At 40.6% G+C, this 72089-nt stretch overlaps 2 protein-coding genes across 2 annotated transcripts; one reads left to right on the plus strand and one right to left on the minus strand.

Annotated features, from left to right (window-relative positions):
• Nucleotides 1–29595: 29595 nt before the first annotated feature.
• sb:cb81 (mRNA decay activator protein ZFP36L1) lies at nucleotides 29596–33387 on the plus strand. The gene is made up of 2 exons (XM_006801237.3): nucleotides 29596–29864; nucleotides 30371–33387. The coding sequence occupies exons 1-2, from the start codon at nucleotides 29811–29813 to the stop codon at nucleotides 31592–31594; spliced, it is 1278 nt and encodes a 425-aa protein (XP_006801300.2). The 5' UTR covers nucleotides 29596–29810; the 3' UTR covers nucleotides 31595–33387.
• A 5868-nt stretch (nucleotides 33388–39255) lies between these two features.
• Nucleotides 39256–43918, minus strand: LOC148099671 (uncharacterized). Its single transcript, XM_087851692.1, has 2 exons — nucleotides 42653–43918; nucleotides 39256–39261 (listed from the first exon to the last, which is right to left on the minus strand). The coding sequence occupies exons 1-2, from the start codon at nucleotides 43916–43918 to the stop codon at nucleotides 39256–39258; spliced, it is 1272 nt and encodes a 423-aa protein (XP_087707818.1).
• Between the last annotated feature and the right edge of the window lie 28171 nt (nucleotides 43919–72089).

Consider the following 72089-nt stretch of genomic DNA (forward strand, 5'->3'; position numbering starts at 1 on the left):
AACTGGGCTCGTCAGGCTCTCTTCTTGGCTGCAGTGGTTATTATTATATTTACATGCTTCCAGCTCCCGTTTCTGCTCGATGACAGCTCGTACTTTTCCTTTTTCTCCCTCCCTCGCTCACAGACACATAACGTGTATGGCAGTCCATTCTCCCTGCAGCACGGACTACACTGCCCATGATGCTACATTCTTTAGAGCTATACCTGTAGCATTCTGCCTGTTAGCTTAGCACAACAACAACAAAAAGGCCTCTCTCACCCAGGAAACACGCAGAGAGAGAGCGTCACCCTGTAACCATGGCAACCGTAACGCTGCCTGGAACAACAGAACGTAGCTGTCAAACAAAACCCAAACAGTCCTGACCCGCCACAATATGAAACAGGGAAGTACCGCCGTGTAATCCATTTATTTCAACAAAGTAACTGTATTCTAAATACCACCTTTTTAAACGGTAACTGTAACGGAATACAGTTACTCATATTTTGTATTTTAAATACGTAACGGCGGTACATGTATTCTGTTACTCCCCAACACTGACTGTCATCTCATAAAGTCTTTAAAACACTCCTTTTGTGCTCCATAATATTCACTACTTTAAATTGAATTTTGCTTCTTCACTTTGCAACTGAAACTGTAAATAAAACTGATTTCAAGGCAAAAACCATTTTAACCACTGCAAACTAAAGAAGTCAAGACACAGGAGGTGAAGATGTTACAGCAGGGGTGTGAAACTGAAATGAGCTGTGGGCCACTGCTGGCACTGTCATCTCATGTGACGGTTACTTTAGTGTTCAAACAGTACAAAAATAACCAAACAAACAAGAAAACGCCCACAAATATTTCCAAAAATGTAGTGTTTTGTTTGTTTGTTTTATTTCAAATATTGTATAACAAAATAAAACTACAAACATGAAAGTTTTTTTTCTCCCACTCTTAACAGAAGCCTTTCACTGAACTACCAAATAAACACACTGGTCCTGTCTTTCTGGCCACACACTTGGCAGCGCCTCTGCTGTGACTGTGTTCGTATTTAACAAAATAAAAATGCAGACATGAGTGTAAAGAGCCCCGTATTAGAGAGATCAAAGCGGATTAAGACTAATTATAATCAGTCTGTGAAGTTATGTTACATCATTTCATTATGCAGTCAATAATATAGAAACAGGTATCCCAACATATTAAGCAAAGAACTTGCATTCATGTAATTAAGCATGAACTTTCAGAAACAATGGCCACGTTAGAGTTTTCTCAAATTAAAATCAGCTCCAGTTTAACAGTTAAATCCGACAGAAGGAGCGCGTGAGTTCGCAGGGTTTCAGTTCATGATTTTAATATTCATGAAATTAAAGGTCGTTTGATTAGACATGTCTTTGTGGGGCTTTTCTTTCATTTCAATCTTTCCTCTTTATCTTCCTTGTGTTTCCTCTCTGTCTAGAAATCTAGATACAGATGTGTTTCCTGTTCTTCTCGTCTTTCTCCATCTCTAGGTGTATGTAGTCACCTCCCTCCCACTCCACCGCTCCCACTTCTCTCTCTTTCTTTCTCATCAGTGACAGCTGCTCCTCAGTTTTCCCGCCAACCCACCAGCTGTCCACACAGACTAGAGGTATGTGAGAAACGTGTGTGTGTGTGTGTGTTTTCCATAACAGGCAGTTCCTTTCTGTCAGCTCCTATCCCTGCCTTGCTTTCAAACACACACAGGAAGCAATACGACACTCAAAGATCCCTCTGTTAAGCTTCTGCTACTGTGAGAAAGAACAAACACGCTGATCAACAATATAAAGCTGAAAAGATGAAGTGTGACTTAATTAAAGGGTTAGACCGTACCTACAGCAGCTACACGCACCTGCTCAGCTTAAAAGTGTGAGTGTTTGTTTAGATTGTTGTTTGTTTATTTGTGTCTGAGAATAAAAAACGTCTTTTTACAACCACAGATTCTCATATTAATGTGGTCAAAGATTCAAATACTGAGGACAGCATATGTGTAAATGTACAAAATAGCAGGCGTCAGATTGCTGTAAACACTCAGTTTCATGTGGTGTTCTCTAACCTTTGATGATGTCATGGAGAGGATATTCCTAATATGGTCATCTCAGGCTGCAAACACAGAAGTTCCCCCCATGTGTTGGTGAGCTGGCTTGTTTCAGACAGAGGATGAACTGACATGCTGCTTGAAAAGCGTGAGCTTACTGATAAAAGCACTGAGCTAAATAAGAGCAGAATAACCTCACCTGTAGGTGAGCAGATGTCTGCTGTTTAGCATCAGAACATGGCCCTGCATGATCTCAGCGAGCAAAGGAAAACAACACTTATCTCCTCTTTAGCATCAAGTGACTGCAAAACAGCAATAAAAGTCACACAAACGGGACATCAAAGGACAAAGGAGGATTTGCGTATTTGCTTTGGGGTTGTATCCGAGGAAGATTTCCGTTTCCCTCTTCTTTGTGGGTTCAGTCACACTGGCCCGCTCTAACCCCGTATCTGCTCTCAATCAAAGAATAAAAAGAAAAAATAAGATATGTCCATTATTATTTTCTTGCCTTTGTAATTTCTTTTGCGTGTGCAACCAACGCCGGCACTACTTCTCAAGGTAGAACTGGCTCTGCAGATAGGTTAATTGACATATAAAAGTCCCAGACCTGCAGTTTTCATAGATGAAACGCGTGGTGCAGGCCTTGGTTAGAGCTCAGCTGAAGAAGGGAGAGGTAGTCTGAGGAAACAGGGCCGCAGAGATGAGTGTAATTAACACGGATGCTCTGTGTGGGCTAATCAGTCTCTCTCCTTCATCTGCAGAAGTTTGCCTGACATCAGGTCTGATGGAACACATGGAGGAGAGCAGATGTGTGGCCGTATCAGCAAAGGCTGGACTGAAGCGACGCCGTGTGCGTTCCTACAGCCGAGCATGTAAAGGACGTAATCACTCTTTCTATATTGTGCTCTGTCCAGAGAGGAAACATATATGTAACATGTCCCAAATGCTATTATTACAGTAAACCTGAAGTTTCATAACTCCTTAAAAACAGCGCTGACATGTAAGATTGTTACATTGTGTCGCATGTTCACATGCAGGAACACGCGCACAGATACAGTCAACAGTAAACCACATCCAGAGTTCCGGCTGTACACTCTAACTGACGGCAGCTGTGTTCGTTAACCCCTCATCGCTCAAACATTACCACACAGCAAACCACACACACACACACACACACACACACACACACAGAGTAAGCCTTGCAACGCCTGTTGTGTCTCGTAAACTGCTCCGATGATCAACGTGAAGCAAGGGATGAAGTCAAAGCAGCTCGCTTATCAAGGCTAAAGGGCTACACGCACACACACGCACACACACACACACACACACAGCTAAACTCCACTGGTTCATGTCAAAGACAAACACATTGAAACACATTCACACACAGCATAAAGACACAGTGTACAAGGTGGCATGAGTCTGTGTGTGTGTGCAAGCGTGTTTGTTTTCATGTCTGTCATCAAGGGTCGTATGTGTAGCAGACCACCCCTGGACACACACACCTCTGTTGACCCCGCTTCTCTTCCTGTAGTAATTATGTCACGGCGTGTTTGGTCTGCAGTCCTGCTGACAGGAGACACGTGCAGATGCGAGCATGCTTGTGCACACTCAAGGTCACTGTTGCTTGAGAGCTGTGTTGTGAGAGTCTGTGCAAGACCAGAGAAAAGAGGTGTGTTTGTGTGCAGGAATGAAAAAAGGCTGAAAACAGATCAGCTTCCAACTCATCGGATTCCATGCATCACACATTTAAAACAGCATCGCTTTGGCAAATTTGTAGGCAGACAAAATGTGTTCTGCTTATTTCAACTAACAGATACATACTGAATCCAGCTGCAAAAGAAACAAAAAAGTTTTATCATCCAAACAACTATCAGTAATTCATATGGCAAACTGGGAACAATGCTAATATGCCGATACAGCTTTTATTGACAGTTTTCCAACCAGTGAAAATGCTGTAACATTATTTTCATCAGCACCTGAGATCGTGACTGAGTCGCCCGCACTGCGGAGACATTTTTCCAGCAACATGTTTTGGTGGATTAATGGGGTCGCTGGAGGCCCGGTGCGGAAAACAAACCAGGAACAATAGCAGTGAAAAACAGTACGGTTCAGTGGACTGATGCAGCAACTCTATTGGCTTGTACTAAAAGAAAAGAGGACATGAATTCCAATGGGAATTAATATTTGTTATGGTAATGACTCCGTTAGATATGGCTGGATGGCTGCATCCATAAATACACTCATTTCTCAGGCTGATGAAACTGCTGATGTTCTAAAATTCAAAGGCAGAATATGTTCAGTGTCTTTCACAACAAGCACATCATTCTCAGCTTCACTTGAACTTCATTAAACATGTTACACCTAAACATGAACATCCCCATGATAAGACTCAATGTATTTGGTTTCTCTACAAAACCCCTCCAAGCTTCAAATGAAAACTTTCAATCTTTACATATAAAAGCAAACTCATGAAAAGTCATTTACGCCCAGCACCAGCAACCAATAAAATAAAGCGTGTGCCTGTATCACAGACTGCTGTGAGATGCCACGGGGCACCTACAGGGTCAGAGGTACGCCTTAGTTCTAAATCCAGAAGTTCATCCTATCCATTCCTCTAACCCTAACGTAGAAACCTTAACCCTAAAGACTTTTTAAAACCAAACTTTTAGTAAAATGTGTTTTCGATGGGGGTCAGTTAGAATGGTTATTTTCTTTATTTCCTGATTGCCAAGCCACCAGTGTGGTGGAGGACCCCACACACCCCCCACACACACTTTTCACCCTGCTGCCTTCTAGCAAGAGGTACCGAGAGCACCCGGACCCTCACTGCCAGACTGTGAAACAGTTTCTTCCCCCAGGCCGTCAGACTCCTGAACACTCAGTGACTGGACTGAAAATGCACTACTTTTTGCACGACGCTCAGGTTTTTGCACTTTTCTATTGCACTGTTGTGTCTGTATCGTTACGTTCTGCCTGGCGTTGAACTGTCTTTGTTTTGTTTTGGGGTTTTTTTGCAGTTTTTGACACTATGGGGCGATCGTGGCTCAAGAGTTGGGCGTTCGCCTTCTAATCGGAAGGTTGCCGGTTCGAGCCCCGGCTTGGACAGTCTCGGTTGTTGTGTCCTTGGGCAAGACACTTCACCTGTTGCCTACTGGTGGTGGTCAGAGTGTCCGGCAGCCTCGCCTCTGTCAGTGCGCCCCAGGGTGGCTGTGGCTACGATGTAACTTGCCATCACCAGTGTGTGTGTGTGTGTGTAAAGCACTTTGGGGTCCTTAGGGACTAGTAAAGCGCTACACAAATACAGGACATTTACCATTCACTTGCACTTTCTGTAGTCCTGTGTTTGTTTGTCATATGTAGCACCATGGTCTTGGAGGAACGTTGTCTCGTTTCACTGTGTACTGTGCCACTGCACATAGCTGGAATGACAATAAAGCCACTTGACTTGACTTGGGAGAAAACTTTAATAAAAATAAAGCTGAAAAAGATTCTGATTTCATTGCTTTAGGCCTGAGGTCATCATATGTTACAACAAGGACCACAACTATGGGACTGAAGACACTCATTAGTATTCGTTTCTATTTGTGGCCACCCTGCTGTAGTTTATACTTGGATCATTTAAATGCTTAGTAGCTGGCATAATGCTATTTAAATGTACATCACAAATAACAGCCGCAAGATTCAGTATAGCACATTATAAACAAAAGTAGCTATATGACGACTGTTTATATATGTTAATATACAGTTTCCAGTGTTGGGGAGTAACGGAATACATGTACCGCCGTTACGTATTTAAAATACAAAATATGAGTAACTGTATTCCGTTACAGTTACCGTTTAAAAAGGTGGTATTTAGAATACAGTTACTTTGTTGAAATAAATGGATTACACGGCGGTACTTCCCTGTTTCATATTGTGGCGGGTCAGGACTGTTTGGGTTTTGTTTGACAGCTACGTTCTGTTGTTCCAGGCGGCAGTGTTACGGTTGCCATGGTTACAGGGTGACGCTCTCTCTCTCTGCGTGTTTCCTGGGTGAGAGAGCGCCTGTTGTTGTTGTTGTGCTAAGCTAACAGGCAGAATGCTACAGGTATAGCTCTAAAGAATGTAGCATCATAGGCAGTGTAGTCCGTGCTGCAGGGAGAATGGACTGCCATACACGTTATGTGTCTGTGAGCGAGGGAGGGAGAAAAAGGAAAAGTACGAGCTGTCATCGAGCAGAAACGGGAGCTGGAAGCATGTAAATATAATAATAACCCACCGTATTAGCCAGAGGTCCCTTTACTACGGTTCGGAGCCGCGGACCTTCAGTAACAGTAATAAATCACAGCAGTAGTACATTCATGTAGTTGTAAACAGCATGATAATATATTAAGTAATCCAAAGTATTCAGAATATGTTACTCTCATTGAGTAACGTAACGGAATACGTTACAGAATACATTTTGGGGCATGTAATCTGTAATCTGTAATGGAATACATTTTAAAAGTAACCTTCCCAACACTGACTGTTTCTACTTTCCTCTTAATCTAGTTACTTTGTCTTGTGGAATGCATTTGTCGTTGTGTTTTTGCAACATCGCGACAATCAACCAATGACATGTTTCCATGCTGTCCCATATTCACAGTTGTATGGAAATCAGCTAATGATTGAGGGACATTCAAGTTAAATGCATGTTATTTACAGCTGAGCTATTAAACTATGTTTGAGTTCTACATCATCAGTGAATAATAAGAGTGATTCAGAATTTCTGTCCAGTTTAAAGTGTTGACACCACGAGAAGTGAAGGCGAGTAGGATTTTTTAGTTTGGGTTCAGTAATTCTTAATAGGCGCACCATACATTGTTTACATCTGAATAGCATTGCAGCAGCTGAATGGAAGAGTGAGTGGACAATGAAGCTATGTCCAGAAATATAAAAGGCAGGACTTTTAACCTCTCTGACCTCACATTATCACAGCCAACATTCCTGTGACACCAAAGCAGGTCTGCGTGAGAAATAAAGCTTAAAGCTCAACCTAAAGTTTCAATGTGCAGCTTCATGTTTCAGATTTTATTTTCTGATTATTGTTATTTCGATTGTTGTTGTTGTTGTTGTTCAAATGTCTTGTGTGATGACCAGAACTGTTCCTCTATTTGGTTCCAGGAACTTCTCAAAGACCCTGTTGTGGGGTTTATCTGCCGTCCATCCACAGGAGTTGTTGCTTCTGGGTGAAGTATTGGCTATAATGTACATGTTTCTAACTAGTTACAGATATATAAAATAGGCTGTATTGTGTTTAACATGTAAATCTCATTTTATCTGATCAAATTAAGTGTCCTTTCTCCTGCTTCGGGGAAAGCCCCATGACGGGGGCTTCCCAGATTGTCTCAGCATCGCATTCACGAGATGCTTTATTGTAACTCAAACCAGAGCAGAGAACAAACTGCACAACGTGTAAGTCAAAGTGAATGTTTTTGAAATGTTCTCTTTATGTTTAAGACAAACAACTTGATTTGGTTTCTGATAGATGTGACAAACGGATGTGATGAGTTTACAGGTGCAGTGGTGTTTGTGCTTAAAGGTGATTAAAGATCCTACTGATCCCGACTGAAATGTAGGAATAAAAGAGCTTCAGCCACAAGAATTAAAGGCAGGAGGTGCATGCACACACTTAGACACACACAAACAAACATGCACACACATCCCCTGTTAAAATAACATTGCAGCAGCTGCTGAGGAGACTGGTCTCATTTAGCAAATAACAACACCTCTTAGACTCAAACCAACACTCTCTGTGTGTGTGTGTGTGTGTGCGCGTGTGTGTGTGTGTGTGCGCGCGCGCGTGCGCGCGTGTGCGTGTGTGTTTCTTCACACTGCAACAGAAGACTGGGGCTGTCTGGAGCAAACAAGGTCCAGTCTGTCTCACACGCCTTCCTTAGCTGCCAGCCACCAGTTGTGGCAGTTGACAGTTTGGCATTGGAGGTTTGTGTGTGTGTGTGTGTGTGTGTGTGTGTGTGTGTGTGTGTGTGTGTGTGTGTCATGGACGCAGGCATTTGTCCTGAAAGACATTTGTGTTGAACATTTGAGTGTCTGCACATCATCCTGATGTTCATGCGTTTGTAAATGTACTTTAAGCTGCAGCACCTTTCAGTCTGGGTTGTTTTGTCCTTTAAAGAGACATTTGTCAGAGCTTCAAGGAGCTACCATTTGTATGACCACAGTTTACACAATAGCACAAGGGATGACATGTCACCACTTCCTCCTGTGCGACAGAATTAACACCAAAATATCAGAGACATTGGCACTTTAGAGGGCAGATACAGTATCTGGCCCCGCCTACTGCCCGTCCCACTATGAGAGCCGAAATCAGATAAACTAACATGTATGTCATCCCATGTATATCTGCTAGCTGTCATGCTAGTTAGCAACATAACTACAAACGGTAGTAACCAGACCGAAAAGCAGCGCACATTTCGGTGCTTTTTTCCCCTGAGCTGTGATACACTTTAGATTCTAGCCAATCATTTTACGTTTCCGAGGATAGTAGGCGGGTCCAGGTACAGAGCTGAGCTACAGATTAAAAATGCCCAAGGCGAAGTGGTCAAAAGTCTGGCTGTACTTCACAGCAAAAGATACAAACTCAGCAGCTGCAACAAGTGCTTTAAGCTGATACTGTGATGCTGTCAAAGGAGGTAACACCATGAATGACCAAAGAAAAAGTGGAAAACAGCTGAACATGAGAGGTTTTTAGACAAAGTTTGTGTTTTTTCCATTGTTTAAGCTGCTTCCAGCCAAGAGTGATACCATATATGCCCCATAGCTGCAGAAAAGGCTAACATTGTTACCTTTTTACAAAAAAACAGCTGAACATGAGAGGTTTTTGGACCAATTTTGTGTTCTCCATTCTTTAAGCACCGGTTCGAGCACCGTTTAAGCACCGGCACCGTTTCAAAAGTACCGGTTTGGTACTGGTATCGGATAAAACCTAAACGATACCCATCCCTACTGGTTAGGCTTGCAGCTGCCTGAACTCACTGGCTGAGACAGTTCTAGCTGAACCTTCAGCCAGCTGCAAAGAAGGGAGCTGAAGTCACAACCAAAGCATGGTGTGTTGTTGTAGCTTTCTTTCCTGCTTCTCTCATTACTGGTGAACTCTGCTGTGTGCATCATATTTATTTGATATTGATCCAGGTAAAAGTCTTATTGAGGTTAAAATCCCCGTTTTTACACAAATATTGCTATAAATTGATATAAAAATGCCACAGTCATATAACGCTTCTGGTGCAATAACAATGTCAAGACCAACCTGTTTTTTAATGCTTTACTTTACAATCAAAAACAGGCAACACTGCTAATCTAGATGAAGCACACTGCGGTCACGTTTGAGCCGCTCAGGCAGGACCAAGCGGCCTCTGAGGCAGAAGAATGAAACCAAGAAGTGTCACGGACTTGCAGTTCCTCTAACAGCCACTTGAGGCTGGCTCTAACGAAGACAACTATGTTTGTGTTGTTTGTGCCTTTTGAAGCGTTTTGAATGAAATTATCTGAGAAATAAAAAGTTCCTATTTGGCACAGATTGGCCAAGAAGTTTGTGGGGAAATGTTAATGTTTTATTAGCCTGTTACATGGAACTAGTTGTGTGTCTGTGCATTGTACCTAAATAAGAGTAAGCACATTAGCTAATAACATCAGACTCCACCCGCTCATCCAAATATGGTCATCTCATCCAAAAAGCTAACACTGGTAAAAAAACCCCAAAAACAACAACAACAACAACAAAAAAAACAAACTTATGTTCAAGCTTCAAAATGCAGAGTTCAAAACCCGCGGGTGACATCACACTGGCCATGTTCTCTTTTACCTGTTTTTTGTGTTGCTGCTCTAACTTGTTAACATCATTAGCGTGGATATCCTGTACAGCTTAGATAAGCAGTGCGCCAATCTTACAGTACATACTTTCAAGAACCACCTTGAAAGCCTCAGACTTCATCAGTTTTATCCTGGAGTTACATTAGGCTCTGTACTTTTTATCAGGTTACCCTGGGGATAATATTACTGGCAAGCAGAGATGGGCAGTAACACGTTACACGTTACTGTAATCCAATTACTTTTTTCAAGTAACAAGTAAAGTAAGGGATTACTATTGCAAAAACGGTAATTAGATTATCGTTACTTTCCCGTAGGAACGCTGCGTTACTGCGTTACTAAAACCGTGATTTTTTTGCGAGAATGTCTCATGACAGTGACGTAAGCGAGTGCGACGTTCGTGACAACAGCTGTGTGCAGATCAACAATGGATCATATATCGAGTGCAGAGAGAGTATGAGTGTGCAGCGTTTAAAGCGTGGAAGTACTGACCTTACTTTGAGTTTGATTCCATAAAAAGTGACAAAAACATTAGTGTCCGTTGTGCGTGGGAAGAAAACTTCTTTTTACAGCGAAAAAACTCCTAAACTTCCAAACAAGCACCGAGTAGCTACGACGTAATGGGAAACTCACAGAGAAACTCGCGGATTCTTCCACTGACCGCTGCACACCTGCACCAGGGTAACCCTCCGCCTACCCCACTCCTGCTTTACAGGTGAAAATAGAGCAACAGGACCGCTAGTCTTTGACTTTATTTATTTTCTGCTGTGTTTTACTTGCATCTATTTGAAAGACTGAGTGTAAACACAAAAAAATTATTTTATTTTATGTGCTGGAATGTGCAGAAAATAGGTTTAAATATTAAACTAATTTCTTCCAGTCAGAGAATGTTGCAGATAATTAAATGTTTGCTTGATGCATAAAATTAAAAGATTAAAACGAATAAAACAAGTTTTAAAAAGAGACTTTTCCATTTGATTACATTTTGTATGATGATTATGTAGAAAAAGTAGGATTGGGCTGAAAGATCTATCACTTTATCACCTATTCAGGTTGTAAATCGTGTTTTTAAAAAGTAACTAAGTAACTAAGTAATTAATTACTTTTGAAAATAAGTAATCAGTAAAGTAATGGGATTACTTTTTTGGGGAAGTAATCAGTAATTAGTTACTGATTACTTTTTTCAAGTAACTTGACCAACACTGCTGTCTAGTGCCCGTTTGTGCCTTTTATTTTTGGTATTGTTATGATGCAGCTGATGGAGCACTTTTAATTACTTTAAAAATACATTGCATCATCCACACAGAACTAAACTTAAAGTAAAAAGGCATTATGTAGACCACAGCAGAAAGATAATGAATCTTATCAGTGCATCTCAAACATAAAAGATTACTGAATGTTTTAGAGACCATGTATAAATTCTGAATGTTTGTATTTAAAGTTTTATAAGATGACTTTTTAAAATAATAGCTTTGCTAAATAAATTGCAAATAATTCAGAGCAGGAGAGATTTAAGTGTGTTTTGAACAGGTCTTTGTCCAAAATGCTGACAACCTTTAAACCGTGTGCTGAACACTGAGAGTCAGCATCAGTGTCGACAATAATCTTTTTATTATTGTCACAGGATAAATAGGATTCTGCAGATTCCCTGTCCGCATGTTTTTTAAAGCGATTTCAAAGCAATGCGATAAAATAATGTATGGATTATGTTCCCAGGGATTCAATGAAAAGAAGTCTTTATTACCCAGATGCCCCGAGGGCTTGCTGGTCACTCTGTTGTTGCATCATAGTGGGCAGCTGGCACCAAATGGTTCATCTGTGTGTGTGTGTGTGTGTGTGTGTGTGTGTGTGTGTGTGTGTGTGAGTGAGTGAGTGAGTGAGAGAGAGAGAGAGAGAAAGAAAGAGGGAGATGTTGCCAGATTCCAGGAAACAGGAAACTGACTGGCGGGAAAATTACAACAGCAGGGGGTCCACTCTTTTGTCACAGTATAATCCAGTGGATGCTCTTAACCCCCCCTCCCCCCCCCTCCCCCACTCACTCTTTCTTTCTTTGGACATGACATTCTTCCAGGAAGCAGGACCAGCTGCTGCTTCCCTCCTCAAGACTGAAGAGGGGAAGTCGGGGATTCCTTGTTGGGGGAGAAAAGCAGAGTGAGATGAAAGCGGTGCTGTGATGCATTGGCTGTGTGTGTGTGTGTATGTGTGTGTGCACGCATAGTGGGGATCAAGTGCAGTTAGTCAATTCAAAGGATTTAAGGAGCCATGTGGTCCAGTGGAGGATCAGAAGGAGGGAAAACGGCTGTGGCTGTGGACCTGATGACAATGACAGCCTGCAGAAAGAGAACATGAAGAGCCTTCAAGAGGAGAAACTGTGAACTGTACTCGATTAAAGAACCTATCAAACTGAGTTCTTGAAGTTGTTTACATCAGTCACAATTGAACTGAACGATGACCTGGTTTTACTTCCTTCTAAAACACAAAAAGTCCTGCAGCCCTCAGCAGCTGTAAGATGAATTAATCATTTTCTGTATGACATCATCAGACTCTCACATCACTGTGGAATTTTTGTGTGTTTAGTTCATTGAGGTTTGTGGGAATTCATTTATGCACAGCTACAGCATTTTGAATAGGCCACTAAACCACCGTGCTCGTCCTGTTTCCTGACCCATTTTCAGTCAAGCTCTTGCCACTGGACGCATGTCTTGATGCATTCTCAATCATCCAGGTAAGTAAATGACCAAAGGTTGATTCTGTTAATCTGGACGTAGCGTTTTCAGAGGGAGAAACATTCGCCATTCATCCAAGTGACCTCTTCAGTGTCAGCTGACTGCAGGCATCCAACCTTAAAACAGTACATTTACACAAAGACTTAAACCAGTCCACTGAATGAACAATGGGCTGTGAGATCAGTTCCTTGATCATGTAGTCTGTTGCCCAATCCTTATACATCGGGGAAACCAAACAACCTCTGGCGAAGCGGATGGCACAACACAGAAGAGCTACCTCATCAGGCCAGGACTCTGCAGTCTAGTCACACCTACAGGCCAGTGGACACTCTTTCAATGATGAGGATGTAACATCCTGGACAGGGAGGAACGCTGGTTTGAGGGCGGAGTCAAGGAGGCCATTTACGTGAAAAGGAAAAGACCATCTCTGAATCGAGGAGGGGGCCTAAGGGTACATCTGTCACCATCTTACAATGCTGTGATTGCAGCCATTCCCCAACTGACCTCACAGCACATTGTTTATTCAGTGGGCTGATTTCAGTTATTGTGCAAATGTCCTGTTTATAAGGTTGGAAACCTGCAGTCAGCTGAGACTCAAGAAGTCACCTGTATGATGATGAAACGTTTCTCCCACTGAAAACGCTACGTCCAGATGACGCCAGCTTCTGCAAAACAAGTCCAGTTTGTCACGTTTGAACAGTGTTTGTGCTGATATGTTTTCACCAAATGTGGCACTATATTATTGTCAAACATCTCTACTTTGTCTCTCTGTGCAGAGGAGATTGTTCAAGAAATCTTGTGGTTTATTTATACATAGCTTTTGCTGCTATGATTTTCTTTAAAAGGCTTTTTGAATTTGTTAACAGGATGCTCCGCACTCTAAGAATTGAATGGCTAGATTAGCCTTTTTAGGGCTACAGACAGTTTTTGGGGAAAGTCAACAGAAAACTGGGTCAAGACTTCATTTTCATACTTTAAGAATAAAGATACATTTTTTTAAAGAGAAAATTTTAACAAAATAATAGCGTATAGCTGATTATTTCAACAACTGAAACAATTTCAATTATTTCAACTAGCATGTGACCTCATTTGTCTGCATCAGATTCATTTACCTGCAACCAAGGGTGGTTTGAATTTGATTCGATCAGTAAGAGACTAAAAGCAGACAAGAGCTGGAAACACAGTCCTGGTTTACAGAGATTAGAGCGTCCACCTTTGCAGGTATGAGCAAGAAATGAAACAGAATGTGCATTCATAGATTCACAGGTACCTGAAATGAAACAAAGACTGGGTTGGGATTCCCAACTTTGAATTGAATTGAATCTAAAGATGAATCTTCAGTTTTAATCAGTAGATTTAATGAAATGAAAATAAAGACTCATTCAGTATCCCTTTGTCGTTTTTGTCTCTTTGTCCTTTTAAAATATAAACTTGTGCACTGTCTCTTTCATCGCACTGGTTAGAGGTGAGTGACCACTATTATTTTAAATCCCAGTAGCTGTTTACAGGAAGGCAACCATCAATCTCCCTTTTACAGCCATTTTCCAAAGGCTGGAAGCACAATTGGAAGAGAGGAAACTTGCTTTGTAGATGGAACAAGGCCAAGACAAAGTGAAATATCCTCCTTTAGCAGCTTGTCCTAACACAGTTGTTGGTGTGACCTCACAAGAGTCAGGTCCCTGTATAGTGATTTATCCACCTCTGTATAAAAGCCACCAACATCCTTGGGTCACCATTTGTTTCTCAGCATCAACGACACGTTCATTTCTCAACTGTAGTCACCATTAATCTCAACAACTTTTCACTTTAATCGGCCGTTTAAAACTGTTTCACTCCTATCAGGGCTGGAAATATTTCCTGGCACCTTCGAAAAGGTCCCATAAATCACCAGCTTAAAAGCAGATAGAGTTGCTGTGTGCTTTATTATTGCTGACAGAGTCGTGTTTGTGTTGAGTTTATTCCCTGGGTGCAAAAAGAACTCAATGGCTCCACCACAGAACGAATGATAAGGATATTATTAATACTAATTTTTCCACAGTTTCAGTCTCTTTAGTGCAGTCAGCTACTTTGTTATCTGTTGGTTCATGTGCAATTAAATAAAAAATGTTTTCTTTTTCAATTAATGAAAGAATTGGGCAGGCGGCGGCAGCATTCGCTTCCCTGCGCTGGTGCGTCTGGAAGAAGAACAACATCTCATTGGCGACAAAGATCCGCCTTTACCGAACCCTGATCCTGCCCATTCTACTTTACGGCGCAGAGACGTGGACAATGCTCAAACACGACCTGAGCAAGCTCCAAGTTTTCCAAATGCATTGCTTTAGATGCATTCTCGCCGTTTCCCTTGGCGACCGTCATTCGAATGACACCATCCCCACCAGCTGCGGCAGCCAACCGACGATCGGCGACCTAATCCAGCCCGCCGACTCCATTGGTTTGGCCACATTTGTCGAATGGACCCGAGCCGCTACCCCCATGGCCTACTCTGGGTGACCCGCCCCACCGATTGGAGGGTGCATCGAAATGCACCAAAGAAGACATGGATGAAACAAATCCAGGATGATTTGAAGGCCCTTCGACTTGACCTCGAGCAGGAAGAACCATCGCCTTAGATCGAAAAGCGTGGAAGATAATCGTTGGTCAAGCAAGAGAACCTGCGGCACCTACAGCAGCGTACTGGTTGCGCGGCAGACCACCACTGCTGGTCGCCCGCTAAGGACAAGAGGAATGAATTAATAGTTGTTTTTTAACATCTTGAGTACCTTTGAGCACTAATCCAAAATATTAAATCTACAGAAAATATTACTCCAAAAATAGACGATTCCCAAGTTCTCAAGTTTCAGCCAAAAAACAAAAACATTCATGGATAATTTTTGTCTTCATAAGGCTTGAAGCTAGGTGTATGTGCTACTTTTCCTTTGGTTCTCAATGCTTGAGTTCTCATTTTTGCATAGAAAATAATGTTCTGAAAAAAGACAAAGGTGTCTAATCTCCTCCATCATATATGCACAACAAATGAATGAAATCCTGTACACCTTTTTATATCTAATACCATTGATACTGTAACAATTTAAGTTCATGTCCAAAAATGGTACTTTCGTTAATAAAAGGATAAATAGAATTTATGTTCATATTGGATCACATTAGACACGCCCATCAACATGTCGATGAGTGTATAAAGTAGTAATTACTACTCATAGGTGTGACCACACCCACCTTTAATGCTCTTTTTTTTACCCTGCTTTTATTTTAAATGCAAATATGAGTTCAAGACTGATCTATGAACATTTTTGACACTATCAGGTTCACAAAATTTGTTCTTATCATTGTCAAAGCATTACGTGTTACTTTGAGCTCGATCGCTATCAGTGTTGGTCAAGTTACTTGAAAAAAGTAATCAGTAACTAATTACTGATTACTTCCCCAAAAAAGTAATCCTGTTACTTTACTGATTACTTATTTTCAAAAGTAATTAATTACTTAGTTACTTTTTAAAAACACGATTTACAACCTGAATAGGTGATAAAGTGATAGATCTTTCAGCCCAATTCTACTTTTTCTGCATAATCATCATACAAAATGTAATCAAATGGAAAAGTCTCTTTTTAAAACTTGTTTTATTAGTTTTAATCTTTTAACTTTATGCATCAAGCAAAAATTTAATGATATGCAACATTCTCTGACTGGAAGAAATTAGTTTAATATTTAAACTTATTTTCTGCACATTCCAGCACATAAAATAAAATATTTTGTGTGTTTACACTCAGTCTTTCAAATAGATGCAAGTAAAACACAGCAGAAAATAAATAAAGTCAAAGACTAGCGGTCCTGTTGCTCTATTTTCACCTGTAAAGCAGGAGTGGGGTAGGCGGAGGTTTACCCTGGTGCAGGTGTGCAGCGGTCAGTGGAAGAATCCGCGAGTTTCTCTGTGAGTTTCCCATTACAAGTAACGCGTTACTGCCAATCTCTGGTCGCTATGACACAAAAACACACACAGAGCGCACAAAATCATCTACGCTATCATGACCAGTGTTTGTACTTGTGCCAAAGGCCACAGGAGGAAAATCTTTTGCCACACAAAGTAGAAAACACTCGGTCCTCTGCAGTCACCAGTTCTGTCATACAGTTTGAAAAGGTTGTGAAAATGATCCGCGGTTAGCGCTAACTATGAAACCTAATGATGTGTTAACGACAAATGAATGACAAATGTTGTTTTTTTTTATTCTATGAGAAGGAAAAGACATAAAACAGGGATACGAGCCAGGAAGGAACAAACAAGTCAAATCAGCTGTGTTAAAGAAGTGGGTGCAGTGGGTCCACCACCACAAACAACACAACAACTATATCCTTGTAAACAAGTCACATGATGACTATTCAGATCCACCCTGAAATGGAAATGACCTAAAAGAGCTACGTCCATGACAATGGAGGGCAGTGAGAGGGAGGATGGCAGGATGAATATCAAAACCATTAATTGTTTTTTTTATTTTATTTAGGTAGTTAAAATCCCAGCAACTTTATGTGGAACACTGCTGCTCCAAAGAGGATGTGCTCTAAGCGTTTAAGAGTAGATTCAAAGAAGTCTGACAATAGTGTCTCATTTACCACCTGATAACCCCCAGGATGCTCACAGGTAGTCTGAATAATCTTTGTTCTTTTAGCACACAACTGACTCTGAATGCAAAGGAAGATTTTAAATTACACCTTTGTTTAGCAACCCATAAAAAACCCTGATGTGTAACTTGACCCCTTGTTGTCGTACACCGGGGTTATTTGTCTGCATCCACAAATGCCCAATGGTCCGCTGCGGTCAGAAAGCATTTGTGAGTCTAATTTAGTAAACGTGGTTATTCAATTTAAACAGCATGAACTTCTGTAAGAAAAGACGTCCCTCTACCCAACAGAGCTGCATGAAAGAATACAAAAACTCCCAGACTGATTTTATTTAACTCATTCCAATCTTGAAAATAAAATAACGAGTACGCTAAAAATTATGTTTATGTCAGAATTTATTCTTTATTAGATTCATTCATATGGACTAATTCACCAAGAGTGGTGGAGTCTGAGTCATGACATTAACCCCCTGAGCTCAAAGCTCAAGTACTCATAGATGTTGAGCAGGAACCCCCAACACTATCAAAATATATGATTTCCAAATTTGTATTTATTTTATCGTCCAAAGTCTCAAGAGTACAAAATAAAATAGACATCTAAAGATGTCAAAAATTTAAAACACAAGATTAGGATTACTTATGGCTGAAGGTGGAGAGACCTCGGTCATCTAAAAGTACATAAACCTGCGTTATCATCAAATAGCCAACTTTCACTGTTGCCAGCTTCAGTGATCAGTTGTTCAACCATTTGCAGTTCGCTGCAGTGCAGCCACGTGAGGCTTCTGGTGAGCTCTTGTCCTGGCTTAAGCCTCAGAGGACAGTTTGATCAGATCCTGTGTGCCGGTATTGTCCATAAAGCTTCACTGAGATGAATATGGGAACATATGGAGAAGCCTCGGGACAATGGGGCTCTTGTCCCGCTGGCTTCGACAAAGAGGCCAAGACAGGCTCAGACAGGGGGCTGAAAACCATGCTGGGTCTGTGTGCGCGAGAGAGGCAGCGACACTGTGTGTGTGAGTGTGACAAAGCAAAAACTAATCTACATTGCATGCATGTTCACTCGGAGTTATTCGAGAACTGCGTACAGCTTGTATTTTCAGAGCACACACCAGCGGGCTGTCAAAGTATCAGCAGTGTTGACGGACACATGTCACGTCCCATGTTTGTGTCGGCTGTCAGCATAATGAAAACATACGACCTAACCACCAACCTCTGTTTTTGCCAGCCTCTGTAAACCTGCCCCTCCCTCATCTCCACCCAAACTACTGCTAACTGACTCGGTAACCCACCACCACGACTGTGGGAACATACCCCTGATAGTAGTTCCTAACACATGTATAAGTCCACTCAAAGCTCTATATCAGTTCATAAGGTAATTTTTAAGATGTATTTTCTGCCTCATCTGTAACTAATTATCCTCCCAACACACCAAATGGAAATCCCACTGCTGCTGGCTCATTCTGAATCAAATTACACGTCATTTGAAAGCACAAAGCTTCGCAATTACAATGTAAACCATTTTAGGATCATAATTTCACAGCAGAAAAAAATAAATAAGTGCTGCAGCGTTTTGTGGGCAGAGTGAATACACTGCAGAAAGAGCAGAAAAGCTCTTTTCTGTTATCTACAGAGGAAGATATCATGCGCTGCACACTAACACTTTGATTTTGGTCAAATGCTAGCTTTGAATATTGTATTTGAGCCTGTTCTTACTCCCGAGGCGTAACATGCCGACGTTTTGTCACGTCCCGCGGCGTTCCTGAGGAACGCAAAAGGAGACCTTCAGCGTTCTTATGGTACGCGGCGGGTTATGGCCGAAATCCAGTGCAATGACACTCCCGCGGTAATAGACGTTTCCAGCCCTAAACCTAACCTTATCCCTCGCCCTAACCATAACCGTTTTCCTGAGGTTAACCAGGACTTTAAAAATAGCGTGTTTCTAAGTGATTTGAAGAAAAAGAGCGAACATGTGTAGATTGGGTCCATACGGTTCTCATATTTCCTCATTTTTCCGAGGTCGTCATTTAGGAACGTGGTGGGTAGCCGAAAACGTAATATGTTGACGATTTGTCACCTAGCGTAAAATGTTACGCTTTGGGAGTGAGAACGTGTTGGAGCATGTTGTGTATCCCTAATGGGTCTTTTTATGTTAAAATAAAAAAATAAAATAAATAATTTTAATAAAAAGATTAAAAGTAGTTTTTTTGTTTTTACAAGGGTTCCATTAATTCATGCATTATGGTATTTAATAATAATAATAATAAATTTATTTATGAGCGCCTTTCAAGTCACCCAAGGACACTTTACAATAGGATAAAACACTTAGTAAAACAAGAATAAGAACAATAAAATAAAAGCACAAGATAAAATTAACAAACAGTGGATTCACAGTGAATATGCAGATTTGAACAGATGAGTTTTGAGTTGGGATTTAAACTGTGGGAGAGAACCAATGTTTCTTATTTCTGGGGGTAGAGAGCTCCACAGTCTGGGAGCAGAGCAGCTGAAAGCTCTGCTTCCCATGGTGGTGAGGCGGAAGGAAGGTACAGCAAGCTGGATAGAAGAAGAAGAACGAAGTGAACGGGCAGAACAGGTGGTGGTTAACAGGTCAGAAAGGTAAGGAGGAGCGAGGTTATGAATGGCCTTGGAGGTGAGCAGAAGAAGTTTGAAAATTATCCGGAATTTCACAGGGAGCCAGTGAAGTTCCTGAAGAACAGGGGTGATGTGCTGGTAGGAGGGGGGATTTTTGGGGGAGACCATGCAAAAGAGAATTGCAGTAGTCAATACGGGAGGTAACAAGACTGTGGACAAGAATGGACGTAGACTGGGTGGAAAGAGAAGGAAGCAATCTGTTAATGTTGTGTAGATGGAAGAAGGCAGAACGGGTGTCTGTCTAGGATGACACCAAGGCTCTTAACCTGAGGAGAAGGGAAAACTGTGGAGTTATCGATGGTGAGTGAGAAATAAACAGAACAACAGCTCAATATATGAATAAATAAATGAATATAAACTCGTGCGCTCAGTAATGCGGTTCACCCTGCACGCTGGATGCTGGTGTCGTTTGGAAATCCCCTCCTCACACACCTTTTTTGGATTCAGGAAGTCTGCGACAACCATTATCTGTAACCAAAACGCAGCTTTCACACCCACTTTGTGCAGAGCTGAGAGTTCTCCTCTTTGTAGCATTTTGTGGTACTTTTATGCACACAACCCAACACAACATCATCAGTTGTGCGTTCTTTTCTAACAGTAATTCGACTTAACGTTTTCCACAGAACTACCTCTGCCCTGGTCTAACGCCGACAGCCGGCTTTAAGAGGAATCCACTCTGTGGGTACGATTATTTGCAATGAAGATATTCACCTCTGCACTCCTGTTGCGGGTTATTAGTTTAACCACCGTTTTGTAACAGCAAAAATACACAAAGAAACAGCCACAAAAGCAGACACACACACATACCCCACACCCACAGACAGTTACACTGGTTATGTAAGAATAGATTCAGTTGCTGTGTCACTCAGAAGGCCAGACCACAGCAACGGAGGGAGAGAGAGGAAAATAAGGAGAGGCAACAGATTCATGTACTGATCTGAAAAAATGGGGGCGAGGGGGGTGTAAGGGGGGGAAGGCATAACGAAAGTCTTACCTAACCTGATGACCACAGGGAGGAAACCACACTGAATTACAGTTTTACCCCTGAACACACACGCTTGCTACAGTAACGTACTGTATCGGCGAGGCGTTGTGATAAGACGTGTTTTCGTTACAGTTTGTTTTTGTAACCGTCACTCAGATCTAAAAGCCACAAACAACAACAAAGCTTAAGAAAATGCACTTTTTGTCATTTATGTTCTAAACTTTCTTTTGTCTGTTTTCATTTCACATTTGTTTCCATTCATTTCACAGGATTTGACCTGTTTCTGTTCGGCGATCGCATTAGTCTAGTTGATTTTTTGATTACTTGTTTATTTTACAGTTAACTAATTTTTTTTAAATGACCTTGAACTATCCTTTCTAAATCTCACCTTTAACTTATCAATGGAAAAAGCTTTAATCGGTTTTAAATTCGTTCCATGTCAGACACAAACAGTTACATTGTTCATTTCAGTTTATAGATTTTCATACATTTTTATTTGATTTTGGCTGCGTGGGATTATTTTGAGTTTTTGTTTGTTTTTAAACACAGAGTGTGTTTAAGTAACAAGATTCCTCAAATGTGGCGCACAGCAGGAAACTGTCTACTGCAGACATCTTCACAGTTCTGGGTACTTATCACCGCTGATGGGAACAGCACGGTCCTCGCTGTGTTGTCTGTGTTGAACATGAACAGTGACATCACCACATCTCCGCCCCATTTACCCCAGCATTAAGAGTGCGAGTACTTACTGCAGGATTCTCCTGAACAATACGTGTCACCACTCAGACATCAGTGCTTTTACAGGAGGAGAAAAAGTCACAAATGCAGGCAAAAAATATCAAATCTTTTTTTGTTGCGTCTCAGTTGTGACATTGTTGGTCCTTCAGCTTAGCTCCTCCCACACATAAGAAGTGACTGTAGTGGACAGTTTGTTTTGTGTAATGATTTCCATCTGTGCTTCTCATTATTTCTTGGGGTTTCTTCCCTTTTGTGGTGAACTCACTGTCCTGTTCAAGTCAAGTTTTTAAATCAATCAGCATTTACCTGCCATGTTGCCAACACCCTCAGGTTACACACTGCTGGCTTTCTTTTGAGAAATGCATGTAGTTATGTGCAGTGTTGGGAAGGTTACTTTTAAAATGTATTCCATTACAGATTACATGCCCCAAAATGTATTCTGTAACGTATTCCGTTACGTTACTCAATGAGAGTAACGTATTCTGAATACTTTGGATTACTTAATATATTATCATGCTGTTTACAACTACATGAATGTACTATTGCTGTGATTTATTACTGTTACTGAAGGTCCGCGGCTCCGAACCGTAGTAAAGGGACCTCTGGCTAATACGGTGGGTTCTGTGTCGGCTCGTAGCTGAAAACTAGCTTTACTTTCAATTCAATTCAATTTTATTTATATAGCGCCAAATCACAACAAATGTCGCCTCAAGGCGCTTCATAGATACAGAGAAAAGCCCAACAATCATATGACCCCCTATGAGCAAGCACTTTGGCGACAGTGGGAAGGAAAAACTCCCTTTTAACAGGAAGAAACCTCCGGCAGAACCAGGCTCAGGGAGGGGCGGCCATCTGCTGCGACCGGTTGGGGTGAGAGAAGGAAGACAGGATGAAAGACATGCTGTGGAAGAGAGACAGAGATTAATAACAGATACGATTCAATACAGAGAGGTCTGTTAATACATAGTGAGTGAGAAAGGTGACTGGAAAGGAAAAACTCAATGCATCATGGGAATCCCCCGGCAGCCTACATCTATTGCAGCATAACTAAGGGAGGATTCAGGGTCACCTGGTCCAGCCCTAACTATATGCTTTAGCAAAAAGGAAAGTTTTAAGCCTAATCTTAAAAGTAGAGATAGTGTCTGTCTCCCGAATCCAAACTGGAAGCTGGTTCCACAGAAGAGGGGCCTGAAAACTGAAGGCTCTCCCTCCCATTCTACTTTTAAATACTCTAGGAACAACAAGTAGGCCTGCAGAGCGAGAGCGAAGTGCTCTAATAGGGTGATATGGTACTACAAGGTCATTAAGATAAGATGGGGCCTGATTATTTAAGACCTTGTATGTGAGGAGCAGGATTTTGAATTCAATTCTGGATTTAACAGGAAGCCAATGAAGGGAAGCCAAAACAGGAGAAATATGCTCTCTCTTTCTAGTCCCTGTCAATACTCTTGCTGCAGCATTTTGGATTAACTGAAGGCTTTTCAGTGAGTTTTTTGGACATCCTGATAATAATGAATTGCAGTAGTCCAGCCTGGAAGTAATAAATGCATGAACTAGTTTTTCAGCGTCACTCTGAGACAGGATATTTCTAATTTTAGAGATGTTGCGCAAATGGAAGAACGCAGTCTTACATATTTGTTTAATATGTGCGTTGAAGGACATATCCTGGTCAAAAATGACTCCAAGGTTCCTCACAGTGTTACTGGAGGCCAAGGTAATGCCATCCAGAGTAAGAATCTGGTTAGATACCAAATTTCTAAGCTTTTCAGCGCCGAGTACAATGACCTCAGTTTTATCTGAGTTGAGAAGCAGAAAGTTAGTGGCCATCCAAGTCTTTATGTCTTTAAGACATTCCTGCAGTTTAACTAATTGGTGTGTGTTATCTGGCTTCATGGACAGATAGAGCTGGGTGTCATCTGCATAGCAGTGAAAATGTATGCTATGTCTTCTAATGATGCTGCCTAGGGGAAGCATGTATAATGTAAACAGAATTGGTCCTAGCACTGAACCCTGTGGAACTCCATAAATAACCTCAGTGTGTGAAGAGGACTCTCCATTTACATGCACAAATTGGAGTCTATTAGATAGATATGATACAAACCACTGCAGTGCAATACCTGTAATACCTACAGCATGTTCTAATCGCTCTAATAGAATATTATGGTCAACAGTATCGAATGCTGCACTAAGGTCAAGAAGGACAAGCACAGAGATGAGTCCACTGTCAGAGGCCATAAGAAGATCATTTGTAACCTTCACTAAAGCTGTTTCTGTGCTGTGATGAGCTCTGAAACCTGACTGAAACTCTTCAAATAAACCATTCCTCTGCAGATGATCTGTTAGCTGTTTGACAACTACTCTTTCAAGGATTTTTGATATGAAAGGAAGGTTGGAGATTGGCCTATAATTAGCTAAGACTGCTGGGTCTAGAGATGGCTTTTTGAGTAAAGGTTTAACTGCAGCCACCTTGAAGGCCTGTGGTACATAGCCGATTATTAGAGATAGGTTGATCATATATAAGATCGAAGAATTAATCAATGGCAGAACTTCTTTGAGCAGTTTTGTAGGAATGGGGTCTAAAAGACACGTTGATGGTTTGGAGGAAGTAATTATTGAAGTTAACTCAGAAAGATCGATTGGAGAAAAAGAGTCTAACTTAACATCAATGGAACTACAAGTAGCTGTAGATAATATTACATCTGTGGGATGATTATTGGTAATTTTTTCTCTAATGATAAAAATTTTATTTGTGAAGAAGTTCATGAAGTCATCACTAGTTAACGTTAAAGGGATGGTTGGCTCAAAAGAGCTCTGGCTTTTTGTCAGCCTGGCTACAGTGCTGAAGAGAAACCTGGGGTTGTTCTTATTTTCTTCAATCAGTGACGAATAGTAAGCTGTTCTGGCTTTGCGGAGGGCTTTCTTATAAAGCAACAAACTATTTCTCCAGGCTAAATGATGATCCTCTAAATTTGTGACACGCCATTTCCTCTCCAGATTACGAGTCGTCTGCTTGAGGGTACGTGTTTGAGAATTATACCACGGGGTCATGTACTTCTGATTAGAGACCTTAGTTTTCACTGGAGCTACAGTATCCAGAGTCGTACGTAGTGAGGAGGTGAAATTATTAACAAGATAATCGACCTCTGTTGGGGTAGCGTTCAGATAGCTGCTCTGCTCTGTGTTGGTACAGGGCATTGACGATGATAACAGTGGCTGGATTATATTCTTAAACTTAGTTACAGCGCTTTCAGAAAGACATCTACTTTGATAAAGTCCACTCTCCACTGCTGCGTAATCAATTATTGTAAATGTAAATGTTATCAAGAAATGATCAGACAGGAGAGGGTTTTCAGGAAACACTGTTAAATGTTCAGTTTCTATGCCATATGTTAAAACCAGATCTAGAGTGTGATTAAAGTGGTGGGTGGGTTCTTTTACATTTTGAGAGAAACCAATTGAGTCTAACAACAGATTAAATGCCATGTTGAGGCTGTCATTTTTAGCATCTACATGGATGTTAAAATCACCCACAATAATTATTTTATCTGAGCTCAGAACTAAATCAGATATAAAGTCTGAGAAATCAGACAGAAACTCTGTGTAAGGCCCAGGTGGACGATAGATGATAACAAGTAAGACTGGTTTCTGAGTTTCACAGCTGGGGTGGATAATGTTAAGCATCAGGCTTTCAAATGAATTAAAAGTCTGTCTTGGTCTTTCATTAATTAATAGACTGGTGTGAAAAATTGCTGCCACACCGCCCCCTCGACCTGTGCTTCGAGATTTCTGGTAGTTAGAATGACTCGGGGGTGTTGATTCATTTAAGCTAACATAATCATCCTGCTGCAACCAGGTTTCTGTAAGGCAGAGTAAATCAATTTGTTGATCATTTATTAAGTCATGTACTAACAGAGACTTGGAAGAGAGAGACCTAATATTTAATAATCCACATTTCACTGTTTTACTCTTTGGTTCAGATGTGGATACTGTATTGTTCTTTCTTTGTAAATGTTTAAGTTGTTTGTTGCTGGTTTTTAGTTTGTTTTTTGTCTTTTTGGAAGCAGACACAGTCTCTATGGAGATGGGTTTTTGGGGGGGTAGCAGGAGGAGAGAAGCTGCAGAGAGGCGTGTAAGACTGCAACTCTGCTTCCTGGTCCCAACTCTGGATAGTCATGTTTTGAGGGGTTTAATAAATTTGTCCATATTTCTAGAAATGAGAGCTGCTCCATCCAAAGTGGGATGGATGCCATCTCTCCTAACAAGACCAGGTTTCCTCCAGAAGGTTTGCCAATTATCTATGAAGCCCACATCGTTTCTGGGACACCACTCAGACAGCCAGCAATTTAAGGAGAACATGCGGCTAAACATGTCACTCCTGGTCTGATTGGGGAGGGGACCAGAGAAAACTACAGAGTCCGACATTGTTTTGGCAAAGTTGCACACCGATTCAATATTGATTTTAGTGACCTCCGATTGGCGTAACCGGGTGTCATTACTGCCGACGTGAATTATGATTTTATTGAATTTACGTTTACCCTTAGCCAGCAGTTTTAAATTTCCTTCAATGTCGCCTGCTCTGGCCCCTGGAAGACAATTGACTATGGTTGCCGGTGTCTCTAGCTTCACATGTCTGAGAACAGAATCACCAATTACCAGAGTTTGACCCCCAGCGGGTGTGTCACCGAGTGGGGAAAAACGGTTAGACACATGAACGGGTTGGTGGTGTACCTGGGGCTTCTGTTTAGGACTACGCTTCCTCCTCACCGTTACCCAGCCTTTCCCCAGCTGCTTGGGGTCTGCCGGGGAACAGCTAGCGGGGCCTACGCTATCTTCGGCTGCACCAGCTACAGGGGCCTGGCTAGCTAAGGGTGAGTGCAAGGTGCGAAGCCGAGTCTCCAGATCAGTAATCCTGGCCTCCAGAGCTGCAAATATGCTACATTTGTTACAGATATCATTACCGCTAAAGGAGGCCGAGGAGTAACTAAACATCTGACACAATGAGCAAGAAAGTGCAGAAGGGACAGGTGAAGTAGCCATGGTGCTAACGGGTCGGCTACGAGCTAAGCTAGCGAAACAGTAAAGAGACAGTAAGTGAATACTTTGGCTATAAATTAGGTAGTGAGTACACAGAAAGTGTGCTTCGGATGAAGCACGTGAAGATTATACTGTGAAAAAAAGAATGTATTTAGAAGTTGTTAATTAAACTGCTAAGCAAATAAGCTACTCAGAAACACCACTGTGTTTGAGCAGGAACAGGAAGTGATACTATACCACAGAGCGAGCGAACACCAAGTGACCAGTACTTTGTTGTCTGGGTCAACTTTGCTAGCAGAGACAGAGAGAGGCGTTGAAAGGCTGCTCCAACAGAACTTATTGTTTTTGGAGGAAAACACGAACACGGTGTACAGTCGAGTCTTAATAGCTTACTTACAACTGGGCTCGTCAGGCTCTCTTCTTGGCTGCAGTGGTTATTATTATATTTACATGCTTCCAGCTCCCGTTTCTGCTCGATGACAGCTCGTACTTTTCCTTTTTCTGCCTCCCTCGCTCACAGACACATAACGTGTATGGCAGTCCATTCTCCCTGCAGCACAGACTACACTGCCCATGATGCTACATTCTTTAGAGCTATACCTGTAGCATTCTGCCTGTTAGCTTAGCACAACAACAACAAAAAGGCCTCTCTCACCCAGGAAACACGCAGAGAGAGAGCGTCACCCTGTAACCATGGCAACCGTAACGCTGCCTGGAACAACAGAACGTAGCTGTCAAACAAAACCCAAACAGTCCTGACCCGCCACAATATGAAACAGGGAAGTACCGCCGTGTAATCCATTTATTTCAACAAAGTAACTGTATTCTAAATACCACCTTTTTAAACGGTAACTGTAACGGAATACAGTTACTCATATTTTGTATTTTAAATACGTAACGGCGGTACATGTATTCCGTTACTCTCCGACACTGGTTATGTATGCGTATGTTACCCACAACCTCTCAATCTGCAGACCCACACAAACTGACCATAATTCCCACTTCTGAGCAATAAAGAATATAAATGCATTGGTTCTTATATTCTGAAAATCGAATCAAGGATGTATCCTAGGATTTCAAAGCACAGTCTTTACCTGACTCACATGTATGGCCAAGCAAATGGATGTTTCTTACTTTAATGCACTTTGGTAATTGTAGCTTTTTTCTTAAGCCATTTTTATATGTGAGCTTTGGTGTTTGTCTTTAAACAGAAGTGGAAAACAGAGGAAATAATCTGGTTCAGATGCGTTTGCAGAACTGGAAATACTCTTTGTGATTGAGGCGACAGAGCTGCCTGGAAAGGAGGCAACACGTGTGATGATTACTAGTTAGCGATTACTGCATATAGAAAAAAGGTTCCAAACAGGCTAATGTGAGCTCCAGAGGACATTTGCATTTTCATGCAGCAAATAGCACAATCGTCAGTCTCACCATTCAGGTATTTCACTCAGTCTTTAAGCTATTTTTATGGCCTGAACACTGACCTGCCTTTTCATCTGTGCCTCAGTCATCTACAGCCCTTTTCGAGCTGTAAACATGAACAGACCTGTAGATGAATGATAAAAGAACACTATCAATAATTCCCCCAAAACAATTGTTTAAAAATCTGCACCATTATCACCCATTTGAAATTCTGTCACACCCTTCCTGCGTGGCTTTTAAACCCTTTGCACTCTCACACAGGCCGACAACGACACTAACGCTGCCTGAAATGTGCCTGCAGTGTCCACAGTGCTACAGTGCAGCAGCACAGCAACAGTATCTGTGAAGATGAAAACTCACCACTGACCCAGATGTAAGGACGACTTCTTATCTCTCATAAATGTGAGGCCACAGACGTGACAGTAACTGACAGAGAACATTTTGGCAGTTGAAACTGCTCAGTGATGGTGGCAACATTTGGTCAAAACAATTTCTTTTGTTTTATTTTGTTCTTTCTTTTTTTTTTCTGGAAAAACCTGAAATGACTGAGCAGTAACACCTCTGGGATATCTTTGAACAACTTAAACGACTCACAAAACTTGGTGTGGTTCACAAGGGCTGTTTTGTTTTTCTGACACCTTCAAACTCAGTTTACACCGGTGGGTATTTTGGATTCAACATAAATGAAATTTAGACTCAGAGACAGACGAAAAGGACGTATGGGAGACATCCAGACCCCACACACAAAGAAGCTAATGTGAGATCGCTCAACTCAGTTTACCTGAATGTTCTTCTTAAGTATGGGAATATAGCATACTTCAAGCATACCAGTCAAGAAAGGTGCTTTACGAGATCAAATCTAAACCAAGAAGGAAAAATTAAAAAAATAAAATAAAAAGTACTAAGAAGTCTTATAGGCTTAAATCAGGCTCATAAACAAATCCCATGCTATTTTTTAAGCTGGTGAATGAGCCATTATTAAGGACAACCTGCTAATGTGAAAGTAACTATGATTCACTCTGACATTTTTTAACAATGTTTTTTAATCTATTGTCAACTTAGACCCAGAATCCATATGAATTTTTATTTTAATGCAGTAGCTAAACAATAAATAAAATGTGAAATTATCAAATAAATTGTGTCATCATCTCAGAAGAACGGATGTATAAAAACGTCTTGGATAAATAAATGGGGGGGATACGGATATACTTTTTTCATATTTTCCCCTTATGACAACAAGTTGTTTATCATTAACTCCTCAGCTGTATTGATCCTAAACAAAATGAGAGCCCCCCCCCAAAAAAAAAAGGATTTGGTAATGAATGGGTAGAAAAGTAGCTTCATTCAGCTCCCTCCTCCTCTCTCTGAGCCCTCCCTGCCCATTACAATTCAGGACCCCCTCCCCCCAAACACACACACACATTAACGCACATTAACACACACACACCCCTCCCTGCCCGCCCCCTGAAGCACACAGGCAGGAGGTGGGTGGGTTTCCCCAACTATTTAAGGAGATTCCAACAGATGGTTGAGTGACTTTCCTCCTGGGGACACTTTGCTCTTTTCCCAAACTTCTTGTCTCCTTCACAACAGACTGGGCTACTTTTGTTTTTCCTTTTCCTTCCCCCAAAACATTTTTTTAATTTTACTCCTGAGCTTTTTCAGAATTGTTTTTCCTTCTCTTTGGACCCCAAAACTTCTGTGCTTAATATCCTTGTGAGATCAGACAACAGCTCATTGACTCGGCGAGGACGGTGGAGCTAACCATGCCCTCCGACTTTCTAACACCTTTCCTGGAACTAGATGAGGAGTTCTGCACGGTGAGAGAGACCGATCGAAACGAGCTGAATTAGGAGTAAATTATTAAACTCATTTATTTGTGTTAAAAACATAAAGTGATGAAAAGCTACACATTTATTGTCTAATTTAAAGCATGAGTGTGGTTTAAACTTTAATATTTTGTAGAAAATTCAGATTCAGATGGTGTTAAAAGCTGTTCAATCTGTAGTTGTGTTGTGTTGTAGCTCTACAGAGTCACGTGTTAACTTTTTCAGATTTTGGGGCTTCATTTAATTTTTTTTGGCAATTTTTAAATGTTATTTAATGAAACAGTGACAGGAAAACACGCTGTTTGCTGTTTCTTTTAAATTATGTGTTATTTTTTAATTTTTTTTGTGCAACTTTAGAGATGTTTGAGCAGACCTTTGGCTTTAGCTGCAACTCTAAAATCTCCTTTCAGCTCGCCTTGGCCCTGCAAGCGCCGCTCCAGCGCTCCAGGAATGCACGGCACTCATCTATTCTTCTCCTCTCTCCTTTTGTGCAACAGAATTTCCGCAGCCTGCAGCCGACAGATGGCTCGTCTACCAGCTCCCAGCAGCAACGGCAGCAGCACAGTCAAAGGGTGCTCGGCTTCCAGCGACGTCACTCTCTCTGCCCTGTGACCCTCCCAAACTCCAAGTTCAACAGCAGCAGCAGTTCTGAGATGACCGAGTCAGCCTGCTGGGGCCTAAATGTGACCTCCACCCAGCAGTGGAGCAGGGAGGGCCAGCTTCCCCGCTCCTCGCTCAGCCACATCCCCTTCAGAGTTGACCGCTCGGTCAGCATGATCGAGGGCAACAGTTTGGGAGGCAGAGAGGACAAAGCAGCCAACTTGTCCCCACCACTGCTACTCCCCCCACCTGGCCTATGCATCAGTAACACCTCCATCTCCTCAGCCGCTTCCTCCTCTTCCTCCAGACCCACGCCTCCACCACCACCACCACCACACATCTCCACTCGATACAAGACAGAACTGTGCCGCACATATGAGGAAAGCGGGGCCTGCAAGTACGGTGCCAAGTGCCAGTTTGCTCACGGCATGGATGAGCTGAGAGGCCTCAACCGCCATCCCAAATATAAGACAGAGCCCTGCCGCACGTTCCACACCATAGGCTTCTGTCCGTACGGCGCCCGCTGCCACTTCATTCACAACGCGGATGAGCTCAACGCCGGCAATGCTGCTGCGTCTCCACAGAAGCAGAAGCTCAGGCCTCCTCTGCTGCGCCACAGCCTCAGCTTCGCAGGCTTCTCCTCCTCTCCGCAGACCTTCCAGCCAGTAAAGGAGTCACAGCCTTCCTCCTTCCTTTTCACCAGGGCCTCCTCTGTCTCTCCTCCTCCGTCCTCCGTGGGAAGCCCTGAGCTCCTTTCCCCTCTCTTTCCTGAACCCGGCCCACTGAAGCATTACCCCTTCCCCTTCTCTGGCATTGGTGACCTGGCCGGTGACAGCGGTGATTCAGCTCTGCGCTTCTTCGCCGTGACCGATTCTGTCAGCGCCCGGTGTCCCACCTCAACTTTCACACCCAAAAGCCTCCCTTACCTCCTCCCCCAGCAGCCTCCAGCCTCCCTGAATGCCTGTCCCAGCCTTCAGCGCTGCTCCTCGGCTGACTCCCTCTCTGAAGAAGGCTACACATCCTCCTGCTCCCTCAGCTCTTCCTCCAGTGGCGCAGAGTCACCGAGCTTCGAGGGCCGACGACTGCCCATCTTCAGCCGCCTTTCTGTTTCAGATGAGTAGGGAAGGTTTCACTGTAGGGCTGAATTTAATCAGGGATATGTAGTCTAATAGTTTTAACTCTATGTGGCCAGTATATGATGTTGGTCTTTTCACAAAGAATTAAGACATTGGGTTTTCTGTTCCCTCTTAAATCCAGCAGAGTACCTATCTTTGTGCATATTGCATTTTTCATCCAAGCAGTTGTAGCGCTGCTCAGTGTTCGTCCAGTTTAAGCTGACTTTTCCTTTTTCTTTTAAGCTTGTTTTTCATGCCGTTGTTACTGCTGTATACTGTTGTATACCCATTTTTAGGGACTACTCTGAGGGTTCTTCACTCAGCTCAGCATTCATCCTTGTGCTGCTCAGAGGGGAATTCTGTGTGAGAATTCCCTGTACCCTTATTTATGAAGGAATTTAACATTAGTGCTGTTCGCTCTGTGCTGTTGGGTTTATTTGCAGGTCAGTTTCAACAATGCGAGCCTGCAGCACTTCTCCAGTCATATTTTGGGCAGTTTAACTGTATTTCTTCAGCTTCTTGTCCAAGACGGTTGAATAACTGTATGCTGCCTCTGACTGATCGATTGATTGTATGTCAGCTACTTTAAATGCTTTAGCGACAAAATCTAGAACAGGTGTAGGCATCCCACTGACTCTAGTTACCAAAGTTAGAGTTCTCCTAACCTACTAGTACTGCTAGCCCCGGCAGGTGATACACAGTGTTATAATTATTACTATAGCCTAACACTTTTTTTAGCCATATTTATTGCTTTGTGTACGATTTATTGTTCATGTCATGTTTGCTTTGTGATTGTGTTTATGCATTCTTAATAATGCTTGAGAAATTACGCTTTACTTATGCATTCATTTTGTCCATCTGCTTGGTTTTACACTTTCCAGTAGCTTTAAGAAGGCTTGCGGAGAGGAGAGGGAAGGAGGACGTGAAACATTTTGGCATTCTGTATTTATGTTGCCTTACTGGCTTATAGGCCTGACAGAAATCAAGACTCGCTGAGCTTTCGCGCCACAAGCAGTGCAGTGCTTTCTCCAGCATCCTCTGCCATTTGGTGTCGGTGTGAGCGCACAGCGAGTCTACTCTCCTCTCCGTTAAGCCTCACGTCCTGATCCACGTAACGTTTTCTTCAACTGATAAATCCTGTTAAACACAAAGCGAAAAAAAGACTTTGGTGTGAGCCAGCAGTGGCAAATAAAAATGGCGGTACGTTATGAGATACACCAAAACCACCAAGAGAAGGAAAACATCTTTTGTAATGTGTGAAAAGTGCGGTAATGTCCTACCGTTGTGTCTCGTGGTCAAAATTGTGTGCTATCTTTTTCTCCTGTGATCGAAATACACGAGTGAAAAAGTGACCTTTGTTTTATAGTTGACTTTAATCTATCCGAGTTGGTTTGATGACAATGTGTTTGGTCGACCTCTGTTGCACGCTAGCTTGCCAAGTCTCTGAGCGGCAGGTGAAATCACGCGAGTTCAAATAAAATTTAGGCCAGATTTTAATTTTTTTTGTTCATGAAAAAGGCTCCGACCTGTCCTGACGAGTCCAGAGAGGCTTCTTGTTGCTGTAGCTTGTTGCTGGCTTGACAGCGAGCTGTTTTTGTAACTTTTAACTTAAAGTCTTATTTATTTTGATTTTCAAAGCAGAACCTATATTGTGTTGTTGGATAATGCGTGTTTTTGATTTACATAATTTAAGTGCATCTATTGTTTACATTCCATGGGTTATGTTGATATGCTAGCTCTTTATCTTAATATATATGTCCACCTTTATTTCAAAATAAAAGTCCTTGAAAAAATAAGAATTCTATCTTGAATTTCATTACACTTGTTTCCTTTTGTCAGCATACCTTCTTAAGGTCAGAATCTAAGAATTAGTCAATTATTTAATATGTAAACTATGATTACAAAAAGCAAAAAGTACCTTATTGAAGACTGATTTTCAGATTAACCTTTCTCCCACATAAACACGTAAACTCTTACTTCACTTCACCAACATTTCCAGTAGAATTCTCACATCCATACATCAATGCTTGCTAATCAATCACAACAACAAAAACCTTTAGTTTTTTAATCCATTTTCCCATCTTTATATTCAAACATAAAAACAGGCGATGCAAATATTAGAGAAGAGCTTTAGTGCTGACTAACACTCAGAAGAAGCAACTGGAAAAAGGCTTACACCTTCAGCGTTTGTTTTTCTGCATAAAATTTGAGCAACTGAGGACAAATTCCTCCTGAGTGAATGGCGATGGCAAAAATAAAAGCGCATGTTGAGCAGGAAATCAATAACTCAAATGTTCGTTTTTGGGCAAAGCTTTCCCACGAGCATCGCTTTAAGATCCCGCCACTGTTTTTAGAGCTTTTACAATCATCTGTGTTTCATTCACAAACAAAAGGAACAAAGATTAACTCTTTCTCCTACTTGTGTTTAGGGAATCTCCCAGCCCTCCCCTCTGTGTGCGTGTTTATGTGTGGGAGTGTGTTCTGTGGGAAGGGGAGTGAGTTTTGTTGCAACTCGTCTGAACAGACCAATTTAGAGTGAGTGACACTGGGGAGAATGTTTGGGCAACAGATGCTCGAACAAAGACTTCCCAGAACACAATGGGGCACTGAGATACTTGTGACTGATTTCCATCTATTCACACAAAGTGGAGCAGAAGTTGAGGTCCTCCCCTCGCTCTCTTTCTCTCTCCCTCTCTCCCTCTCTCACTCTGTATATATGTGTGTGTATTAAACTATTACTGTAGGGAAAAAATGCCTGAATTCAAAACAATAAAGCAAAATATACAGAAAAAAATCAATACTGATCCATTTTTAATGAGATGATTACATACTTCTTTTTTCCCTGCACAACATTGTGCTGCCCCAGACCTCATATGCTCTTTGTACAAGCTATGGTTAATATTAAAAGCACAAATGGCCACATTTTGATAATATAAAAAAATAATAAAATACTATTTTAATAATATTTTATTTTATTTTTAACAATCCCATATTTTAATAATCACTGTAGACAGTTTTGGACTTTTCATGCACAATATGGTGAATTTTGCAAAATGTCTATCTGGTGTTTCGTCACACTAACCAAGTAGTTTTGATAGTAAAAGTTACCAAACAGTGAATGAAACACAAGTGCTGATGACACATGGCACTCGAATGATCCTGAATAGAAATCAGTGACAGACTTGATGGACGTTATCTAAGCTTCCTCTAATTCTAAGAGTTAAATAGTGATCACATTGACACTCTGGACTGAGATGCTAATGAGGCTAGTAGTGTGAAACTTTGTGTGTGTAACACACAAATACAGCAGTTTTATTTATCTTTTTTGGGCATTTAAAAAAGCTGTCTCACAGACATTGTCTGCATGGCTCCAGAGTGGCAGAAGTGCACTGCAGCTCCAGTGCTTACTTTACATTTTCCAGCTGAGCCACATGTAAGAGCATAACTGTAACTGTGTGATACTGAGCATTCACAGGGTATTAGCCTGCCAGATCACACAAATTTAGTGTGATGATAGACTGAGCCCATTTGAGAGTAGAGATCATAACTGTCCAGAAAACTGGGCATCGTGTGTCCTGCAACCTACAAATACTTCCAGAAGTGAAAACACACCTGACGGGCTCAGCGGGGCCTGATTTGTGATTGTGTTCATATTTGAAAAGCACGGTGTGTTGGTGATACTTCATTTCCACATATTTATCGTTGTCGTCTTTTAAGTGGAAACACTCAACTGTCCTTTCGGACAGACTCGAGTCATTCTGGTGCATTATTGCAGCTTAAACCACAGAACCTGCTGCTACACCTGAATCACCTGCTAGAATTAAACATGCAATCTCGGTCCAAGTTGAAAAAAAATTTATTTTCATTATTCCCGCTCACATTCTCAGCCTTGTCACATTCACATGTGGGACACTGGCAGGGTGAAAATAATCGTATATTGGATATTTTCTTATGTTTCTGTCCTTTAAAATTATATGAGGGAGTTGGGGATTTCTCTCTCTCTCTCTCTCTCTCTCTGCATGTGTGTGTGTGTGTGTGTGTGTGTGTGTGTGTGTGTGTGTGGGCATTCAGCAGTGGGCTGGCTGAGGATTTCCCTCTGGTAAATGAATAAGAGTAAAGTGAGGCAGGAGCAGGCTCCCACAACCCCCAGGGCTACTTACCATTCAATACCCGTGGCTGTGTGTGTGTGTGTGTAGGTGTGTGTGTGTGTGTGTGTGTGTGTGTGTGTGTGTGTGTATCTGCAAGACCTTAAAAAGGCCAAGGGCCATCCCTGTGCAGCCCCTCAATCCCTCCCGCCCCTCCTGGCCACGAAGCCCCTTTGTGTGTCCCTGCTTTCCGTTTTCAGTCTAACATCTGTATGCTAATGCAGCTGAATGGGAATAAACTGGAATCAGCCTGGGAGCGAGGGTGAGGGGTGGCTTCCCTGTGTGTGGACAGATATGGGTGGATAAAGTGATTTGGGAGAATTCAGCAGCAGGGAAGGGTTTGTGCTGAGCTTAGAGAGAAAAAGAAGAATTATTGGTTAACGGGGGAGCTTAGGAGGGAATGGACGGGCTTGGGCTGTTTCAAGGAGGTGTCCTAATAAGCAGATGGCTCTCATCAAATATCCTGAAATGCTCACAAAAATTAAACAGCAAACTTGGATAACTTAGAAGCATAAATACGTGTCACCTGTGATGCTGAGGCACAACTGTGTATTTTTAAGTTAAGAATGTTATTTGGCTGCTGGACTGTGATTTCAGAGGAACTGAGGGTCTCATTAAGCAAACAAATGGCTCAAGTCAAAATCATGTGGGAGGTAGATTTGCTCAAGTCATGTTGCTTCAGTTGCTTGAGATGTGACATTTAAACACCAGTTACTAAAGTGCTTTCATAACTCTGAGAAATGTATGTTGACGATGGTTCTCAGTATTCACTTAGACTGCACGTGTAGTAGTAGTAACCCTGTAAAGCTGTGACAAATGCAATTCTGCAGGCTTTCCTGACATTTTCACTGTCTTTAGCAGCTAGTGGCACATTGTTATTAAAGATGTTTGTCTGTCCACTATTTATCTTCTAAAACGGGAAAGTTTCCTTGAACTCATAAAAACGGGATTTAATATAACTTCTATATGATAAAAACCAAAGTGATATAGTAAAAAGATACAATTAACACTGTATTTCATGTGGCATAAAACAAGTCTGTAAAAAGCTGTTGCTAAACTGGCCACTGGAAAACTTCCTGGTGTCTTTAATGAGTATTATTTTTCCATTCATAAGTTGTAGGCTGTTAGATATTTAGAATAATCAACTATTTCATCCATTTGTGTTATGATAATTTTTTCATCACAAAATGCAGTCAGGGCTGGACTGGACAAAAAAAATCAGCCCTGGCATTTTTTATCCTTGTGACCCATCATTACCTCTCTCTCTCTCTCTCTCTCTCTCTCTCTCTCTTGATTACCAGTCCAGCCCTGGTAGCAGTGGACTGGAATAAACAATGTCCATGACATCAAAGCGAGAATGTCGTTTGGCGTCCACGCCCATTATTTGACTCCTCTCCTTCCTACCTCATCCATTTGTATCCAATGGGGGAGTGGCAAATACATGTGGAGAGGAGATGAGGAAAGGAACTGAGGATGTACAATCTGAGAAATAAGAAGACAACACATGGTCTCTCCTCCTGGCTCCAAGCCTACTCACCTGCCTCCCATCATCTCAGCTTATGCAATATACTCTGTCTTTTGAACCAGCTCTCACCAGACTACAAACTTAACACACATCAATGCCACCCCCAGAGTCCCTATATGTCCCAGCCTCTTCAGAATCAGAATCAAAATACTTTATTAATCCCTAAAGAAATGATGACAACCGGCATGCAGCCTGTTTCAGTTGCCCTGCCTTGATTCCATCTGATTCCTCTGTAACAAAAAATCCTTAAGTAGTAGTATTTACGATGCAAAACGTCTGAGGAACATTTCTAGCTGTGATGGCATCAGCCACACAGGGGTAAATTAGTCCATTTTTTACTTTATTAGTTTGCTTTGCAGTTTTCTTCATTAATCATTTGGTTAAACCCAACACTGGTATTATGAGGTGCGCACATAGTAACATTGTGTGGTTTTTCTAAAATGTTTTGTTATATTAATTATGTTTCTCTTTCTTTGAGTTACCTGGTTTGGGCGGTGGCTGTTTCCTGTCTGGGCAAAAGGCGTGGCTGAGGACTCTGGGAACACAATGCCTGCTCAGCAGGACCAACCATGGGCTCACCAGGAGCAGGGGTGTTTTAGGTTTAGTTAGGCTATTCTGTGCTTAGTTAATATTAGTGTGTTTTTGTTTTCCCCCCTATTGTGTGTAAATGGTTTGGCCAAATCATTATAAAAGCTACCCTCATGTGTCTTTGTAATTAGGTCAGTTTGTGAGTTAAGTTGTGTCTCACTTTGTTTTGTTTAAGTTTTTGGAAATTCCTTTTTGTAGAGTTATATTTAGTTGACCTCTTTTATGGGCCTGCTAAGTATGTTTTGAATTTTGTTAATTTTGGACTTTTTGAGGGTTAAAATAAAGAAAACCCTTTTTGAAGACACTTTTTTGCCTGTGTCCTCTTTGCTTTGGCTGCTTGGTCCCTCACACTAGCTATTAGCACTTTTTTGGTATTTAATAAACACAACAAAAAGTGTTTTAATAGTATTTGTTACTTTTCAGTATATTAAACAAAAGTTTCCCTAAAAGTTCGACCAAAACATGCTGAAGTCCACGGCACTGAAAATAAGAAGGCCAAATAAAAGGTCACCGCTTTAGTGTCCACGTTCCTTTATAACCCCAAGCATGTCAAAGTTCATAGTCATTTGTTCTCAGAGCCATCAGACTCTGGAGCTCAAACGGAGAAATCGATCCTCTAGTGTTCCTGTTTCTGTTTGTTTGTGTTATACCTCCTCACACATGACCTCCACAGAGAAGAAGCAACGTTTTACTGCTTACTTAGAAATGCTTGAATGCTGGCCCCGGGTTATCCGTTAGACCTGGCACACTCTGGTCAGTGAGCCAACGGCTTTAAGTGGCCCCAAGATTCAGAGTTTTTACTAAGTTGCACATTGGAAACTTTGGAACAGCCTCCTCAAGTACTCAATAGTTTAAATGCATCACAAACAACAACTTTAGTAGGTTTCTATTAATTTTAGCTGTATGTGCCTAATAAATGACGACTAAGTGAACATGTTCGAAGCAAGTACTCATTTCTACCCTTAGACATAAACTCAACACTCACAACATTAAGCTAGAAGAGCAGCTCCCTCTACAGGTTAGGAGGTTAAGAAATGCCTTCAGTTTCTACTACTGCACTTTTCATTGCATTATCTAAATTTTTATTTCGATTTTTTTCCTAATCCCTGCTGCCAGTATCTGTAGGCATTACTAACCAGTGCAGATATTTTGGTGAATGCATTTTAATACAAATCATTTTAGCCAACAAATATCAAACCTGTACCTATAGTGTGGTAAACATACTGAGCTTGAAATCAGGAATTAGGATTCATTTACTATTCTTAAACTCAAAGCTACAACGGCATTCACGAGACAAAAAAACGTCCTGAATTACAAATCATATATCTGAAGGTTTCCATGGTTATCTTTGTTGGTAGCGTTTTAAAATGAAGAAAGGGCAGCTGTCAGCAGATACTTAATCTCCACGTTCAAGTCTGCAAAAGTGAAATGGAGAGACAAGGAGGCAGTGCCATCTAGTGTACGCTTTAGTGAGGTACAAAATTATATGAGGGAGTTGGGGATCCTTTGTGTGTGTGTGTGTGTGTGTGTGTGTGTGTATTGTGCCAAGATTGCAAAACTGCCTAACTGCCTTCGTCTTCCTCCCATTAGGGCCTACATGGATGACATGAGCATCATTACAACAACAGAACCATGTACTAGACCAAGGGCGTAGATTTGGCATGGACAGAGGGGGCATGGCCCCACCAATAATTTGATTTCTTCAAGTAAAGAAAAACAAACGCGATAGAAAGAAAAAAACAATCTGTCAACGTCTCGTTCAACCAGCGGTGAAGAAAGATTTAAATGACGTTCTCTACCTCATGTGACAAATATGGCCAATGTGATTGGCTGTGCCTTTCAGGGAGCTCTGTTTAGTTTTAGCAGCAACAAGCCTGCACTGTGAGGACCTGCAAGTAGGAGAGGAGGATGGCAGCAAAAAGGAAGAACCTGGATATAAGAAAGTGTTTTTCAAAGAAACCTGTAAGTCACTTAAAGCCAAGTTCACTCATAAAATGTGCCGGTCATAATAACGTAACAGGCTATGCTAGGCTTTGGCCCACGTCAGTCTAAAATTGTATGCAACCATGAATAACGTGTTTTGGAAACTAACTGCACAACAGGCAGCACTATTAGTTCTCTCAGTCTCAGAGCAGCATTTCTAATTTTGATTGAAACTGTCAGAGAAAACTGAGCCTCGAGCAGCCAGGATAATAATACTAAAATGTTTAATTATTACTACATTACCTTTGACTAAAACTCTTGTTTGCGAGCAGCTTATTGATCTTGATAAAGACGTGCTGCTTACTTGTGTAAAAACAGTGAAATATAAAAAGTGTTTACTAATTTGTACCAACGTGAGAGAGAAATGGATCTGAAACCACTGAAACCAGAGTGTTTGCAGACACACAGATAATGAAGACATGCTGCTCGGAAATGCTAGATACAGATAAAAATGGAGTGTGTGTGAGTGTGTGTGTGTGTGTGTGTGTGTGTGTGTGTAACTGCCTCAGTAATTATGGACCTTATAGTCCTTACAAACACTGTTTCACTAACTTCAGTAAACATTTTACATACATATGTCACACCGTGAACGCAGCGGTGCACGAGCCACTGCAGTGGAGCTCACGTACAGCTTTGTGCTTCAGACTGTTATCACACACAAACAATCAATGCAGGAGAAATAGCGCGTGCACGTGGTAGATGCCGTCATTTACACAGTGCTTCATGCAGGTGTGATAACGAGACTGTTTGACTGCTGCAGGAGAAGATTGTTGATTTATGTATCTGTGCATTTTCAGATTTTTGTGTTCCAGCTGTTGTATGTTTGTTTTTTCTTACAGGTGCAGCAGTTGGTGATTGTGCATTTCTATTTGGACTCTATTCTTTTATTACATCTTGCACTACGACCCCCATGCACCAATGCCGTGCACCGGCTGTGGTAGGCCTTTGTGTTGCTCAGTGAACGGAGTTGATTCAGCACAGTCCTCCAAGCTATGTGCAGTAAACGTACTATCATCAAGTAAGAAGATTTTAAAAAAATGACGCTAAAAATCGTGGCTCAAGAGTTGGGAGTTCGCCTTGTAATCGGAAGGTTGCCGGTTCGAGCCCCGGCTCGGACAGTCTCGGTCGTTGTGTCCTTGGGCAAGACAGTTCACCTACCGCCTACTGGTGTTGGCCAGAAGGGCCGATGGCGCGATATGGCAGCCTCGCTTCTGTCAGTCTGCCCCAGGGCAGCTGTGGCTACAGCTGTGGCTTGCCTCCACCAGTGAGTGAATGTGAGAGTGAATGGGTGGATGACTGGACGTGTAAAGCGCTTTGGGGTCCCTGGGCGGGACTAGTAAAAAGCGCTATACAAATACAGGACATTTACCATTTACCATTTAAAAAAATTCATAGTTTTTCATTAAAACATTTTAATTAATTAAAATAAACGAATTTTAAAAAATTTAAACTCTACCACCACCAAAAATAGAAAAATAAAAATAATAATAAATGATGATAACATGTATTTATTATGTTGCTCTTTGTTTGTTTTCTCTTCTGTTTTTTTTCTCCATACAGGTGATCCAGGTGTTTGTTTTTCTTTTTGTTCCTTCCCCCCTTTCTCATCATCTCTTCTGCCCTCTGTTTTTCTTTCTCTCCCTCTCTTTCTTTCCTTCTTTCCTTCTCCCTGTCCTATCCCCCAGTCATGTCTGTCCCGTCTGTAACAACCGATAATAAAATAAATACACAATTATAATAAAGGTCAATCAAATGGACCAACATGGCATCTTTCTTGGCCTTCAAACAACAATTCTGATGGCTAAAGATCCAAATGGGACAGGCAAAAAAATAAATGAATAAATAAATGATGATAACCATGTGCAGCTTCTCTCGTCTTCCATTTTTCCATGATATGTTTCACTCTACATCAGACACGTGTTAAAGTGTGTTGGCTGCATATTAAGTTCAAAATGCTGATGAGCTCTGATCCAGTTGACTGATATACTCTGCTCTACATCCTGCACTGAAATATGAGGATTGTGTGTTTATTAAAATGTAAAATCATCATGGAGTCATTGACAGAAGAGCATCAACGTTCAGCCTGTTAAATTAGATTTAGATATTTTTATTTCAGAAATGATTCCTAACAAAAATGGAGAATATAAAAACACAATCAAAGCAGTAACGTCCATATTATGAAGTGTTTGCTGTATCAGACAATCATGTTTATTCACAACAATGAAAACAATATAGTGCAGATGAACATGGTGCTGTAATGAATCTGCTCTTAAACACAATAACAAAATACATTTTCCAAGAGAGATGATAATGATTCACATCAGAGTGAAGAACGAATACATTTACAACTGGTTTCTAACATTTATTATAGATCGAACTGATCACTGATAGAAACAGAAGAATATTCAAAATGATACTCTGAGAGATACATGAATGAGATATGGATAAACATCAAATCACATAAAACAAAAAAGCACATAATCATTATAACTGAAATAAAATATGAGCAGAAATAAACAAGAATTAAGTCGAAAGATAGAAAAAGGCAAAATGTTTAAAATATATAATCATATAAGAGACTGAACCGTCCAGTCAGGTCACAGATTCATATCTACAATAATATTTTTGTTTGTTTTTGTTTTGATTTCTTCACTTCTATGTGTTATTATTATAATTATTATTATTATTATTATTATTATTATTATTATAATTATTATTATTATTATTATTATTATGAGCATATTAAGTGTGTGTCTGAGCTGAAAGCTGCTCTCCTCTCCTGGTTTTCTGTGTCACACAGACCACAACAACACAAAGCATCACCTGCAGACTGCTGAGCAGTATCCACCTGACTCTGTAGAAGGTCGAGTAAACCCCAAAGGGCTCTCTGTAGATCAGAACAAATTTTTCTGGTGACAAACACTCATACTCGAACGTTAAATTATAACCTACACACACATACGCTCCTGCATCTTCCAGTGAGACATTAGAGATTATCAGGCTGTCATCGTAACAAGTGATTCTATTGTCACTGCAGAACTCATCATCGAACACAATTTTGTCTTCTGTTTGGATCGACTTCATGAACATAAAGCCCGAAGTACTATTTTTCCAATCATCAGAGCATCTCATAGTGACTTCATCTCCCTCTGAGAAAACCTTTACTGCAGGTGGACCAAGTTTAGGGCACACCAAAAGCCAGTACACATGTTTTACTGTTTCACCTACACAGTAGTAGTAACCTGAATCATTTAACATTAATGATGGAAGTACCAGCGAGAAGTTTCGACCAATTTCTTGATCAGTATTGTAGGAACCTGCTTCCTTCATCCAAACTGGGGGCTGGTCATGAATGGGGTCCATGAAGGGACACTCCAGCACAGCTGTGTCTCCCTCTGAAGCATAACGTTCCTTTATTTGTTTAAACAAACGTACAGAGTAAGCGCTCACACACTGCTGTTGGTTCATCACCAGGCAGATGTAAACAGTATGTTGTTGATTGAAGACATGAAGAAGTGATGTGTTTGTCACCTCCAGGAAACTTTCTTGGACTTTATTCACCTTCAAAATTCTGTCTTCAAATCTACTCAGCATGGCTTGTTTCCAGTCCTCGTAATGTCTGATCCAACGCACCGTCAGATTCTCACCTGCTCCTTTACATTGTACGTCTACAGTGTCTTCAGTACTTGTGATATCTTCTACCCTTACTGTCTTACACACAGTCAGGCTGATGTTTCTCTCATATGTCACGCTGCCCTGAGTCCAGCACACGTCTTGGTACAGTCCAGAGTCTGAGTGGGTCAGGTTGTTGAGAGTAAATGAAGGAGAACCATGAAATGTCTCAGGAAATGAGAGTCGTCCTGTCAGGTCTTCATGTACTGTGAAGTTTCTGTTCCAGGGGTCAGAGATGTTCCACAGGACCAGAGTATCTTCACCAACACGTCTGGAGGTGATGCAGGAGCTGTTTTGATCTGGGAGCTTGAACTGTAAAGACTCTCCTTCTTTTCTTATGGCGATAAATTCTTCTGCATGAATGTTGCTGATGAGAGTGAACAGCAGGGAGAAGCAGAGCTGTGCGACTGCAGCCATCCTGCTCAGAGGTCTCGTGGTGAGTGTCGTACAAGCACTGACACTGCTCGCTTCATGAGCTTCCTGTTTGTGGTTGGAGGAGGAACGCCACTTCTTTATCACATCATCAAGGAACACTTTGAAGCATTTGGCTCGATATCTCGCCGTATATCTGCTTTCACTCTTCACAGGCCAAAGTGTGGACACGGTTTTTTTTATACTTCGTTGCATGGGTCCAGGGGTATCAAACATGTGGTCTGGAGCACAGAACCGGCCAGTCACAGTGTCCAATCTGAACCATTACAAGTGAGATAATGTCAGCTTTACCACACAGCCATGAATATTATGAAAATGTAAAAGTCCTTTCTAAACTATTTAAAACTTTTTGAATAGTTTTTTAGTTTCAAAAACAACTAAAAAATGTTGTTTCTTATGTGATCCTTCATAAAACTTCACATATTTTCCAACATAATTCAGGGTTTGGTTTGGTCTAAGTAAGCAGAGAAGTCCAGGCATCCAGTTTCCATGCAGATGTTTACATGAAGCTCATCATCTGATGATGAAACTTACTTTGTACCCAAGCAGCCCAACCAGAAATTGAAAGTGTACATGCATCAAGGGACGGAGCGCATCCCGTCAATAGGTCCAAAGTGCAATCGAGGCTAATCCCATGATCTTCTTATTTTCTTGTAGACCGAAGTTGAAAATCTGGCAGTATTTATTTTTGTGATTTTTTTCCACTCTCAGCTGTCCTTCTCCTGTATTTGGGCCTGTTTGTTAATTTATTTCAATCATGTAAACAATATACAGGTACATTTAGCAAAGAAAATCTGAGAAAAAGATACTATACAAAATAAAGTTAATACATTTCAATATTGCTTCTGTTCTGATTCAGTTACATGTCGAAAGGGAGAGGGAAGAAGTACACACTTATTTAATCCCACCCCTTTGCCATAAGTTATCAGTCAATATTTAGTCACTTACTGATATAATCTGTAATAAAAATAGTGAACAGATTTCTGATATAATATATACTATAATATCACATCATGAAGTTTTCTAAATAGTGACATTCACTTAATTTCAACATTTTCCCTTTTCTTTATAGCTCAAGAAGATCATATCTTTATAACTCTTTTTGAACTGTTTTATGTTTGGATATTGCTTCAATTTCATATTCAAACTGTTCCACAGCTTCACTCCATGCACAGAAACACAAAAGCTTTTTCCTGTTGTACGTACCTTCCCTGTTTTGAGTTACAAAAACCCCTTAAATTATAACTTACTCTGAATATAATCTGGCAGTTCCTGATTTTTTGCTTAACACTTAAAGCCAAGTTCACTCATAAAATGTGCCGGTCATAATAATGTTACAGGCTATGCTAGGCTTTGGCCCACGTCAGTCTAAAATTGTATGCAACCATGAATAACGTGTTTTGGAAACGAACTGCACAACAGGCAGCACTATTAGTTCTCTCAGTCTCAGAGCAGCATTTCTAATTTTGATTGAAACTGTCAGAGAAAACGGAGCCTCGAGCAGCCAGGATAATAATACTGAAATGTTTAATTATTACTACATTACCTTTGACTAAAACTCTTGTTTGCGAGCAGCTTATTGATCTTGATAAAGACGTGCTGCTTACTTGTGTAAAAACAGTGAAATATAAAAAGTGTTTACTAATTTGTACCAACGTGAGAGAGAAATGGATCTGAAACCACTGAAACCAGAGTGTTTGCAGACACACAGATAATGAAGACATGCTGCTCGGAAATGCTAGATACAGATAAAAATGGAGTGTGTGTGTGTGTGTGTGTGTGTGTGTGTGTGTGTGAGTGTGTGTGTGTGTGTGTGTGTGTGTATTGAGCCAAGATTGTGAAACAGCCTAACTGCCTCAGTAATTATGGACCTTATAGTCCTTACAAACACTGTTTCACTAACTTCAGTAAACATTTTACATACATATGTCACTGCTGTATAATTTACAGCAACCGCCGTGAACGCAGCGGTGCACGAGCCACTGCAGTGGAGCTCACGTACAGCTTTGTGGGCTCAAAATGTGGTTATAAATATTTTGTACTTGTACTTTTGTATGTGTAAAAAGAAAATGTGTGTGTGTAAAAAAGATTTGTATGTGGACTTAGCCAAAAAAAAAAAAACGTGTGAATCTCTGCAAGTTACAAGTACGAATTTTGACCCTATTTTTCTTCCTTTCATCTGATTGGTCAATGTCATGTCAATCACAAATGTAACAATCCAATCAGAGAACAGATGGGTTTGGCTGTCGGAGGGGAGCTTTTTTGAACTGCGGGTTATTACTCTATAATATTACTTACTCTAATATTACTAATAATAATTATTAGTAATATTAATTATTAATTATTTAATAATATACTAATCAGATATTACTTACACCACACTTTACAGTTATTTATTTGTAAAAAATGTTTGGAATCATGTATGATTTTTGTTCCACTTCTCACATGTTTACCACTTTGTGTTGGTCTTTCACGTGGAATTCCAATAACATTGATTCATGTTTGCGGCTGTAATGTGACAAAATGTGGAAAAGTTTAAGGGGGCCGAACACTTTTGCAAGCCACTGTAAGGAGCTTGGAAAGAAAAGCATCTGGCATCAGGACATCCAGATGTTTTTCTTCTCTACAAAGGTGTATTAAAAAAAAGAACAGCAAATTATAATATTACAGCAGATGTGTGACCTTAAAGGTTTCTGGCTAAAAAGGTCACTGATCAAACTGATTCTTGCTCACAAAAAACATTTTAATCAGATTCTCTGCAGGAAAATTTGAAAACATTTCCTCCTAACTTCTCAGTATTCACTTATCAGCATTCAGTCAAACGTTCATTTACGGGTGTAGTTAAAAAACTGCTAATAACTGACTTTCCACAGCAGTTGTTTGGTCGGACACAGTAAGAGATGTAATCTGTTACTCTTCGTGTGAGAAAGAAGGTGTCTCTGAGATGTACTAATAGTGTGTTAGTTCCAAATAGTAAATTAGTGAATGTATTTCATGGCAGTTTGATTATTCTGGGACAAACAGTGCAGTCTTCCTCAAAGCATCACTGTGAATATAATCATATAATGTTAAAAATATAATAACAGTCTTTTTATTATTGGTCAATGAAATAAATAAATCCTCTTTATTATCAGAGTGAAAACAGACTTCCACAAACGAACGTCAACTGATGACTCCATAAATATTCAGCCCTTCAAAGGTGACTGACCTACTTCAACAGCCAAAATCACATATTTCTGGAAGGTCCACTCACTGGTTATTCAGCATGCCAGGCTACAGTTACACCATGCAGACAAAAGAGCACTCGGAGCAAGTTAAAGGAAAGTTTATTCAAAAGTAGAAGTCTGGGAATGGAGACAGAGGAGTTCACTTAAATCTGTCATTATGAAACGGAAGCAATCAAATCTGCCTAAATCTGACACTCAAAGGTAAACTGGATACCTGGCTGACCATCACGTTCACGACCAGGTGAGGACGGATCAAAGATCAGGAGTCGATTTCAGGCTTGGGCTCGCTTTCATCATATTAGTCCAATCCAATCCAACTTTATTTATAGAGTACGTTAAAACCAACATGGTTAAACAAAGTGCTTTCCATCACAAAAACTGAGATAAAAGTAAAAAAAAACATAAACAGACAAAGAAAGTGAAATAACAATAAAATAAATACATAAATGAAAAAAAGATTTAAAAATTAAATCCTTAAATATATTAAATATTAAAACTAGTGCTGTCAGCGTTAATCTCGTTAAAATGACGTTAACGCCACGCGGCAAATCTCCGTTAGTGAATTAACGCAGATCGTGTGGTTGTTTGATGACAACAGAAAAAAGTTGCATCTAAGAACACGTTTTTTTCTTACTGATGCTCATTAGTGAAACACAAAGACATTAGACTAGTGATGGGCTCGGTTCACTCTGGCACAGCTGGCTGCCGGCGGAGCCGACGAGCACGCCGGTGCAGCCCCCTCTAGTTTCTGCCCGGTGGCTACTGGGTGACCCCTCGCCTGGGTATCCTCAGCCCTTCCCATGAAGGTGGCACGGATGCCCCTCCGGTGGTCCTCCTTGGGCTCTTGCACTCTGGGACCTCTGGATGTCTGGGGCCTGGATCTCCTCCATGCCTGCTTCATGCCCTGGGGGACAGGGCTATGGCTCTCTACACCCTCTTGCAGACCATTACATGGGGAAACCATTTGAATACAAGCGTGCCGATCCACACAGGTGTGCACACAGGTGTTCACTGTTTGTAGACTTAAATCACACCTTTCTTGGCTGCTACTTCAAAGCACATTGTGCGCTGTCTGTCCTGCGTGCTGCACAACAACATTCAATATTTAGTATTTACTGCTGTTTACACTTAGGTAGATTAATGCGATGGTGTTGTGTATAGTATGTTGCTTTGTTTTGTTTTGTTTTTTTTGTTTGTTTTCTATTCTTTTTCTCTCAACAGGTGATCCCGGAGATATTTTTTTTTCCCCCCTTTCTCACTGTCCCTCTCCCCTTCTGTTTTTCTTTTCCTTCCTCTTTCTTTCTCCCTTTCCTATCCCTCACTCATGTCTGTCCCGTCTGTAACAACTGAAAATAAAATAAAATAAATAATAAAAACAAAGGTCGATCAAATGGACCAATACGGCAATGCCATGATGATCCATTTGGCAAAATAAATCCATTGGGTATCCTTGTTGGTCTTCAGACAACAATTCTGACGGCTAAAGAACCAAATGGGACAGGCAGAAAAAAAAAAAAAAAAAAAAAAGACTAGTGATGGTAAATTTGATTCTTTTTACTGAATCGAGTTTTAATGAGTCACTCACCAAAGTGAATCGGTTTTTTGAGTCATTTGATTCACTGAGTCAGTTGACCAGAGTGTGCAAAAAATGTACATTTTCACTCAAACTTAATTTGTTTCTCTTTTCATGTGAATCCTACTGCTCAGATGAATGATTCAAAAAAAAAAACCCAACTATTTTATAGAGCAAAAAAAGAGCAAAAACATTTCTAAAATTCAGCAATTTCCTATCAAAATTGCTTAATAAACATTTATTTTGTTTATCTTTATTTTATTAGTATTTTCCTTAAATGCGTTAAATATATATTTAATATAAATATATACTTTCTCATCTAAATGTCCACTGAAATGTGAGCCAGGGGGCGGTAATGCGCCTTAACATTGGTTGCAAACCAAGAAGAAGAAGAAGCTGTGAGCAAGGAGGGAGGGGCTGAGTGATTCGTTCGCTCTATGATTCAGCACAGGAAGGGAGGGGGTGAGTAGCTCAAATGTGCTGTTAGCATGTTAGCAGAGCGATGCTACTGTGAACTAGGGTTGCCAACCGTCCTTTAAAAAACGGAATCGTCCCGTATTTAGAAACAAAAGTACACGTCCCGTATTGAGCTGAAAAGGGACGCACTTTGTCCCGTAATACAGTGAGAATCAAAAGTAGTCTATAAGTTTTAATGTAATTAACGCTTTGTTTGAAAACATAATTCCCAGCCCCGCTCCTGCTTTGTGACCAATGAGCTGACAGCACACTTATGACAATTCAGATTACCGCTCATCTCATTGGTTGAGGAAAGGTCGCTTGCGGAGAAAATACCGGAAGACAACAGATGACCACAACAAAAAGCATGGCCAACAGGGAAACAAACGCCGACACTGCGGTGCAAGTCTCAGACGACAGTACACCTGAAGCTGGGCAAACACTGCGATTTTCAAACTGCACGATTGGCTCGCATGGGTTATAAGTTCGTAGGTCACGATGCAGGTCTCACACTATACCGCCCGATGCTCTGATGCGACCTGAGTCACACTGTGCGTCCATAAAATGAAGGTTATAACAGAAAATCTGTCGCTCGCTCTCCCTCTCTGTCTCTCACTCACACAGACACACACCACCATCAACTTTGCTAAATTGCTAATGAAAAACATGATCAGGCAGCTGTGATTGAGCAGCGATGTAAATCCAACTATTTTCACGGTTGTTGTGGTCGTGATAATTTGGTGATGCCACATCGAAAAGGCTCGGATGAGCTTTCCAAAGTTCTACAATTTGTGCCTCCATCGCTTGTGTCCAGATCACACGCTGCACAGCCGTGCTGCTCCGTCTTTTTCACCGACGTTTACGTGTTTGCGCGTGAGCAGTGTGAGCGGCTGCAGTGACACCCTCACGAGCGATTGATGATCGTGAGGTGTTAATCGCTTCTCGTTACCCCACGTATTAGTGATGTGCGATACCACTGATTTCCTTTCTGATCCGATACCAAGTAATATTCAGGGTGGTATCGACGATACTGATCCGATACTGATACTTTTACAAATCTTGTTTTATTTATTGTATCTCAAATTATAGCATCATAATGATTACAGGACATCAAATTACTTGTTCTTATCACTTAATAGTGCAGAGTTCATCATATAGAAATAAAAAAAACTGAAGTTGTGCTATTTGAACACGTTGCCTGCAGCACTAAAGGACTCTGTGAGAGACGTCTGTCTCGCCCTAGCAGCACCTGTCCCTGTCCTCCCCTTCAGTTCACCTCAACATACGCTCGTCATATTCTGTGATATGATTTACTCTGAGGTGTTTGACAAGGTTAGTGATGTTGCCACAACCATACATGCCAAACCTCCCGATTTTTCCGGGAGAATACCGAATTTCAGTGCCCCTCCCAAAAATCTCCCGGAGCCACCATTCTCCCGAATTTCTCCCGATTTTCCAACTGTGACGTACTACCCGGCTTTCTTTAGACCGCGAAGGCCAGGTCCTCAGGTAGAAGCAGCCTCTGAATTTGGACACCCCTGCTGTTTCCAGGCCGGCCAATAATAACGATGACATTTAATGTATTTTATCCGATAAATAAACATTGTAAAATGTATTTATCCCCCCCACCCCCACCCTAACAGCCCTTTTGAATACCTCCCTAATTCTGAGGTCTCAAGGTTGGCAAGTATGGCCACAACACCTCACTCTTGGAGCACTTTTTTGCCACATGTATGGCAAACCACGTCTCAGCTGTTTGTGGAGGTAAAATACGTCCGCACATGACTCCGATTACGCTCAGCCATTGTTGTGAGTGCGCACGCCAAGAGGCTGCGAGACATTTATACAGCCGTATTTCGCACATAATTATGAAAGGCGGAAGAGGAAGTAGTTCCTTGGAATGTAGACAATCCGAATGTTATAGTTTCTTTCCACTGTGTTCCTGTTAGTGATAAACTACAAATTTACTCTAAATTACTAAAATATCGATATTTTAATGTGAGAATCGATTCTAGAACATCAATGATTGGTATCGGAGGAATCGATATTTCAGGATCGATCTGCACATCACTACCACGTATACTACACGATGCACGATGAAGGCCAAAATCGGGCCGATCACCAAATTGGTCGCACGACTCAAAAATCGGCTCAAAATGGGCCAAAAATCGCACAGTGTGAGCCCAGCATTAGACCAGCAATGTTTGTTCCTCTCAGAGAAAGAAAAAAGGCTGCAAAAGAACAGGGAGGAATGGCAAAAGGAAAACACCTATAAAGCGTAATGCACTGTGTGCCGGCGCACTTTTTCCATAGGCGTGCTTCTAATGGTGGGCACATGAAGAACATGAGGGGCGTGAAAGCTCGGGGAACCCTTAACCAATTTTTGTCCACCAGGCCACGGCAGAAGCAGATATGGTAAACACTGGTTTGTTTTTAAACCCTCTGGTTAAGGTTAAAATGGGCATGTGCAGTGAATATCAGCGCTATGTGGCCAGAAGTGTGATAATATAATTTATTTTGTGTAATAAACAACTGCAAGGATATATTGCAACAAATAGATGAGTAATACATAAAAGTAATACACAGATGAATAATGATGATGAGTTATGATGCGTAATCATGGGAACAAGTGGGTTTACAAACGGGAGCAGAAGCTGAAATAATGCCTCTGCTGAAGCCAATTGCACTAAATGCACTAAATGTGCACTGTTACAAGAATATTTTTCTTTCTATTGTTTTCTATTAATTTATATAATTTTAAGTTAAGCAGGACAGAGTTCTTTTAAAGAAAAATTTACTTTTATTCTCAAAAGTTAAGCATGACAGGCTTCTGTTTAAGAAAGACCTGTTTTATTGTGTTAATGTTGTCATTTTGAGCTAAAAATAAATGGCTAAATGATTTTTGTTTCCCATGTCTTGATATCACAAAGAATATGCATCTACTTAAATCAAATTCAAGTCAAATGGTTAAAAAAATAATTTCACACACAAAAAAAGAGCTAAAAAATTCACCACACTGGGAAGGGTGAAGATAACTGGGTCGCCCGGCCCTGGCCACGAGGTGTCCCTTATTTATTTCTCAGGGAGTTGGCAACCCTAGTTATAATGATTATGTGCTTTTTTGTTTTATGTGATTTGATGTTTATCCATATCTCATTCATGTATCTCTCAGAGTATCATTTTGAATATTCTTCTGTTTCTATCAGTGATCAGTTCGATCTATAATAAATGTTAGAAACCAGTTGTAAATGTATTCGTTCTTCACTCTGATGTGAATCATTATCATCTCTCTTGGAAAATGTATTTTGTTATTGTGTTTAAGAGCAGATTCATTACAGCACCATGTTCATCTGCACTATATTGTTTTCATTGTTGTGAATAAACATGATTGTCTGATACAGCAAACACTTCATAATATGGACGTTACTGCTTTGATTGTGTTTTTATATTCTCCATTTTTGTTAGGAATCATTTCTGAAATAAAAATATCTAAATCTAATTTAACAGAAGATGAGAAGATGCTGTTCCATAATTCACTGCAGCGGGCCTCCATTCATGAAAACCATTAACACAATAAATAAAGTGGCACAGATCATGCAAATGTTCATTTTAACTGTATTTTGCTATTCATGCCAAAACCTGCTGTCATATTTGGAGTTTTAACAGTTTCTAAGCTCACTGTTGAACTCTGAACATCACACTGCTGGAATAAAAACTGCTTCTTGTTGAGTTGTTGCTTTGCATGAAGAACGCACATTTATATAAAGTCAGGTGTGTTTAAGGCTCGATATAATCAGTTTGCAGTAATAATGCCCTTTGCTGATTTCCAAACAAGAAAAATGAGGAGGCTGAAGAAAAATCAACATGCTGTTTATATCACAAATAACTCTTTGGGTAGAAATTGCTGAGCAAAGTGTCTGAGGATTAGGACTCAGGTGCAGATTCATCAAGAGGAGCGTGGCATTACTACAAACTGTTCCACCCTATAAACACTAAATGCATGTGAACAGCTGACCGGCACAATGAGCTGAAGAGCACAAAACATTATTTACCTTCAGATCACGAGCCGTCCCAGTCAAAATGTGCATAAAGGACATTTTTGAAAAGCAATAAATTGTGTGCCACAGACTTCTTATTCACATTTATTTGACACATATAAGTGTAACTACAAACTCACAGGCTAAGCCATAAATTTAGCTGCAAAAATATTCCTGTTCACAACTTTCAGTTACAAAACTGACACTGTGCCTCTTCAGTAAATCCAGCAGCTTTTTAACATTAAACACTTTTTGCTGCAGATGTTAGTAAATTTGACCCAAAGTGTAACTTTTTCTTTAAATTTCCGATCTTTGTACTGAACGGATATTTTTCACACATGCGTCTCATTTAAATGACCTGCATGAAACAACAAGGTTAGATCATGTTGTGGTGAAGTAAGATGTTTTTTTGTCCATCTTCTGCACATCGTAGCTTCAGCATGGTGTCACTCTTGTCTTTTAATAACTCCTCATCAGTTCTCCTATCCACCTCTCCGTGACCTTGCTGTGGTCAAGGAAAATATGTTAGGAAAAGGAGAGAGGAGAAACTTTGGGCACATGGCTGGACTGATTCAGTCCTTGATTTTCTGTGTGAGTCTTGTTTGTGTGATCAATGTTTTCTGTTGTTGCTGCAGATACTAAACTGCAGCAAGCAAAGCAACAGCAAAAAGAAATGAAACCAGAAACACGTCTCATCTTTCCGCCAGAAAGACAGCGCTACACTGTTAGTACATCTCAGAAACGCCTTCTTTCGCAGGAAGTCACACGGAGACTTTTTATTTAAAAAAGACATAATGTTAACTTTAAAGCTTTTTGGCCAGCCTGGGCCTGGGTCTAGCACATGCTGAGACTTGGCCCCTGTGGGAAGGGGGGGTAACAAGCGGTTCTCGGGTGCCTGGGGCCCTGGGACCTCATTCTTACTTCTTGTACCAGGTGGCTGGCCTTTAGCGGCATCGTGGGGACCCTATCTGGGGCCTCCTTCCTTGTCCTTCTGGGATGCATGCGCCGATGTCACTGTTTTGTGCGCTCTCAGGTCTTCAGTACTCTTCGGGACTGCGGATGGTCCGGTGGTCCTGGTTCCATCTCTCTCTCCCTGTGGCTCCTGGGCAACGATTTCAAGTACATTTCATGTCAAAGACGCACTCTCTTCCTCTCCTTCTCAGGCTACAAAAGGATTGTGGGTTTATGTATCTGCATTTTCTAATTTTTGTGTTCCAGGTGTTGTATCTTTACTTTTTTCTTGCAGGTGCAGTAACTGGTAGTGACACATTCTGCATGTGTATTTGTACTCAATCCTTTTAATATATTTTCTCGCCCTCCTTTTTCCCCTCCTGCCTCAGACACTGAAACTGAAATAACACAAGTGGAAATTAAGAAATAAAGATAAAAGATTCACATGAACAAGAGGAGTCTAGAGAGATCTTATACAGCTGTTCTTGGATGAGCAACATCTGTTTGGAACCACAGTGTGTTCAGATGACAGTTCTGACTGCAACAGCTGCCAGACAGGACACGGTTTAAAAATAAAAATAAAAATCCTTAAAGTTGTTCAGTGCAATGACATGCAAGCTAATCCAGAGGTTAGCAGCTCACAATCACGATACAGAGCCTGCTGCACCACACAAAGACATATGTATGCAGAAATATCCCTACTTTACCCGATTATTATTACTATTATTATTATTATTATTATTATTATTATCATCATCATCATCATCATCATCATCATCATCATTATTATTATTATTATTACTATTATTATTATTATTAACAGAGAAAAAGAAGTTTATTATTTTTACCATTTTGTCACATCCAAAATGTGGTTCTCCTGATGAAGGCTCTCCGTGCTACAATTCATTATTGTTTCAACACTCATCCGGCAGAGGCACCGTGGCACTGTCAGGAGGTGCTGAAGGGAGGAAAAAGGTGATTACTTGTCTCTCTCGCTTTTTATCTCCCTCTCTATCCTTCTCTCTCAGTCGTTGTGCTGTCTCTGAAAAGGTAAATGTAACAGTGAAACAGGATTTACAACCTGATGAAGTTTATAACAACAACTGACTGAATGTAAAAACACATTTCCTGTCATGGATGTGTGGGTGAGTGTCTCCATGTTTGGTTACGGCACCACCTCTGGGAGGAGCCCTCATCAGCTCACCTGACATACTCACCTGTCTGCAATCTGAGATAATCAGCCAGCTGTATTTAAGGCCAGTGTTCTCGATTGTCCTTCACCAGTTTGTCTGCTAAACTATGTTAGCACAGCCTGTCTTGGTTAACCATGTTTACCTCGTTCTCTTTGTGTTCGTAGTGCTTCCCTTGGAGCTCTCATCCCAAGATGACTTGGTGGTTCATTACTGTATTTGAAACACACGTGCATGTATTTGGAATGTCTCACTGTTATTTATCAGGTGACAGAGGCAGCTCTGCCATGTTGTAGCTCGGACAGAGGTGAAGAGGCGAGGTCACAGGTGACTGACTGATGTTTTGGTGCTATAGATTAACGAGAGGAGAAGGCGTGGGTTTGGCTCCTTCACATAGTGGACATTGAGTTGTTGTGTGGGGCACCAGTAGTCCATGAATAAAAAATCCCAGCTCACTGATCTGATAGAGGGCAGTAGTGCCTAAAATGTTGCATAATTTTGCTGAGAGATCTTTTACTTTGTGGTAATCTTAGATGAGTAGTTTTATGGACAAAAACCACCAGGTCACTCAGTGTTCCCTTAGTGCTAATGTATCAGAGATGTTGGTGTAATATAACTGAAGTAATGTTGTTAAGTCCTTAAAGTTATATTCTTTTATTGTCATGACTGTATTTGAAACTATTTTTATTTTTGTATGATACCTGATTTACACTCTAAAAACTAAAGCTGACATTTACTTAAATTTTTTGAGGCAACACTTTTACACTTAAAAATATTGAGTAGATTGGAAACCAGTCAAATCTGTTCAGTATACTTGATCAATTGAATAACTAAAGCTTAAACATATTAAGTTGAAATGAATAATTGTAGTTGTTACACAAACATGAAAAAATTGAGTAAATAACACTGACATGCTTGGTCAATGTAACTGAAATATAGATGGTCAGTTAATCCAAAATTTTGTTCCATTTACTTAATATTGTAAACTGACCACCACCAGTAGGCGACCGAGACTGTCAGCGCTGGGGCTCGAACCGGCAACCTTCCGATTACAAGACGAACTGCCAACTCTTGAGCGACGATCACCCCCTAACTTTCAAATATGAATGTTATTGTATTTCACTGGTAGTCTAAGTCTAAAAAAACAAACAAACTAATATGTAGTTGTGTTTTTCTCGACGTTATTGTGTTTTACTTACACTTTTCAGTTGTAGTTGCTGACAATAAATAATATTGATTTGAGTAATTAATGATTTTAGTACGAGATACTGATGAGTATAGATACCTATTTCTCAAATATTTTTGATTCAATTTTAAACAAAAATGTAAAGAACATGCAAAGAAGGTATTCTGTGAACCACATACTGAATTTTTTGTCTGAGATAAATGTAAATAAATACCTTTTTTTTTTTAACCAAAAGAGCCAAAATATATATTTGTTAATCCAACAGTTAAAACAGTTTATTCCTCTTTACATTTCAGTTTAATGTTCTCCTTCACCAACAGAGGTCAGTCACACACAGGTTTTAAAATTGCAGTTATTCTCTTAGAACGCCACAAATGTTTGGACTGGCCTAATTTCTCTTTTTTCTTCTTCTTCTTCTTTTTTTTTTTGAAACTTCTATTTAAATTTTTTTTTCACAAATCATGGTCACAATACATAATGAAAACGTTGCCATTATACACAAAAAACAAAACAAAACAAACAAAAAATGCATGTCACACATCTGGAAAATACGTTTTTATATAGTCAATAAATGGGTTCCAAGTCGCAGAGAATTTTTGTTGTGATGAGAGAACTCTGTATCTAAGTTTTTCCAGTGGTAAAAAGAAAAGCGCCTCCTTTAACCACTGTATGTATGAAGGAGCCTTGTCAGACTTCCAGTGGAATAGAATAAGTCTACGGGCAAGCAATGCAGCAAATGCTCTGGCATTTTCCTGAGATTTACTAATTTTGTATTGAGATGGCATAACTCCAAAAATGCCAATGCGGAAATCAAGCACTAAGTTCTGCGCACTGACATGAGATAATGCTTTAAATATATTTCCCCAGTAATTATCCAGGTTTGGACAAGACCACATCTTGTGACCCTCATTTGCTGGATTATGTCCACACCTGGGACAGGCAGGATCGGCTTCTGGGAAAATTTTTGAAAGCCTCTCTCTTGTATAATGGAGACGATGAAGAATTTTAAACTGAATTAAACCATGACGAATGCAAAGGGAGGAAGTATGTATACGATTCAAACAAGATCTCCACTCATCATCAGATAAATCCACCCCAATGTCTTTTTCCCAATTATTTTTAGTTTTTTCCCAAGTAATAGGCCTTAAGTTCTGTATCAGTTTGTATATGACGGAGATTCTCCTTTTGCCAAAAGGATCTATTTCCAAAATGGTATCCACTTGATTTTTAGGAGGTAGGTAGGGGAAAGAAGGAAACAATGTTTTTGCAAAACTTCATATTTGCAGGTATCTAAACATATGTGAGGTTGGTATATTGTAATCTCTCATCAGAGCGTCAAAGGTGTTAAAAGTTTCTCCTGAAAATAAATTGTAAAAAAAACTTCAAACCATTATTGTGCCAAATTTGGATGCTTTATCTGAAATGGATGGCAGAAAAAAGGGTTAAAAGCAACAGGGAAAAATTACTAACCTGTTGCAAACAGAAGTGCCTTCTGAATTGAAGCCATATTTTAATAGATGTTCTTACAACTGGATTTGTTATTTTCTGTTTTTGATTTAGAGCTAGGGATGAGGTTAGGAGGGGAAGTGGATTAGACATCAGTTCCATTTTTACCCAAGCCTCACCCTCGCTATTTTCATAAACATATTTCCAGTGCAATAATTTGGTGATATTAGCCGCCCAGTAGTAAAAAATTAAATTTGGCAACCCTAGCCCACCAGCCTCTTTTGGTACTTCCAAATATGTGTTTTCTATTCTGGGATTTGAATTTTTCCAAATAAATGTTGCTATTAATCTGTCTAAATCTTTGAAACTTGATTTGGTTATAAAAACAGGAACCATTTGGAAAACATAGAGAAATTTTGGTAAGACTGCCATTTTAACTATATTTATTCTGCCTGCTAATGAGATTGGAAGTGTTGCCCATTTTTTAAAATCTTGTGATGTTTGTTCTAACAAAGTGTCAAAATTATAAATCCGCAACTCGTTCATTGTGCGGGTTATATTTATTCCCAAATATTTAAACGTTTCTTTTTCTAATTTAAAAGGGAAGGCAGAGAAATCTTGCTCTATGTTATTAATAGGGAACAGTAGGCTTTTTGAATAGTTTAATTTGTATCCAGATATGCATCCGAAGTAACGCATATCTGGATACAATAATAATAATAATACCTTAAGCAATTTAGGGATTGATGCCGTTGGATTAGATATATACAGCAATAAATCGTCTGCATACAATGATACTTTGTGCACTGTCCCGTCCCTAGAGGTGTTAGCCCATCTGAAGGACCTGGCCAACGAGTTAAACACTTTCTACTGCAGGTTTGAGACGGACAGACTCCCATGCCTCACCCTCCCCTCCCCAGAGACATTGCTTCAGACATTGACCCCCAACACACCTCCCACCTCTTCCCCCTTCACCCTCCCCAATCCAGTCTCAATGACCACCCCCACCCTCCCCAATCCAGACTCAACGACCACCACCACCCTCCCCATTCCAGCCTCAACGACCACCACCACCCTCCCCATTCCAGACTCAACGACCACCACCACCCTCCCCATTCCAGCCTCAATGACCTCCACCCTCTCCAATCCAGACTCAACGACCTCCATCACACCTCTCACCCCCCTTTCCTCCTCCCTGAAACTCAGAATACACACTGAGGATGTGAGCCGACTATTTCAGAAACAGAAGCCCAGGAAGGCCCCCGGACCAGACGGTGTTTCATCCTCCTGCCTCAAAACCTGTGCTGAACAGCTGGCTCCCATCTTTACTCGCATCTTCAACAGATCCCCTGGAGCTGTGTGAAGTTCCCTCCTGCTTCAAACGCTCCACGCTCCATCCCTATTCCCAAGAAACCCACCATCACAGGACTGAATGACTACAGAGCTGTCGCCATGACGTCTGTGGTCATGAAATCCTTCGAACGACTGGTGTTAGCCCATCTGAAGGACATTACAGGCCGCCAGCTGGACCATCTGCAGTTTGCCTACCGGGCAAACAGGTCGGTGGATGATGCAGTAAACATGGGGCTGCATTACATCCTGCAACACCTCGACCGCCCGGGAGCTTATGCCAGGGCCTGTTTGTGGACTTTAGTTTGGCTTTTAACACCATTGTGCCTGAACTTCTCTCCTCCAAACTCTCCCAGCTCAGCGTGTCACCAGCTACCTGTCAGTGGATCACCAGCTTCCTGACAGATAGAAAGCAGCAAGTGAGGCTGGGGGAGATCACCTCTGAAACTCGGTCCCTCAGTATTGGTGCCCCTCAAGGATGTGTCCTCTCACCACTACTGTTCTCCCTCTACACTAATGACTGCACCTCCAAGAACTCGGCTGTTAAACTCCTAAAGTTTGCAGATGACACCACTGTCATTGGCCTCATTCAGGATGGTGATGAGTCTGCATACCGGCAGGAAGTTGAGCGGCTGGTGCAGTCAGCACAATCTGGAGCTGAACACTCTTAAAACTGTAGAGATGACAGTGGACTTCAGGAGACATCCCTCAACTCTGCCCCCCCTCACCATATCAGACAGCCCTGTGTCGACTGTGAAGATCTTCAAGTTCCTGGGTACCACCATCTCCCAGGACCTGAAGTGGGAGACCAACATCAACTCCATCCTCAAAAAACCCAGCAGAGGATGTACTTCCTGAGACAACTGGGGAAGTACAGTCTCCCACAGGAGCTGCTGATCCAGTTCTACACTGCCGTCATTGAGTCTGTCCTGTGCTCCTCCATCACAGTCTGGTATGGTGCAGCCACTAAACAGGAGCAGACTGCAGCGGACTGTACGAGCAGCAGAAAGGATCATCTGCGCCCCCCTGCCCTCCATCCAGGATCTGTACCTCTCAAGAACCAGGAAACGGGCAGGGGGAATCATCACAGACCCCTCACACCCTGGACACAGACTTTTTGATCTGCTGCCCTCTGGCAGACGGTACAGAAGCCTCCAGACCAGGACCACCCAACATAGGAACAGTTTCTTTCCCCTCGCCATCTCCCTCCTAAACAGTTGACCTGTCACACTGCTCCCACTGCCAGACTGCAACTGCACCTTATGTGCATTCTGTAGTATTCATTCAACCTCATTTCTGTATTCTATGTACATAAGTTTAGATTGGTTATTTATAGTTGGTTTACACAGCTTTGTGTATGCATGTGTAATGTATATATAGACACGTGTGTGTGTGCGTGTGATTTACATTGCTGTGCTTGAGAGACTCCATCTACCGGAACCAAATTCATTCCCAAATTATGTGTCTGCACATATACTTGGCCAATAGACACGATTCTGATTCTGATTCTAAACCAGTGACTCACTCCGGGGCTGATCAACCCTGGCAGGGCCTCCTTGGATGAGGATGTCTAGTGATAATGGCCAAAACACCCAATGAATCCAAGCTCCACTACTGACGATGTGTCCCAAATCTTAATATGATAATCCAGATCAGATCTCTAATCCCCCCCAAAAATGGTAGATTAGCTTGGGTAAAAGATCGAAAGTTTAGGCACACAACGATGTGTGCTGCCGGTAAAGTTTCTGGGCTGCTTTTCCTCATAACAGCCATCCCTCAAGATTCTCGCCATTTAAAGCAATGCATTATCAGGGACTACAACATCTTTTACTGAAAAAAAAAATTATCGTACTTTATAATACAGCACGTGTATTTCAGTAATAGCCTATTAATTTTAGTATACTGGTGTTTCCGAGGACACAGCTCACATGGGCGTTATCTGTGATAATCCTAAACTATGAGTTATACATTCTTTGTAATGAAAACATAAATACTCCTATCGCTGGTGTGCCGTTATGGGTGCATGTCTGATGCAAGGGCGTTAACACCTTTCTTATATCACCACTCTGAAGACCGATGAGCGTTGTCAACAGGTTTACTGACATTCAAAAGGGTAAAACTAAAAACGAGACAGTCTAAGGAGCTTGGAAAGAAAAGCGTCTGGACTTCTTTGAGTTGCTTGAAGACGTTTCACCTCTCATCCAAGAAACTTCTTCAGTTCCAAGAGTCCCAGATTTAAACCCAGTGGGAGTTTCCCCCCCAAAGAGGGACAAAGGACCCCCTGATGATCCTCTACCTAATCACATGAGCCAAGGTGTGAAAGCGGGTGTGGGTCACAATCAGCCAGGGTTTTGGGTGAGCTCATTATGAAACCTGGCCGACCCTATCATGTGATTTCCTGAGGTCAGATGGCCCAGGATGTGAGTGGGCGTTAAGGCGTCTGGGAAGGGAACTCAAAACTGGATTATAGATGGCAGAGAGTTGGTGTCGTAAACCACCGCCTCTGTTCAAAGATGGTCGCTCACAGTGGACATAGATGCTTCTTTCACTCTTCTTTCAAACCATCTGTCCTCTCTGTCCAAAATGTGACCTTTGACCTTTAGATGCAGATGAAAACAAGATAAAAAATACAGTCATGACATACATATGTGCAGCATAATATGCATTTATATACCACCCTGCTACTACATAGCATATGTCTAATTGTCTAATTAATGTCTAATGTCTAATTATGTGAACTTGTACTATCGATGCTATCCCAGACAACCTCCAACATCGCGGGTAACTAGCTTAACAAAAGGACTGGCTTTACAGCCAAATACTGCATTGGTGGGCAACATATTGCACAAAAACAAAGTCACAACTTATACTTTAAGTACATACCGGCGACACAACCACAAACAGAAGATGCAGACAGTATTTTCTCCGACAGGACACCATAAACTGCATGCCGATATGTTTCCCTTCTTTTGCTCACTCGCTTTTCTTGACTGAGCTGACTTCCTGTTCAATAAAGTTTTTTCTAAATAAAGCCGTTTCTAAAGTGCATTACTTGGAGCAACCACAGAGGGCGCTGTAAACACATAATGAATAACAACTGATTGAGAATGATATTTTGGTGATACAACATTTCACAACTTTTAGTGATAACAGAACAGCTGGTAAGTTATTGCAGTGCCAGCTGTTTAATTCACAGTAAGCTTATGCAGTAACCACGGTAACTACGGCTGGATCGACACAGGTCAGACTTTGGGAAATACTCCTAATGTCTCTGAAACTAAAAAGCGGTCGTTCATCAGCTGTGTAGAGAGTTTTCCAGCAGGGTATTGCAAACAGAAACGTGTTGATGATGAAAATAGCAGGTCTGCCTTTACAGTCTTTAAGTTTGCTTGATGAGCATCAGTAACAAAGTCATAGACACAACTGTTGGGTCTGTGTTTCCACAAGCCCCGCTAATTCTAGAGACTTATTCATCATGAAGAAAACAAGACAGTCGATCGATCGATTATTTGCGCAAGGGAGGCCTCGTCTGTTCACCACGAAAATGACCTCCAGATCTGACCTCATCCTGCTGCCTTTATAGAGAGACAGTTCACACAAAACACGTCAGAACAAAGCCACGCCCACATGGTTCTAAGACAAAGCATTGTATGTATGTGTGAACTTCTGTAAGAATGTGTGTGTGTGTTATGTGAGAGAGTGTGTGTGTGTGTTATGTGAGAGAGTGTGTGTGTGTGTTATGTGAGAGAGTGTGTGTGTGTGTTATGTGAGAGTGTGTGTGTGTGTGTGTGTGTGTGTGTGTGTGTGTGTGTGTGTGTGTGTGTGTGTGTGTTATGTGAGAGTGTGTGTGTGTGTGTGTGTGTGTGTGTGTGTGTGTGTGTGTGTGTGTGTGTGTGTGTGTGTGTGTGTCAGACCTCCTGCTGACCAAAGGGTCGTAAACGCAGGAAGCTTACATCAAAAGCACAAGGATGACAGAAGACTACAGCCCCCCACCTAGAACCTCGAGAATCTGGGGAGGGGAGGACAGAAAGAATTCCTTTCACAGAATTAAAACAATTTACAAATGGTAAACATAAAAATGACAAACAACAATAACAATTCACCCTAACAACAACTTTATTTAACTTTCTCATGTTGGTAAAAACGAATCTGCAGCTGAGAGAATAACAAACTCAAACTGTCGGAGCTGGTTTGATTTTTGGATTATAAATCAGCAGGACGTCTTCACTCAGTCTTTATTTACAGCATGTTTTAAGCGTTTAAAATGGGGGAATGATGGGGGAATATGTTTTCAATGAACAGCATTTGTAAAGCCTGCTGTGCTTTTACACTGATGGAAATGCCGATATCACAGGACATGCAGGAACACCTGTTTAACCAATCACATTCCACTTTGATCTGCGACAAACTGAAGCATTCACCTCTTTTACAACAGTGTTGTGTTTGACTGCTATATTGTTATTTTCTTTATACTGTAGATTTTCATGTCTCTGGAATAGTTGGCAGTAATAAGGATTATTTTCTGTAAAAGAATATCGACATGTGAATTAGATTAGTTTGATGCTGCCAACACTTTCATTTAACTGCGCTGCTGGTTTAACTCAACTAACGGAAAGATATCCTGGATATGCTGACTTTGCTCCATGGTGTACAGGACTCTGAGACAGCAGCTGGACTGCCTGTTTAGCCTCATGATTAATGTCCACAATGAAAATATTAGTCGAACATCGTGAAGTCTGTATAGGTTTAACAGTGTCGAACAAGCCTGCTACAGTTAAACCTGAGAGTTACTATATGGCGGGAACACCAATATTATCTCTTTTAATAAAGTTTACACGTGTATACACAGGTCACACTGATTATTGAACAGAAAACACAAAGATCAGGTGTTAATCTGATTTATTTAATCTCTCTCCTCCTTTTTAATATTAGCTATAATTCAGAAATGGCGACTGAAACGAGTAGATATAATGAATGAAGCCGGTGTACCGTCAGCTGGGGTTATGACAGTTGTGTACCGGCTCTATCACACGCTTTGCTGTGAGACAGACATCCAGGAAATCCACAAAATCAGCACTTCTGCAAAGAGGCTCTATCTTAAAAAAACGCTACATCCTCGGCTAAAAAAATATTAAAAGTGTATTTGGTGACACACAAACTTCAAAGCACAGTTCAGTTATTTTCTACATGTTCATAGTTGTTGTTGTTGAGAAACGCCCACTGAAGGAATGGCCACCAGCCCAAAGCAATGGTTTTGACTCAAACAGCGTTAACCCCGCCCCCTGAGTTTGATGGGTGATGCTGACAGATAAAAATAAATGAAGAACACAGCTGCAGGGTCAGGAGTGCCTAAATGAATTAAATAAATACATCATCAAATAATTAATTAAGTGTTTCAATATAAATAAATAATTTATTAAGTGTTTTAAATGACATGAATGGGCATTTAATTAATTACTGCCACATTTAATTCATTATTAATGTGTATGAATTAATCCATTTTGTCACTCCTGACCCTCCATACTCTTGATCCCTGCATCAGCACTTTGGGGGCATTTAGCCCTAAGAACTAATACTTAGTAAAGCAAAATACACCAAACTTATAATTTAGTAAAGGGGGAGGAGCTACGGAGAATGAGCCTTATCAGTGTGGAGTCCATGCAGCTCTGGCTGGGAAACCCCACACATGCGACATGTACTATCGGTGTCCCACTGATGCCCCACTACAACAGTGACATGTGGAACCTTAGTATTACAAAAATTCCATCTAAATAATAAAAAAATAAAATCTATACAATGCACATTTGAGAAAGTTCACTATGACTCACTTGTAACGCGGTTGAAGGACCAGGGCGCCTGACTGCAGCTATATAGACAATGAGCTTTCAGAAGTAGTCTCGACCATGGAGCCTGAGTGTGTGAAGAAAACACAGGAAACCAAAAGTAGAGCTCAAAAATATATATATATTGTGTTTGTTATGATAAATATAGAGACAGATATACAAAAAAAAAAAATATGTATAATATATCACAAACAAAATAATGCTAACAATACAAAACAGCTTATCATGTTCCAAAAGGAGGTGGGACGAGGTTTAGTCCAGCATGAGATTTGGTTCAGTTCCATGGACCTGTGATAGGTCACGTGACAACAGCTTTTGTAATTCAGTCCATAGGTTTATGGAAAAAAAACCTATGGACATAAACAAAAACATAAATTATCATTCACAGAAGAAAATGAAACGGCATTCTACTGCTGTGACAAAATAAATACGTAACTCCATACACAACAAAGTCAAGTAATTAATGCCATGTGTCATACAACAATCAATAAACCATCTTCTCTTATAACGAATCTCATTCAAAATACTATTATAGAAAAACATTATTATGGGTCCCATCAAAGTATATCAGCAGTAAGGCTAATAAACATTATCCACAGTTATTCAGATATATTTACAAAACTCATTTAATCACAGATGTTGCGCAACAGATTCAATAATCTAAATGGATTTTAACTCAATGCAAAATCTCATAGGCCGTTTTGTCATTTCATCAGAAAAGTAACAAAAAACATCCAAAACGGACAAAACTACAGAAATCAAATCACTCGTTCAACTCTAGATACGTTAATTTGAAATTCGGCCATAGTAAAATAAACAAAGACAACAATATTCAATGAATAAAACCAGTAATTCAACTTACTGTCGCTAGCCTAGCATCAGCTTACCGGCATTTTAGGATGTGCGACCGCCGCTCCGCATTTACAGTGATTGCGACCGAACAAAACAAACAAATAACTCACCGTTGAGTCGATTGTGAGGTAGTGTAAAGATGAATGAATCGGCCGGGTTATTGCACGCTGTCAACTAGTATGCAATGTAAAATTTGTCAATATCTGACAAGTACGCAAACCACAGGGACAACAGCAGCCGGGGAAGCAGGGAAGATGCAGCTGATTGACCCGGAAGTTATATGGGGTTCATTCCCGCCACAATAAAGGGACTAGCGGAAGTGGGAACAGAAGTCACCGTGGTTACACACTCAGTACATTATAGCTCAGCTACATAAGGAGCTTGGAAAGAAAAACATCTGGCATCAGGACATCCAGATGTTTTTCTTCTCTACAAAGGTGTATTAAAAAAAGAACAGCAAATTATAATATTACAGCGGATGTGTGACCTTAAAGGTTACTGGCTGAAAAAAGGTCACTGATCAAACTGATTCTTGCTCGCTGAGTGCAAAAAACATTTTAATCAGATTCTCTGCAGGAAAATTTGAAAACATTTCCTCCTAACTTCTCAGTATTCACTTATCAGCATTCAGTCAAACGTTCATTTACGGGTGTAGTTAAAAAAACTGCTAATAACTGACTTTCCACAGCAGTTGTTTGGTCGGACACAGTAAGAGATGTAATCTGTTACTCTTCATGTGACTTCTTGAGAAAGAAGGTGTCTCTGAGATGTACTAATAGTGTAATACACTCCAGTTTTTCATCTATTATTACCCCCAGAAATTTATTTTCACTGACTCTTTCAATATCAACACCGTTTAGTTTAATCTTAGCATTGTATTTAAAGTACTATTTCCAAATAACATCATTTTAGTTTTATTCAAATTTAATGATAATTTGTTTTTATCAAGCCAGAACTTCACTTTACTTATTTCATTAGTCATATCCTCCAATAAATTCTGCAGATCATCACCAGAGCAAAAGATGTTTGTATCGTCAGCAAAGAGAACCATTTTTAATACTTTGGACACTTTACAGATGTTGTTAATGTTTAAGTTGAAGAATTTTGGGCCCAAAACTGAGCCTTGGGGTACACCACAAGCAATGTCCATACATAAGGAGCAACCACCATTTAATTTCACAAGTAGTCATGATTTTGCAAATATTCCACCTTGTAGTGCAGTTTGCACAAATTGTTTTAAAAATGCACTCAGCCTACAAACATTACTGATGAGTCAAGATCTGCACAAAATGACAGAAACACTAAAGCAGCTACACATTTCATTCTTATTGTCATGTATGTCCTATTTATCAGGTGACAGAAGAAACAACACAAAGCTCAGAGAGTAATGGTGATACAAGATCACAGGTGAAATTGGATGATGACTTGGTGGTTCATGTAGGCAAGTATATTTCTCCCTTTTGTTAATCTTTTTTTTTGTCTTTAGCAAAGACAAAAAGGGGGAAAAAAGAAACGGGGCAGGGTTCGGTGGTGGAATCATCCATCCCCACCAATGCCAAAACCAAATCTACGCCCTTGGATTACAGATTACATGCCCCAAAATGTATTTTGTAATGTAATCCGTTACGTTACTCAATGAGAGTAACATATTCTGAATACTTTGGATTACTTAATATATTATCATGCTATTTAAAACTACATGAATGTACTATTGCTGTGATTTATTACTGTTACTGTAGGCTACTTAAATCTTTAAATCTTAATATAAATGAGTAACAGTAGGTGGACATTAGGTAAGGCTGCACTTTTAGCAGCGATCTCGTATTAAAACTATTCCGCGCGTATATAAAACAGGTCCGCGGCTCTGAACCGTAGTAAAGGGACCTCTGGCTAATACGTCGGGTTCGTGTCGGCTCGTAGCTGAAAACTAGCTTTACCTTGTTGTCTGGGTCAACTTTGCTAGCAGAGACAGAGAGAGGCGTTGAAAGGCTGCTCCAACAGAACTTATTGTTTCAGAGGAAAACACGAACACGGTGTACAGTCGAGTCTTAATAGCTTACTTACAGCTGGGCTACACTGCCCATGAGGCTACATTCTTTAGGGCTATGCCTGGAACCGTCTGCCTGTTGCTTTTATATTAAATAATTTTTGAACAATTATTGAAAAAAAAATTTCTCCACGTCATTATGTGGGCTGCAAGTAGGGTGACATGGGCCGCGAGATTGAGACACCGCCATTAGAGCCTCTTAATGCGTGTTTTTTTGGGGGTTTCTGTCGGCATGGAATTACCAAAAACAGAGAGGGCATAGCCGAACATATGAAACAGGAAAAGACGGCCGTGTAATCCCTTTATTTCAAAAAAGTAACTGTAATCTGAATACCACCATTTTAAATGGTAACTGTAACGGAATACAGTTACTCATATTTTCTATTTTAATACGTAACTTCGGTACATGTATTCTGTTACTCCCCAACACTGAAAATAAATAAAAGAACATTGAAGTTCTTGAGATGTTCAGTGCAATAACACACAAGCTAATCCAAAAGTTAACAGCTCACATCATGACTTATGACCTCAAAGTCTGCCTGGATCTAAATGAGGGAACCATGCGGACCTCATCAGTACAGGGCCTGCTGCAGCACACAAACTAATTTATATATATATACACACACACATATATATAGATATAAAAATATAAATTTGTTTTATTTTTATTTATTTTTAATTACCTCTTCATCTGCTTTCAGCTGCACAAACTCAAGTCTCACATATCAGTGACAAACCACAGTTGTGCTGTTGGAGCATCCACAGCCTCTGTGTGAGTGCACTGCAACATCATGACATGAAGAACACTGGACACTTGAACCCGCTTTCAGTCTAACTTTAACTTTTTATCGCCAATAGACAAGTTGGCAAAATGTAACACTCAGAACATGGAGTCAACAAATAATACTAAAATGTTTAATTATTACTACATTACCTTTGACTAAAACTCTTGTTTGCGAGCAGCTTATTGATCTTGATAAAGACGTGCTGCTTACTTGTGTAAAAACAGTGAAATATAAAAAGTGTTTACTAATTTGTACCAACGTGAGAGAGAAATGGATCTGAAACCACTGAAACCAGAGTGTTTGCAGACACACAGATAATGAAGACATGCTGCTCGGAAATGCTAGATACAGATAAAAATGGAGTGTGTGTGTGTGTGTGTGTGTGTGTGTCTAACTGCCTCAGTAATTATGGACCTTATCGTCCTTACAAACACTGTTTCTCTAACTTCAGTAAACATTTTACATACATATGTCCCACCGTGAACGCAGCGGTGCACGAGCCACTGCAGTGGAGCTCACGTACAGCTTTGTGCTTCAGACTGTTATCACACACAAACAATCAATGCAGGAGAAATAGCGCGTGCACGTGGTAGATGCCGTCATTTACACAGTGCTTCATGCAGGTGTGATAACGAGACTGTTTGACTGCTGCAGGAGAAGATTGTTGATTTATGTATCTGTGCATTTTCAGATTTTTGTGTTCCAGCTGTTGTATGTTTGTTTTTTCTTACAGGTGCAGCAGTTGGTGATTGTGCATTTCTATTTGGACTCTATTCTTTTATTACATCTTGCACTACGACCCCCATGCACCAATGCCGTGCACCGGGTGTGGTAGGCCTTTGTGTTGCTCAGTGAACGGAGTTGATTCAGCACAGTCCTCCAAGCTATGTGCAGTAAACGTACTATCGTCAAGTAAGAAGATTTTAAAAAATGACGCTAAAAAAATTCATAGTTATACATTAAAACATTTTAATTAATTAAAATAAAATATTTAAAAACAAAAACAAAATTTAAACTTTACCACCACCAAAATCGAAAAATAAAAATAATAATAAATGATGATAACATGTATTTATTATGTTGCTCTTTGTTTGATTTCTCTTCTGTTTTTTTTCTCCATACAGGTGATCCAGGTGTTTGTTTTTCTTTTTGTTCCTTCCCCCCTTTCTCATCATCTCTTCTGCCCTCTGTTTTTCTTTCTCTCCCTCTCTTTCTTTCATTCTTTCCTTCTCCCTGTCCTATCCCCCAGTCATGTCTGTCCCATCTGTAACAACCGATAATAAAATAAATACACAATTATAATAAAGGTCAATCAAATGGACCAACATGGCATCTTTCTTGGCCTTCAAACAACAATTCTGATGGCTAAAGATCCAAATGGGACAGGCAAAAAAATAAATGAATAAATAAATGATGATAACCATGTGCAGCTTCTCTCGTCTTCCATTTTTCCATGATATGTTTCACTCTACATCAGACACGTGTTAAAGTGTGTTGGCTGCATATTAAGTTCAAAATGCTGATGAGCTCTGATCCAGTTGACTGATATACTCTGCTCTACATCCTGCACTGAAATATGAGGATTGTGTGTTTATTAAAATTTAAAATCATCATGGAGTCATTGACAGAAGAGCATCAACGTTCAGCCTGTTAAATTAGATTTAGATATTTTTATTTCAGAAATGATTCCTAACAAAAATGGAGAATATAAAAACACAATCAAAGCAGTAACGTCCATATTATGAAGTGTTTGCTGTATCAGACAATCATGTTTATTCACAACAATGAAAACAATATAGTGCAGATGAACATGGTGCTGTAATGAATCTGCTCTTAAACACAATAACAAAATACATTTTCCAAGAGAGATGATAATGATTCACATCAGAGTGAAGAACGAATACATTTACAACTGGTTTCTAACATTTATTATAGATCGAACTGATCACTGATAGAAACAGAAGAATATTCAAAATGATACTCTGAGAGATACATGAATGAGATATGGATAAACATCAAATCACATAAAACAAAAAAGCACATAATCATTATAACTGAAATAAAATATGAGCAGAAATAAACAAGAATTAAGTCGAAAGATAGAAAAAGGCAAAATGTTTAAAATATATAATCATATAAGAGACTGAACCGTCCAGTCAGGTCACAGATTCATATCTACAATAATATTTTTGTTTGTTTTTGTTTTGATTTCTTCACTTCTATGTATTATTATTATTATTATTATTATTATTATTATTATTATTATTATTATTATTATGAGCATATTAAGTGTGTGTCTGAGCTGAAAGCCGCTCTCCTCTCCTGGTTTTCTGTGTCACACAGACCACAACAACACAAAGCATCACCTGCAGACCGCTGAGCAGTATCCACCTGACTCTGTAGAAGGTCGAGTAAACCCCAAAGGGCTCTCTGTAGATCAGAACAAATTTTTCTGGTGACAAACACTCATACTCTAACTTTAAATTAAAACCTGCACACACATACTCTCCTGCATCTTCCAGTGAGACATTAGAGATTATCAGGCTGTCATAGGAACAAGTGATTCTATTGTCACTGCAGAACTCAACATCGTTCAAAATTTTGTCTTCTGTTTGAATCAACTTAAAGAACCTAAAGAACAAAGTACTATTTTTCCAATCATCAGAGCATCTCATAGTGACTTCATCTCCCTCTGAGAAAACCTTTACTGCAGGTGGACCAAGTTTAGGGCACACGAAAAGCCTGTACACATGTTTTACTGTTTCACCTACACAGCTGTAGAAACCTGAATCATTTAACATTAGTGATGGAAGTACCAGCGAGAAGTTTCGACCAACTTGAACAGTATTGTAGGAAATATCTTCCTTCATCCAAACTGGGGGCTGGTCATGAATGGGGTCCATGAAGGGACACTCCAGCACAGCTGTGTCTCCCTCTGAAGCATAACGTCGCTTTATTTCTTTGATCAAACGTACAGAGTAAGTGCTCACACACTGCTGTTGGTTCATCACCAGGCAGGTGTAAACAGTTAGTTGTTCATTGAAGACATGAAGAAGTGATGTGTTTGTCACCTCCAGGAAACTTTCTTGGACTTTATTCACCTTCAAAATTCCGTCTTCAAAAATACTCCATATGTCTTGTTCCCACTTTCTGTCATGTCTGATCCAACGCACCGTCAGATTCTCACCTGCTCCTTTACATTGTACGTCTACA

Source organism: Neolamprologus brichardi, chromosome 14, assembly GCF_056152115.1.
Source record: "Neolamprologus brichardi isolate AB-2024 chromosome 14, ASM5615211v1, whole genome shotgun sequence".
In the NCBI taxonomy this organism is placed as follows: Eukaryota; Metazoa; Chordata; class Actinopteri; order Cichliformes; family Cichlidae; genus Neolamprologus; species Neolamprologus brichardi.

Bases quoted from the DNA above. Each gene is read 5' to 3' on its own strand.
- sb:cb81 (XM_006801237.3), top strand. From the start codon at position 29,811: ATGCCCTCCGACTTTCTAACACCTTTCCTGGAACTAGATGAGGAGTTC. The intron at 29,865-30,370 runs GTGAGAGAGACC...TTTGTGCAACAG, and splicing joins TAGATGAGGAGTTCTGCACG to AATTTCCGCAGCCTGCAGCC.
- LOC148099671 (XM_087851692.1), bottom strand. From the start codon at position 43,918: ATGGCTGCAGTCGCACAGCTCTGCTTCTCCCTGCTGTTCACTCTCATC.